Source organism: Camellia sinensis, chromosome 8 (genome assembly GCF_055761805.1).
Source record: "Camellia sinensis isolate YWXY chromosome 8, ASM5576180v1, whole genome shotgun sequence".
Classification (NCBI taxonomy): domain Eukaryota; kingdom Viridiplantae; phylum Streptophyta; class Magnoliopsida; order Ericales; family Theaceae; genus Camellia; species Camellia sinensis.
Genome location: NC_138968.1, coordinates 87,012,983 through 87,085,071, shown reverse-complemented (window position 1 = coordinate 87,085,071; position 72,089 = coordinate 87,012,983). Strand labels below are relative to the sequence as shown.

Genomic DNA, 72,089 nt, shown 5'->3' with positions numbered 1-72,089 from the left:
TGGCCGATAAGACAGCTTGTCGATGCACTCGCGATGCCATAAGCAGTCCCCAGATGGAGATGTCTGCTTGTATCTTCTTTAACTGCTTCAGTACAGCCTCTTCTTCGACTTGCTTCTCTTTCTGTCTCTCAACTTCCTTATCCTTCCCAGATGCCTCCGGTTGGTCTAGGTGCGGGGGCTTGAAATACCGTCCGCTTCTCGTCATATGATCGACCTCACCGATATACCAGGTATCATCTAGCTGATTACTCCACTAATCCTCATCCGTGTGGGCAAGACATAAATCATCGTGCTCCCACCACATTCCGTCGGCAGCCAACAAACACCTATCTGGCTTCGGTTCAATTGCACCTGCAGTACTCTCCGTCCACATGCTCACAGCATTCTCTATCTTCGTGCACACAGCACTCTCAGTCCCCTCAGGGCCCTTAGCTTTCCTAATTCTCTCGGCATCCTCCAACCTTTCTTGTTCCAGCTGCGTCAGTACAGCTGGCTGTTCAACAATTTCCGCATTCATAATGTCCAAGTCTCGAGCGGAATTCTTAGCACCGGCGCTCTCCGGCGATTCATTCTGATTTCCGGCCCTTCCGGCCATTACTGATATACTTGCCCCTGCCGGGCCCTGTTCTAACTGAGTTTCATCAATAATGTCTGGCAAGTCATCAAGCCACCCAGTAGCCTCTGCTGATTCCTCATAATCAAACCAGTTGACTGCCGCGTCTCCTGAATCTTGGTCGTTGAAAAACTGGAGGTGGGCAAAGTCCTCTTCCACAACCGTCAAACCATCTGTCCCCTGCTCAAATCCATCTCCTCGGATCACACATAGCTCTGCCCTCTCTGGCAATTCAATATTAGGCTTAAACTGGCCTGCTGGCAGAATGTAATCACTCGGATCGTAGGCTTCCCCAGCGACACTCCCAGACTGCTCAAACCCTGATCGAACAATTCCATCCTCCTCTGAAATCTCCTCTGTTTTATCTTTGCCAATCACCACCATTGGCTCGGGTTGGGTTCTGGAGATGTCCAACATGCACAAAGAGTCAGTGCAGTCAGGAAGGAGCACCTCCGGCTTAGGTAGGTGGGAAGGAGTGATATATATGCTGGGATCGTAAGACACAACCCCAGTCTGGATGAAGTTGATTCTTTTGGGAGGTGGAGCTTGGTTGTGCGGTAGAAGAGGGTTTGTTGTGACATTGGGTTTTTCTAGAGGTACAATCACCTGCTTGTCAATGAGGTCTTGAATCTCATGACGCAATCTGAAACATTGATCAGTGTCATGACCATGTTGTTGGTGATATGCACAGTATTTTGTTGGGTTATGAGAAGAAGGGAGTGGATTTGGCAATGGCCTCGGCTCCAGGGGCTTTAAGTGTCCTTTCTTGATTAATACCCCTAGAGCCTTGGACAGGGGCATATACAGTGGGGTGAAGGTTCTTTGGCCTTTGGGTTGGAATCAAGTGGTTTGTGTGTTGCTTTCGGACGCGCCGGAGAAAGGTGTAGCTGCCATGGGTCTTGGAAGGGGAGGGGGAATGGTGGTGACCATGCTCACCTCCGAAGCTCTTGCAGTTACAGCGCCACTTGGGCCTGTATTGTTGTTGCGGTTAAAGGTTCTTCTGGGTTGCTCTTTATCTTGGTCAATTAGACCTTGTTTCATTGCATCTTTGATTTGTACCCCCATTTCATGTAGATCTGAAAAAGTGGGAAAGGGGAGCATAATCATTTTTTGCATCAGTTTTGGCTAGAGATTGCGCACAATCATCCTGATTTGGTCTTTGTCAGTAGGCCTCAGGGTCATCATCGAAGCCTTCGCCCTCCACCGAGTTACGAAATCCGAGAAGCTCTCCTTAGGCTCCTGCCTTGTTGTTTCGAGATCTTGGGTCATAATCTCGATTTGGGTATTGTAAGAGTATTGCGCGACAAAGGCCTCGGCCATTTTATCCCAACTCCGCTTGACTTCATCCTCTAACTTCGCATACCAGATAGCGGCCACACCCGACAGGGTCCGGCCGAATAGTGAAAGCTTTTGTGGTCTGGTGAGGCCCATTGGTCGTAGTATATCTGAAAATAGCCAGAGATGTACCATGGGGTCCCCAGATCCGTCGAAGTGATCAATTTACGGCATTTTAAACCTATCCGGCAGCGTAACAGCCACGTCGGTATATCCGTCCTCGATATCCGGGATAGCCTTTACCCCTTGGGATTTCTTGAACAACTTCTCAAGCTTGCTTAATTTCAGTGCTGTATGGTCTACCTCGAACTCGAAGGGAGAGTCCGGTTGATTGACAGACGTAGGTGCCTTAGATAGCTGGGGCAGAATTGGGGGCGGAGCTAGCCCCGTTGGTATGTCCGTATCTGCTTGGACATTTGGTGCCTCCTTGGGTGCTGGGATTCCTGGTTAGGGAGGAACTGGGTGTGAAGTAGATGCTCCGGCTTGTTGTTGCAATCTGGCAATTAACTCTGCCTGCTGGGCCATGATCTTGGCCTGTTGTTTGGCAAATTCATCTCGGCGAACAGCATCCTACTGCATGGCTCTCATGGTGTCCTGCATCTGACGCATCATTTCCTCAACTCCTGTCGGTCCCGCCATACTGCCCTGATCTGTTTGAACTACTGGTAGGTCTATCTCTATAGCAACAATTGGGATCTCAATCCGACTGTCCACTGATGGGGTAATCCGCTGCTCTGGCAACCTCTGCTCAGATACACTGCGCCTTTTCGACCTTTGTCTGATAACCGGGGGTAGAGAGTGGAACACTGGTTGTCCGTCGACCAGATCCTCAGATCGATTGAGTCGGCGACCTCTTGTCCAGAGTGCTTAGGGAATATCTGCTTGGTCTGAAGCAATTGTGCTAAACTACCTAGCAAAAAGACAAATAAAGCAATAATAAGAAAATAAACGAGCAGATGAACAGACAGCATAACGGCGTAAATAAACACAACACACAGTCAGGTATAATTAAAACGCAATTGATACACTATTCTCAAAGACCGATCATTATTCCCAAATCACTATTCCCAAACCACTATCCCCGAAGCTGAATCTGATACCCGCAGATAACTGATTCCGAAAATACTGAACTGGTGCCCACGGGCCTGATACCCAAAAACACTGAACTAGTGCCCGCAGGCCTGATGCCCAAACTTGCAAACTGATACAGGCATTCGTATAGAGACGCACTCTAAAAGCACATAACAAACAAGTAAGAGCCAAAAACACCCCTATGTTGGGGTAAGGTTTCCCTGTCCTATTTTGTCAGGAACTAGGGTTTCACTACGCACGCAGCGGTTTCAAACAACCTATAAACGGGTAAGCAACCTGTCCTAGTTTGGAATGGTCACTATGGATTCCGAATATGCACTAGGTCGAATGGTAAAAAAGGGTGCCCCGGTAAAACCGGGGTTTGTGTTCCCGTCGTGGCAGAGCCCGCAACCGGTCAGCCTTACGGCACGCTTCTCGAAGCGAGCCTCCGGCAAACCATTCAAGAATAGCATACGGCAAACGCAGTGTCCTAGGCGCACCAATGCAAATGCAATGCAAAGAAATACATAAGTGTAATCAAAACCAGATATCATGAGTTCGAGTCAAGTTCTCTAATTCCCCAGCAGAGTCGCCAGAAACTGTAGACGTCCTCGAACGTCTCGGGAGGGAATCCCCCCCGTTTTGTTCATTGGGCTCACTACAGTTCAGGACTCAATGTCACGGTTCTGTATCTAATCTCGCAGAGTGCAATGCAAGACCGATGAAATCATCAAAGAGTCCAAATCCGACAAATCGTTTTTGAAAACAGATTTTTTTGAAAGAAGTGCCAAACATGGACTGTTTTGCCAGACACAGAGTCGCCACCTAAATATTTTATTTTGGAAAATTTAGGAAACCCTAACTCGTTGCCTAAGGCCATGTGTCCGTCATCACCAAAGTTGCCTCGGCTCGGGAACTTGGGTACGATTGGGGAAGGTCACTTCATGAGCACCCCCGCTCGCCCAATCAAAGATCGGCCTCTGCTAACCATGATATCTAGTTTTGAAAACATTATGCGTTCTTATTCCGGTTATTAGCCTAGATTTACTATGTAATGCGCACATAATACAAGTATAAACTGGATCGCTTGAATTGGAACAACACATCTCATGTTTGTTTATTTGAAAATGGTTTGCTACTCGCAACCAGGCTAAAATGTGGATTTGCCACCCTCAGGTGGGCTTAGAAAACATGATGATTTGCCACTCTCAAGTGGGCTTAAAACTCGCAATTAATGAATTGTTCCAATTCAAATAACCCAACCTTCACCTACAGGCATTCAGGCAGTTATATCACATAAGCAGTTAGCCTCATGGAAAACATGCTATCATGGCAACACTCACACTCATGCAAGGATGCTAAACATAAAAGCTTACCTAGTACTCCGAGCCAAAATAGAAGCTATTTTAGAAATCCATGCATGATCCTAACTATACAAAAATGCCTAATGCAACACATGCAAAATGCAACTAAGATAGGCTCGGCTATTCTAAAGATGGCATATGAAATACTATAACTAACAAGTATTCAACTTGGAATTGAAATACAAATGCAGTTAGTATGATGCACCAAGCCCGGTGCATGCAAGACAGATGAATGAATGCAAACATGCTATCATACTGTACGCTAATTGAAATATGCCCTAATCTAACCATCATAAGCAGGTAAATAAAAGGGAGAAATATGTGGGGTTGGAAGACATACATCACACTCACGTACACTTATTACAACATTGCCCTCGCTCTGAGGGTCCGAAAGAATAATACAGTCCAAATGAATAGTATAGTCCGAATAAACAGAAAATCCTAATTAATTAACAAATTAATCTAGGAAAGCAAGTAAATTAGCACGCAAATCCATGGACCGCCTCAGCTCTGTTCCAAATGATGAATGATGCATAATCGAGTTGCCTTGCGTAGAAATCCATTACGATGCCCCGGTTTGCCTCTGTTTGCAATTGTTTTCGGAATATTGCGCAACGCTCCAGAAGGCCGCTGATTTCTGATTTACTGCAACAGAGAGCAACAAAGGGGTATGGTAAAGTATTTCACATATGTATGCATGACTACTCTTCAGGGAGTGTAGTCCTCGATTCTCGTGCCACCAATCACGCATATCGATGCATGATGGCTGAGGAGTCAAATTGCACGACTTAATATGAAATGAATGCACATGAAAGCACAACAAAACCTAAACTCCATCATGGGTAATCCGGAGTGTCGACGACAGGGAATTGAGACACGTTCCGTCACTCAGAGTACGAAATGTCCCTCATTTCCCATGCTTGGGCTGACTCCTATCCCAAACACAATGCAAATGAGATGGCATACACAATGCACTAACACGCAACCTAGCATACGCAATGCTATGAATTGAAAAGGCATACACAATGCATAATGGACTTACACCAATCATGAGTGGACCTCAGCCACACTCACATCAGTAGCCATAAGATGAGAATGAGATGACCGAAATGCGTGCACACATGCACGCAAACCGAGGACCGAACCTAAGGCATTAAATGCCACTCTACCAAAACATGGCAAGGATGAAGCATGGTATTCAAACACGTAATTTTTAGCACTGAAACATGATGCTAAATGGTCCCGAAACATGGAAATATGGCACCCGATGCATGGAATAAGCCCCGAAACTCAAAACTAGGCACATGCATTGAACCACAAGCGCACAAAGCAAGCATTATTTGATCATGAAGCATAAAGACAGAGCCAAGGCAGTCCCAAAATATGCACATTTCTAGTTTAGAGCATGACCAAAAGATGCTAACATGATGGACTAACATAGCATGCAACATTGGCTAACAAGCATAGTTTACATGGCATGTATATGAAGAAAATGAGAACTCATCAAACCAGCCAAAAATAGTGAATAAAACATGCTAAAATATGTCCAAATAATCACTGAAATGCAGCCAATGCATGCAAAAATGAGGGGCTTCTTTGGAGGGCCTTGCAAGGGGTTGTTAAGCACATCCAAGATAGACAGTTAGCATGGAAAAACCAACTCTAGAAATGAGTTATGACAGCCCTAAAACTCACAAAATTGGCCCTGAAATCAGTCAAGGAAGCATATGATGAAAGGCCCCCTCAAAAGGCCTTGAATGGAATTGTTCTACACATGCACTATAGACATAAAATATGATCAAAAGGGCCCTGGACAGACCTAAGGCAGACCCTTAAACCCACAAAATTGGGCCCAAAAAGTGACTTCAATGCATGCAAAATAGAGCCCCTTTGGAAAGCCAATGATGCTAGTAAAGAAAATGAGGGGTGAGAGGGTCACCCCTCCATGATTTCAAAGCTAAAAACCTCATCAAAGCCACTAAAAATCCCCTGGATTTCAGTGGCTAAGAGGCCAAAACAAGTCCAATGCAAATGCTCTAATGCATAGCCCTAAATATGAAGGAATGAAGCATGCAAGGAAGGCGATGACTCCAAACAGAAAAGTGACCTCAAGAAAACTTAAAGAGGAGGTCAAAACAAGTCTTTTTCCAGTTTATAACAAATCTCAAAAATGTTCACAAGTAAGTCTAAAGTATGATGCAAAAAAAGCCCTAAAAGAGAGATAGAGGGAAAGGGGAAGTAGATGACCTTAAACAGCAAAGTTCCCTTAAACAAAGTTGAAGAGGAGCTCAAAATATGACACTTTCTAGTTTATGAGAAAGCCCAAAAATACTTGCAAGTGAAGCTAAGTAATGAAGCAAAAAAATGCAAGTTTAAGGGAAATAGACACTTACCCTTGAAGAGCCGACCTCCAGCTGCTTTTGGACCAAGTTGGTGAGCTTTCAACCTCTTCAAATGACTTCCAAGGTGCTGGAATGGATGATGGAGGTGTGGTGCTAAGGGTTGTAGTGCAAATGGACCAAGAAAATTAGGGTTTTGGAGCTTAGAATAGTGACAATGGAGGAGGGAGGTTATAAGCCTTAGTAAATTTTGTTCAACCCTTTGATATGAAGCCAAGCCTCTCCTTTATAGAGGAGAGGTTCCAAAATATCCAAAAAGGTCCCCAAGTATCCTCCATACACGTGTATGGAGGATACAGCAAATGGCCTCCAGCTGGCATAGCTGGACTACACTCAGAAAAATCAAAAAGCAAGAAGCAGGCCGGCTAGTTCAAGTGGCCGGCCGGCCACTCCCCCTGGTCGGCCGACCAGGGGTCAAAAGGGTCAACAAAATTTTCTGGCCGTCCACCCCAGAAAGGTGGCCTCCCAGATGAGTGCAACACAGCTATGTAGAGAAAAACTGGAAAATGCGACCCAAGAGAGAGAAAAGCTATCTTTTAAGCAAGGTTCAAAAGGGTCAAGAAGAGAAAACTAGTCGGCCTACCATATTGGTGGCCTCCCAGATGAGTAGATCACAATGGTGGTATGAAAAGCCAGAAAATGTGGCTCAAAAGTGAGAAAAACTTGCTTTCTGTCAGAAAAACCGACTTTTGGAGAGAGAAAATGAGAAAACTAGTTTTTCAGGGGAAAAGGTGGCCGGCCACCATCTTACCACCTTCCTAACAATGAAAATAGGATTTCTACCAAAAATGGACCAAAACGGATACAAAACGAAGGTTCGGGCGCCAAAACACGCGGTTCGGGGCCCCGACAACATGCTGTTAGGCACCGAGAGTGGCGTATGACCACGAAGGTGGTTTCCAGGGCCACAGTGTCCCTCTAAAGGGAGGAAATAAGGTGTGTGCCATAAACCGGAGCAAACGGAGGTAGTTAAGCGGTCCCGAACCGAGGCATACGGCCGACGACTTCGAAAATCGGAAACCGGGCTCCAAATGGAAAAAATGGCCTACGACCACGAAACGTAGCCTACGGCCACTGAGAGATGATCTACGAGACCTCTCCCTCCCTTCGGGAAGAGAAAACAGAGAAAATAGGACTCGGTTCGCAAACTGAGGCAAAGCACAAAAAGAGCCCCGAAGTCCGGAGGCAAGGCTCGCAGCCGAGACTCTGAAACCTCAGATCGAGCACAAAATGCAACATCATCGAGCACTCAACTGGTGACGTCTAAGTCTTAAGGTCGGTCAAAAATGGGGTGTTTACATATACGTGGTTTCTGATAAGAATTCCTTGAGAGTTGCGGGATGAGTAGTTATCTTTACGGACTTGATTCGATTATGTAATTAAGTGTTTAATTGTCTATATGTTTCGGGGTTAAGTGTGTCTCATAACTTAAGGGTAGTGAGTGTGTGCCTCGGGGAAGGCTGTTTTGTTGTTCACTAAGTTTGGTTTTGTTTTTGGGTTTTATAGGATGCTTACACGAGGTAATAGAAAACGAATTGGGAATAGGAGTGCCGGTGGGGGCACAACGGTTCATTTAGTAGCTGCTGTTGCAGCATCGGTTATTGGCAATGAAGTTGCACGCGAGATTATAAGAGTAGTGCAAGAGGTTCTAACTCACAATAAAGGAGGCAACGGGCATACCCTCAAACTCACCAAGGAGTTTCTTTACCCCAATCCACCAGAGTTTTGGTGGAGACGGATGATTGGGTTGGAATGGATTACCAAGACACTTGATATGCTCAGAGTCGAAGATGAGGGGTTGAGGATTTCTTTGGCGAGTTTCCAACTGAAGGGAGATACAAGTTATTGGTGGAAGTATACTAAGGGCACTGTAGGTAAGACGTTGGTTGCTTTTACCGAGGCCTTCTTAGCCAAGTACTTCCCTCCTTTCACTCAGGAAAGGTTGAGAGAATAGTTTGTTGAGTTACGCTAGGATGTTTCTCCTTTAGCACAGTTTGAGATGCGGTTTACTAGTTTGCTGAGATTTGCTCCAGAGTTGGTGACAACAGAAGAGCGTCGTTGTTATGAGTTTGAGAAGCGGTTATGTGATGATTTTTGGGAGAAGGTAATTGGATCTATGTGGAAGAATTACTATGCTCTAGTTGAGACCACGACCTATGTAGAGGCCATGATTGTGTGTGTTGGTCAGGTTAGGGAGAAGGCCACTTCAGCAACTCATACGGTTCATAAGCACTCTAGACTCAGTAAGAGGTGGAGGCGAGTGCATCCCAAGCTCAGTCCTTGTCTTTGTCGAGGGTTTCAGACTCATTCGTTGGGAGGTCCAGTGGGGCTTAGGCTTCAGGCCAATCTCAGAGTAAGGGGTCTACTATTTGTTTTGATTGTGGTTAGTTGGGCCATGTTAGGCGTTCATGTCCCTTGTGTGTGAATTCTTCGGGTGTTCCAGAACCTAGTTAGACTCAGTCTCATCTGTCTAGTCGGAGGCGGTATCAATACCAGACCTGAACAAGCTAGGCTTCGAGAGCTTCGCGAGGGTCCATCTTTCAGCCAACACAGTAGTATTACCCTTGAGTGGGGCTTTTTGTAATAGACACTGGTGAGATAATATTTGAAACTTTGTTGTTGACTAGTGTATTGTTGGATGCTGAGACATCATGATTATGTGTTTTATATATATATTGTTGTTTGTTTATCCTCATGTATTGGGGGCACACATCGAATCTCGAACTCTCTTTTATATACATATGTAATGAGAAATTGTTAATGGGATCGATGATCCTAGTGTTGTGGTATGTCTAATGTTAAATTATGAGATGGTTATGTGATGGTCTGTGAGCTTTGTTTTTTTTGGAAGTTGTTTGTTGAGAACAGGAAATTTGTGGGTTATTGTGATTGGTGTGCTAGTATTGTAAGGGCTGAGTTATAAGGCTTTGGATGTGTTGAGTCTAAGAAAATATGAGACTTTAGAGTTTTATGAAATTGGCGAAGTTATGTGAGAATGGCAGAGGGAGTGTGAGATTTGTATCTTGGGTTAGTGAGAATGGTACTTGTGTGTGTTGTTTAGTGTTTTGGGTTTTGTTGGTTAGTGAGTTCGTTGTGATTCTTTCAACCGTAAATAAGAGTAGTGTTCGTGTTGTGATTTGTTATGAGTTAGTAATTATGTGTGGATGAAATGGGTTTGTGGTGTTATTAGATATTGGGTGGAGTTTATGAGTGGGAGGATAATTTTGTGAGCAGATGCTAGAAATATTCCTTGGAAGGAAGAATGGTTTGTGTTCTCGAGTAATGAGGGTAGTGTTGGTGGAAATTGTTTTGTGTGTTAGGGATTGTGTGATTTCCATTGACCATGCCAGTCTTGTGTTTGAGATGTAAGGACATGCTTATTATATAGGCATAGGGGTGATGATTTTCTTGGGAACAATGGTGGTATGGTTTGATCTTGAGGAATCCGACGAGATTCAAAAATATGGGGGATTGTGTGTGGAACTCCATTTTTGGAGTAAATGGTGTTGAGTAACACATCAGTGTTTGGTGCCGAGTGTAGAGGTTTATCGAGTTGATTAGTCGGTTGGTTGATATTGGGGATTTGTTGACAAGTAGTCATCTTTGGAAAGAGCTTGGCCTTGTGTATAAGGGTTAAAAGGTTATGGGTGGCTTGGAATGATTTTGCGAGCGTTGAGTCTCATGTATGTGGTTTGGAAGCTTGTGGGGTTGTTTGGGAAGTGTGATTTTAGCCCAATTTAGGCTAAAATCCACAAAAAGACAAAATAGGTTAAAATAGCAAATAAGACAAAATTTTACATCAAACCCATAATCATTTCACTTTTTCTCTCACAAACATCACATCCAACTAAAAAAAGTCCAATAAATTTCCCAAATAAAAAAATTTTAGCCTACTAAAACAACAACTTCCTAAACACTCACTATTATGTGAGACATGTTTTGGATTAATAGAAAAACCTTGGGTTGGGGTAATATATTGTAGATTCTTCGTTTGCGTATGCATATGCCTCGTGTAGCTGATATTTTATGATAATGATTATGACAGAATGAAATTACAAGATTGTGGATTTTCTTGTGCCTTATTGTGTTGATTGCATAGTTGTTATTTCTATTAATTATTATTATAGAAATGTTATGGTTTTTGTTGGTCGTGGCATCTCCATATGAGGGATGGGTGTTGTTGGGTGACGGTAGAGGTTTATCAGTTGTTATATTGGAAATGAATTGGAAAGCGAAAATTTTTCCTTATGTTATGGCCTCGAAATGGCTTTGTTAAAACAGAAATGTTAAGGATTAAATTTAATTTAAATGGTATATGGAATTTCAATGAGTAGTTCTTTGCAATTAATTGTGGATGGTTATGTGTTATGGGTAACACCTCGTTTTCGAAAACAATATTTACAAAATGTTTGAGTTTTATATGAAAAATGCAAAAAATATATTTTGATTATGGACGGTGGAAATTTGAGCATCTTTTGAGAAATATTTTATATACAAGAGAATGATTTTCAAAGAGTTAAGAAACAGAGGAATTTTTTTTTTAAACAAAGTTTTATTATCGTTTGTTTTACTTGGAATGATGGATGTTGTGTAGTGACTTAGCTTGGATTGCTAGTTGTGTGTTTGGGTATTTTGTTTTGAGGAGGGTTTGGCGTTGTTAGGGCTTATTGTGCTATAGCGTTGTCTTTTGGGCCTTGTTTTCGTGGTAAGTCTTCTTCTTTTGTGAGAGTTAACTGAGGGTTTTGTTGTGAGGGTGGTTTTCTTTTGCTAAGTGCTCGAGTGTTGAGTGCTCAGTGGTGGTTGACGTCTTTGGGGTGCACGCAGAGTCCATTGTTTGTTTTCTTGTCTCATAGATCCCAACAAGTTGTGTGGGTGTCGAAGAATCATTCGTGACCTCTTTCTTGTATTCTTGTTGTTCGGGTATCTTTGGGGCCCCTAGGTGTTGGACCGTGATCAGGGAAATTATCCCAAGTATGAATCTAGGCTTGGATTGGTGGTTGTATTTCTTTTGTGATTGGTTTGCCTTGTGTTTTGGTGTATTCTTAATTTCGGGTACGAAATTTCCTAAAGTTAGGTGGTTATAGCACTCTGTACTTCCTGCTATAATGGAATTATGTTTGACTCTTTGATTATCCTGATTGAGAAGCTTCTTAGTCAATATTTGAGCCTTGGTTGAGGTGTTACCATAATGGTTAGGCAAGATTGGAACAAAAACTCCAAATTTGAATAGTTGTTTTTGAGTAGTCTTCACTCTTTTATTATTTTCTCTCTCCACACTTTGAATCTTGATGTGAGGCCAAAACCATTGGAAAGCTTACTTCTGGGGCTTCGATTTGGACACAGAACAACCCTAAATGAAGTCTTGACGAGAGAGCTGTGCCTATTTTAAATTTGTGAATCTGTGTTGTGTGTATAATTCGCTCGAGCCCAACTTTCACCGCTCGAGCGGTCCATAGACCCTTCCAGCTCTGGTTTTCAAAAATTGTTTGAGATACTAGAAGCCTCGGTTCATCGCTCGAGTGCACTTTTGACTGCTCGAGCGGTCCGTCCAGAATCATATCTTTAAAAGTCAATTTTTGGGTCAAATCTCTTCACTTTTTACTCTCTTCTCTCTCTTTCCGCCATTTTGAGTTTCCAAGCTTTTTAACCTTGATTTCATCTATTTCTAAACATATTTGACCCCGATTTCCATATACCAAAACTTAGAGCTCGACAAGGGTTCCATTTAATTTGAGCGGATCATGTTTTCGTCGTCATGGATTTTCGGCTTTCTCCTCATCACTTCAAGAGGTAGGGATTTCTTTGCCCATTTTCAATACCTCGTCTGTAGATAGACATGTGGTAGATTAGTATTGCATTAAATCATGTTTATTATGGATTTTTCAAAAATCATGAAAGAGAGATTTAGGGCTTGATAGTTAGGGATATTAATTGTTAAATTGGTAGTTGTTTTGTTGAATTGGAAAGTAGTTAAACATCTTCACGTTGAGGGAAAAAAAAAGCCTTAATGTTATATAATTGGTTCAATTAGATAAAGGGGTAATGTTGAATAATAGTTATATTTGTATTATGTGGATTGTATTAATGGGTTAATTGCTAAAAAGGGGGTTAACCAAGATGATGGGATTGTTTTGATTACACAATTGTTAAGTTGAGTTAAGTTGGGTTGTGACTTGATAACCATGGATTAGGTTTTTGATTAAATAAAGAAAAAGGGAATTTTTGGAAAATGATTGGAGTATTGGGAATAAAGGAATTGATTTTTGGAAAAAGAAAATGAAGTCATAACTCTTTTGTAAATTGAGAATGAACGGGGATTAAACTTTGAACACTTTACATGTTATAATTGTTGTTGGGCTTAATGTCCCATGAGTTTCGGATTATTGTATTACGTATATTAAATGTATATGCTTAGAGGTTTTGTCCTTGGTCATCAGTGGAGGATGACGATGATGTGTTGAATAGAGTATGTGAATGTATTAGACTTGCGTTATTTATGCTTTTAGCAATGTGTAATGATTGGTGACGTTATACGCTAAGAATAAGAGGTACCAGTACCTTCCAGTTAGTGCCTAGAGGACTTGGCAGTGCTTAGAATGAGAGGTATTAGTACCTTCCAACTAGTGACTAGAGAACTTGGTAGAGGTACCATTACTTTCCAGCTAGTGTCTAGTAAACTGGCATTTCCGTTATGAAAATGTGTATTTTTGGCTTACCATGCTTAAGGCAGGTAAAAAAGAGTTTTGTTTATCATTATTATCCCGGTGTATTTGTGTATATCAAGTGTGGCGATGGTTATGGTTAAATGAGTACGGATTGTCTTATATGACTGGGTAGAGGTTAAGCATGTGTTGTTTCCATTTTCGTGGAAGATGTGGATGTATTGGTGAGTTGTCGTAAGTGTTTCTTTATTTTTTTTACCATGAGTTTATGGCTAGGAAATGTGATGAATGTACTAAAAAGAATAAATTAGATGATTTTGGGAAAAGTACTTATGTAAGAATACTTTGGTTATAAATCGTCACATCATTTATATAATATAAGATGAAGCATTCATGATTATAGCTATCTATAAGTTGTTATTGTTAGGATCATGTTGGGATCCTTATTGGACATCATGTTCATTCCACATTGCTCATCTTTTTTTTTTTTTTTTTTTTCTCTCTTCAGGTGAATGTCGAGAAATGGTTCAAGATCGAGGATCTTCTTTATCTGTTGGCCATGAGGCCTTTTATTTGTTAGCGGAACACCGTTGTCGTAAATAAAAAAGGGTTGGACCCTCTTAGATGTAATGATGTAAGCCTACACAATTTATTTAATTATAACTCATGTTACATTCATCTTGCATTCGAATAAGAGAACCTTCATTTAATTGTTCTTATTAATGTTTTGAATTTCTGTACGTTATTTATGAAATTGTATTATAATAACGGATTTGGTAATAGTATCCATATATAATGTCAAAGAAATCAATAATATACATTCTATAGTAACCGTATATGTTCATTGCTTTGGACTCCAACCCAAAAGGTGCTTCTATTATGGAGGTATTCTCCAAGCTATATATATCTTGTAAATTCGTAGATCCATATCCATTCATCTTGGATGCATAGCCGAGCCCCCAAATAGAAGTATTGTCTGCTTTGGCCCAACTTTGTAGCTGGCAAGCCTCACAGCTTTATTCCTTGGTTTCCCAAAGATGCTGCCACAATATAAGGTCCAATGTTGTCTTATAAGTCTATTCTAACTATTGTCTGCAATCAATGTGGGAAGACAACTTGTATGCTTGATGCCGTTCACACATGCACCATTGGATTTTATCAAATCATAAATGTATCAAACGGTCAAAATGTTCCATTGTTACAATGATAAATGTGATAAATGGTTTAATCATGATTTAAACAGTTTAAAATTAATTCCTATAGATCTGTATGTTTTTTCTCCTTCTTCTATTTCAAACATTATCTGTAACGCCCCGAAAATATTTCAACATGAACTACCCACATTAATGAACATTCACTAGATAATAACAACAATCCTTCCATCTTTCCATATTTGATTAAAAGGGTTTAATACAAAGTCCCACATGCTGTATACATTCAACGAAATAAAAGAACACCTGAATCTATAGCATGTGAAACATCTAGTTTCACAACTAAATAAAATGCCCTTATGGGCTACAACTTCCGAGGCTTAAGCCTGGTTACACAAAAGTGGTCTCTCGGACCCATACCAAAAATAGCCCTTGGCTTTACAAATAATCACATCAAAATAAAGAGCACACTACTCTTCTCAAAACCTTTCCACGCCCTCAATTCGGCGGGAGCACCACATCTTTACGTGCACCAGAACCCATAGGAGTGAGTATAAAGCCCAGTAGAGAATCCTTAACAAAGTACATACGTTTATGTAAGATGCCCAACATTTAATGCAATGAGATGCCATGTCATGTTCTTTTAAAAAAAAAAATGTAATCGTATGCCATGCTTATTAGAAAAGTCATCATGTTTTCAACTACATTATTAATCACATTGATTCCAACATCCAATTTATTAAAGAGGGGCGGTAAATACGACTCTGGTAATCCCTAGGCTGGTGTCTGTAAGTAGACTATACAAGTACTACCAAACTGTCATTTTTACCGGTATTAACCGGAAGGCTCGACACCTATCCGCGCAGCTTTCTAGTCTTTCACCATGGACACTAAGGCCAACTTATCAAGTTCAACTACACCCCTCTATCCGGACTTACCAACGTATTTACCCCTTTAACATTTCCATTAGTTCTCATTTCACAAGACGTATGTATAACTTTTCACAAAGTGAATATTTCCAACTTCAATTCCAAGATGCAATTTACCAAATGAATGAAAATGCAATGCAATCATTTGTTCATGACCCATGGGTTTTCCTCAAATTTCAAGTTATTCCAACAACATTGTCCAGCCATTACATTTCTCATTCTCTCTATCGATGTCATTTCATGATATAGTCCAAGATTTGCTATCATGGATCTTTATACAATAACGAAATTATCATTCATATAATTTCACATTCTAAATATCCCAAAGTCATACCAATGCTTGAAAACTAATTTCCATATACTACAATACTCATACATCATGGAACCAACATTGTACAATTTGTAATCACACACATGTATATATATATCTTGCCAACAAATCAAATGAGGTTTCCAATTTATATGCAACTAGAGTCTTCATGATACAAGACAAATAAGAATTTTTCACTCACCCTTTCATTAGTCTCAAGAAAGTCCCTTGATTTACCCAACATTCCCAAAACCCCCAAATTTCTAGGTTTTGCCCAAAACCCTAAAAATGCCCATCCTTTTTATGAAATCTTTTCATCAACTTCAATCTCAACCCATTTTGTTCAAAGTTTCAAGAAAGTCCTTAAATGAACACAATATAGTGTTTGATCTACAAATCATTCAATTTCTTGAACCACCAAGAACATTTTCGAAATAGGAGGAGGAGCTCACCAAAATCAACAAATAAAACCCTACATAAACATATATATAACTCAAAGGAGAACCCTACCTCAAGCTCTTGATGGAGAGATGAAACCCTAGAGTTAGAAGATGAGAGAGAGCCTTGGATTTTCCTCCACCCAATGAAGCCCTAGCTTTGAATCTTCAAGATCTTGAGAGAGATGATGAAGATCTTGACCCAAGATTAGCAAAATCAAAGAGTTTTAGATGTTTGAGGTGTTTTCTAGAGAGAAGGGGGAGAAATATAGGGTTTAGAGCGAGAGGGAGATGAGTATAATGGGTGCTAAATTCGGACCAAAATGTTATAAGAAAACAGGGCACGGACTGCCCAGTTGGCCGCTCGTGCGACCTTCTCCACCGCTCGAGCGGTCCACCTTGACCGCTCGTGCAGCCCATTTTCTTCGCTCGTGCCCTCTTAGACATAATCAAATTTCTCGGTGTCAAGCTTGGCCGCTCATGCGGCTCCTCCTACCGCTCGAGTGACCCAATTCTGTACGTGCGGCCTAGGGCCTCATACATGCGGCCCTGGCCCAGCAGCTCACAATTTCCACTTCATCCTAGGGCACCCCGGACTCAACCGTGCACTCTCCGGAACAATGAAAATTCAACACCGAAAGAAATAAGAACTAGGAAACCACTTTCGGACATTTCAATCAAACGGAAATAAGAAGAGAACGAAGCGAAGGAAGAAAAAGGCAAGGGAAAAAGAAGTCCGGTCGTCACATCATCTCATACACTCAAAGGTGATAGATTTTGTTAAAATATTTTCATACATTCAAAGTTGTTTTGGGAGTTTTTGAAAGTATTCTTCATATTTTTTTACCTGTCTCTAAAAAATCTTATCCCACAAATAAGAATAGCAATGCATTAATAAATGAAGTCATGAGAATTTTTTTTCTAAAATTTAAAGAGAATGAAGAGGTTTATTTATTTTTTCTTTCTTTTTTCCTCTCCAAATCATCCAATCCAAACATGTTGAGGCAATAATAATAATAATAATAATAATAATAATAATAATAAATCATCCAATCCAAACATGTTGAGGCAATAATAATAATAATAATAATAATAATAATAATAATAAAGGCAATGCATAGGGTCATGTCTAAATTCAACCATAAAAACTTCAAGAATTCGAGGAAGAGAAAGAAGTATCATGTAAATCGGTAGATCCATACTATCCATCTTGGACACACAGCTCAGCTTCTACCTAAAGTGTTGTCTGCTTTGGCCCAACTTTGTGATTGGCAAGCCTCACAATTTTATTCCTTGGTTTCCCAAGGACGCCTCCACAAGGGAAGTGTCTAGTGCCGGCCGTCTTACAAGTCCATTCTAAATATTATTTGCAATTGATGTAGGAAGGCAACCCATATAATTGAAATAAGGAAGTTGGGATAACCTAAGGCAATCATTTCATTAAACATTGTTATGTTTGATGTGGGATACCAAATCTTTTATATGCCTTATTTCAAATCATCTATCTACGATGCCATTAAACACATAGATAAGTAGTTTGGAATGTGGAAGGAAAAAAAGAAAAAAAAAAAAGAAAAGAAAAAAGGAATTGTGTTGCGCAATAAGAAAATAAATTCAGATTTTTTTTGTTTCAAATTTAATTTAGAAATAATTTATGGTCTACATTATTCTCTATATATATCCACACAACACCAATTTAATTTACACCACAAAATCACATTATGAATAAATTATGCCCAACTTTTCTGGGCAAATAGATTTACTAGTCATGCTATCAACATATTCATTAATGAGAATCAACCATAACCACATAAGGATAGAAAAACGCAACCTCAACAAATTTGAGTAGCCAATGTGACACACTTCATGTATCTATATGCTATGCGGTAGATTTAAATTATATAAGATGAATATGAATTAAATTATAAATAAATTTGATTCATATATTAATATATTTAAATTCTCGATATTTTTTTTGACAAACTAGACTTTCCATTTAATAGAAAACTAAATTATAGAAGAACATAGCTTGGATTCTAACTTGAAATCACATCATATAAACATTTTCCTAAGTAATGCTATTCAATGATTGATTTTGATGGAATATTTTAAAATTATTTTTTGAGTTTTTAAAAATGTTCTTCATGCTTCTTTATTTGTCTTTATAAAGTATTGTCCCACATAAAAAATAGATAAGAAAAATAATGCACTAATAAATCAAGTTACAAAAAAAATTCTTAATTTTAAAAGAATTAAGCGTCAAGCTAATATGCACTAATGTGTTTCACAATATTCACACGTGCATGATGTGAGCAATTGGGCCCATTGCCCATTTAAGTTTTATCAATCATTAATGCATCAAATGGTTTAATTTGGGTGTCAAATTCCAAGTTTTCGTGTCAATTGGGGTGTCAATCATTAATGTATCAAATTGTTTAATTTCGGTGTCAATTAAAAAAAAATTTGAGACTCAGAAAAAATAATTACAATTGTATTTATAATAATATGGTATTATATGTGTCAACTTTTAATTTACTATACACTGAATGATATGAGATCAAACTCCACCCACTAACCATAGGGGTGATGTCCCCAACCCAACTCACATCCGAAATTATTATTTGCTATTGCCCATTAGCCCAATCTAACGGGTTTTGTTCTTTTAGATTCAAATCCAAAGACGCCTCCATAATGAAAGTGTCTAATATTATCTATAATCATAATGTTTACAATCGATGTGGAGCCTCTATGATGAAGATGTCTAATGTCATCTTATAAGTTCATCTTAAATATTATCTGTAATTGACTTGAAATGTCAATCTATATAATTGAAACAAGGTAGTCGACACAACATAAAACATTCATTTCTTTGAACATTGTTACGTTGAATATACAAACACCATATCATCTATATTTTTGTCTCAAATCATTTCTTATTGTACAGTCAAACTTATCGTATGACAAATAAATAATTTGAAACATGAGGGGAAAAAAATAGGGACATTAGATCTTGTGTGGATGGATGATTGACCTTACTAATGTCATGCAGGCAATTTATTACCCTCTGTAGTAAGGTAGTTGAGTAAAAGCCATGGATTATTTTCGAAAATTTAATAATACTATTGTATAGCATACTCCTTATAAATACGATGTTATCAATAAATTTGTAATGAGTTGAATTAAATTGAAATTATTTATTTATTTATTATTTTTTTTGGTATATGTTTAATAATATTCTTAATATGTTTGTGGGTTCTGGTATTGATTGGAGTTGGGTTGGTATGAATTTCCAAATCCTTCTATTGTGTAGTTTTGTTATAGTTGTGATGTTGTGAATAATTCTATTTAAATTGACAAAAACGAATTATATTACTTCTCGATTTCAAATTCGTAAGGCCCGTTTGGCATTTTTTTTTGTTTAATTATTCATAGGTCTTGAGTATTAAATGACATATAAATTTAATTTTTGAGACTTATTTGATTAGTGCATATTTAATCACTTTGGTTCACACGGCTATAATCATTTTGTGAGTTGTGCATATTTAATCATTTTGGTCCACACCGCTGTAATCATTTTGTGAGTTGAAATTATAATAATTTTTTTTTTTTTGACGAAATGAATATTAAGTTCATATGTAGCACTCACCAAACAAACATATGTGCCATATGTATTGTAAAATTTTAATCTATTAGTTACGATTAATATAAATAAATGGAGAGGTGAAAAAAAACATTAGGGGTTATTTGGGAATTGATTATTTTAATTGATTTTTTCTAATATTTTAAGAAAAAACGTGCAAAATGTAAAGAAAGTGATGTGATTGGATGTTTTGATTTTTTGACTATTTTAATCAACAAACCCTCACGCCAAACAAGCTCTAAATATTAGAATTTTGATCATTATGTCGAGATTTCTATTTGATTTCATAAGATTATATTATATGATTAAAATTTAAAAACTAACCGTCTATACCTATCAAATTATTTTAAGTTTATATATAAAAAAAAAAATCAACCATTTGTGAAGTTAAAATAAAAATTTATTGACATATATTTTTTAATAAAAAAAAATTTCGTTCTTGATTTGCAATACCTCCACCATTGAAATGCCTTTTTGGTTTAAATCTTGGTCATCAGACCAAGCCTCTTTGATTTAAAATTACTTTGAAAACTTCATTTATTAATACATTATTTGTATCCTTTCTTTTTTACGTGGGACAAAGTTTCATCAAGATAAATAAAGAAATATAAAGTAAAGTTTAGAAATTTTGAAAATAATTTCAAATTTTCTAAAATAATTTAATAAAATTGACCATTGAACGACACCAGTTTGAAAAAAATATTAATATGATGTATTTAAAGTTCATGTCCAAGCTATCTATTTGTTATTATATCATTTGTTTCCTATTATCTCAATCACTTTGTTTCAAATATATGGGTTGCCATCCCACATTGATTGTAGATAATATTCTCAATTATCTTGTTTCAAATATGTGTTGCCATCCCACAGCGATTGTAGATAATATTTAGAATAGACTTATAAGATAACATTGGACACTTCCATTGTGGAGGCGTCCTTGAAAAATCAAAGGAATAAATCCATGCGGCTTGCCAGCTATCATGCTTAGGCCAAAGCGAACAATACTTCTAGGTGTTGGTTGGGCTATGTGTCCATGACTCAAGGCGGTAGTTGGGCTATGTGTTCGACATGAACGGAAGGCTACAGATCTACAAGATAGTCCACAATACCTCCTTCATCATAGAAGCGCCTTTTTATTAAAAAAGATAGCCCACATAATCAAATTCTCAATAAATTTTTTGACCCATTTTTTTTGGACAAATAAATTTCTAGTCAGGTTATCAATAGATTTAATAATGAGAATCGACCATGATTAGATAGGGATAGAAAAACACAACCTTAGAGCTAGCAAATCTGAATGGTCAATAAGATTTCATGTACCTCAATGCATAGGGTCGTGTCTAAATGCAAGCATCATAATCAAACATTTAAGTTTTTCCATAAAATACTTTCACACCTAAAACTAATCCCTACTCTACAACAATTAACATTTGTAACATCAATACGAGTAGTGGGTGAGAAGAAGAAGAGAAGGTTGCAAGGAAAAAAAAAAAAAAAAACTAATTTAATTTATATATTTTATATTTTTTGAAAACTTTTCCAGAGATGTTGCCATTGTTGATAGGGCAAACTAAACTTACCGTTTAATGGGAAACAAAAGAATAGAATAACAACTGGATAGCTTGGATTTTAATGCCACGACTTGAAATCACTTCGTATCTAACATATTGTTGAATATTTTTTAGGTATTGCCATTCAATGGTTGATTTGCTTGAAATATTTTCAAACATTCAAAGTTATTTTAGGAATTTTAAAAGCTTTCTTCATGTTTTTTTACTTGTCTTTTTGAAATCTTGTCCCACATAAAAAAACGAAAAAGAAGAAATAATAATACACCAATAAATGAAGTCATGGGAGATTAAATTAATTTAAAGAAAATCCAGTGACAAGTTATACATTCATAGCTACGGCACTTGGGTCATTGGTTTTTGTCAACCAAGATTGTGAAAAAAATAAAAAAATCAGTATCGATTTATGAATCGCCAATGATTGTTATGTTGAATTTTGAGAGATCAAATCATTTATTGCTTTATGTGTCTATAAGCAATTGATTTAAATTTTATATAGTGCGAATATGATTCATTACTTAAAATTGAATGTATTAAGTGATCATTAATTAAATTCGTTTGATAATCATAATTGATATCACTTAAAAATTTACGTGCCTCTTAAAATGTAGGCTAAAATTTAAGTTATACAAAACTTACTTAATTTTGATTGAATTTATAAATATTAAACATAAGTATAAATATATACTATTATAAACTCACGACTACCGCCACTATTACTACTACCACCACCACCACCACCATCATCATGCCATCGCCACTACCAGCGCCATTACTACTACTACTACTATCATGCCACTACCACCACTACCACCATTACTATCACCACCGCCGCCGTTGCCGCTACCACCACTACTTCTACCACTATCATGGTTACTGCTACCGCTACTACCACCACCATACCTGTTGCCGCCACCATTGCCACCACCATTACCATCATCATCATACCACCACCATTACTACCATCATCACAATATGAAAATTAAAATATACAATTTTCAAATAATTTTCAAATTTAATTTTATACATATCAAACGATTTAATTTTAGTTAAGCATTTAAATTTTAATCAAATAACTTTTCAGCTTAAAAAATTCTACATTCAATTTTTAATACTTAATTTTTAGTTTTCAGTATTATCAAACAGTACCTTACATCATAAATAAATTTGATCAATATATTTTTAATTCTTAATTCTTGATACTTGTTGGTAAGGCAGATTAGACTTTCCATTGGATAGGAAACAAAGTAAAGAAAATAAACTAGATGCTTTGTTTATTTATAATGCCACCGTTTAGACCTCAACTTAGGATCACATCATATAATTATTTCTTTTGGATAATGACATTCAATCATGTATTATTTTGTTGAATTTTTCTTAGAATCACATCATATAATTATTTCTTTTGGATAACGTCATTCAATTGTGTATAAATCTAAATTGTAGAGAGTATAAGACATTACATTCAGTGAATATTTTTTATTAGTGAGAGATCCACATTTTGTGAAATAATTTGGTAAGAAATTCTAAAAGACATTTTGTTTCTACTTTTACCCCTTGACCTTTGTTTATCGGCTTGACTTTTCGTTGACTATCTGTTCAATTTTTTTGTCTATCTGTTCAATTTTTTTTTAACTATTTGTTCAATTCCCCCCCCCCCCCATCCAATCTGTTCAATATTTCCCTTAAATTCTATCTATTTATTCAATTTTTCTTATCTATTAAAATAACAATTTCTTATTTGTTGCTCAAATTTGCAAGCCCATTTTTCTTATCTGCTTGAAATTCATAAATTAATTTTTTCTATCTGTTGGAATTATCTACCAACACTCAAATATACAAAAATACACAAACTGTTATTATCTGTCGAATTTTCTATCTATTGAATAGTTTATCTGTTAAAATTCAACAAACATTTTTTCTATCTAATCTATTTTCCTTTTCCAAACACAGATCTGGAACCCTAGCTTAAATCCAATTTGTTCTAATGCCTTGTCTCAAATTCTCCAAATCCTTTAAACATTAGATGTCAAAAAAAAAAAAAAACTTGAGTCTAAAAATACTACGTTAGCAGCTTCCAACCAACAAAAACTAAATCAAATACAAAAGAATACCAACACAAAACCAAACAACGCGTACATCTTCGATCTACATCTGACCTGCATGTTAACCTCACCTCAAGCCACACAAAACATGCTTGCTTGTTTGTTCAATTGGAAAAATTTATCAAATATAAGACTTGAACAATTTCAAATTGCCTCAAAATCAACCAATCTGAGACATACAAAAAAAAAAAAAAAAATGTTTTAAAAGAAAAAAAAATGAAAACTCTATCAAATACTCAAAAGAGTTGACCAATTTCAAATATATATATATATATATATATAGTAATCTATAAAATAAACGATTTGAATCAAGTAAAGTAATCCATACAAATAGTGGCAGAGCCATAATTTTAGCTCAGAAGGGACATTATTAAGTTGAAATCTTAACAAAAATAAAATCAAACTTAACCTAATTTTTATTTAATAGTATGAATAAAAAGCACTGTAATACAAATGTTATATTTAAATATAAGTTCGAATTAACCAATCTTAATCATTTTTTGTTTTTAATTTGATTTTATGTGTGATGATCACATGGTTTAAAAAATAATCGCATGTTTTATAAAATATGAAAATGAAATTATATTAAGTTGCACACAAAACACACATGTAGATAAGAATATAAAATAAAAAATGAGAAAAAATGTGAATAAATAATACAAAGACACTACCACATCACCTTTGTTTTGTTTTTTTTGTTTTTGTTTTGTTGAAACATATATCATTAGTAGTTGGTAATTGTGTAATAAATATTTCTAAACAAAAGAACTATTTATGAGTATTCATATAATATGTGATATAACAAAAAATTCAATGACATAATATTTCTCTAATATAAAAAATTAGTGACACAATAATATATTAAACAAGATTTTTTTGAAGAGAGAACGTAAAGAAAATGGCGATTTAAAAATTTAATATCATATATGAATGGATTAAATTGAAACTTTTTTTCTTTTTTCAACTAAAGGCACGGTCCTTAATTCCCTCCACTCCTGCCTACAAACCTTTATATTGAAGTGTGAAAAGAAAACCCAAAATGAAATTATACTGTACAAATCCGTCAACGAACAACACTATTCGCAATCCAATGTTGTAACAACCTCGAAGCCCAACATTAGGGCTATATAAATAAGTGTATATATATATATATATCCATCTATATCGATAACTTTTGTAACGTAAACAGAGGCGGAGGCGATAGGGAGACGACGACAATGAAGGAGACGGCGACGGAGGACGGCCACAGATCTGGAGGAGAAGAGCGAGGATCTGATCGGGCCTTCGTGGGCTTCGCAGATCTGGTTTTGAAGATCGGGGACTAAAATCAATCATTGGTCCACAGATCCGTGAGAAAATGAAGAGAGAAGATGAACAGAGAAAGAGAGGAGCAGCCGAGGTGGCGGGGGTGGCCTCTCCGATCGGATGTGGAGAGGTCGACGATGAAGGAAGACAGGAAACTGGAGGGGTTTTTGAGGTAGTGATAGAAGAGAGAGAAGATGATGAGAGAGAGAGAGAGCTGAGGCGGCGGCGGCGGTGGCCGTAACAACCTTTCCGATCAGATCTACAGAGGTCGACGGCGGAGGAAGTCGGAAAGGTTTTGGCGGCGGAGAGAGGGAGAGAGAGAGAGTAATTGTTTAGTTAAGGAATGGGAATAATATGTACAACTCTGCTGGGACCAGTGCCACGTGTCGGCCTGGGCCGCTGAAAACCAAAAAATAAAAAAATTGATTTTTGAGCCAATCAAAGAAAACCTCTAGCACTCTCACCGGAGGTCTCAAGTTTTATTTTAATATGTATATATATATATAATGGGTAGTTTGGACATTTTGTAAAAATTTGTTCTTATGAACAAAGTATTTTAGCTATTGAATTTTTAGCAAACAAAATTTAAATTTGGATTTATGGACCAAGTATCTTTAATTAATTTTTTATACCTTTTAGATGCGTATAATCAACGATGCATAAAAATCAATAATTTCTATATTATTTCAATATCCAATCCAATCATTTATAAAAATATTTTTTGAATTACTTCTTAAATTTGTAGTATAGTAAATAATTTATATAAAAATATTGAATTAGTTATTTCTACATCATTTCAGTATCAAATCCAACCATTCACAAAATAACAATGATTCATCCCACTAAAAACATCACCACTAATAGCACTAATGCATTAAAAAAGTAAAAAAAATAAAAAAAAAATACAACTCCAAGACCAAAACATCACATCATTAATGGCGGGACCCACTGCCACCTAATTAGTGGGAGCACTAATTAGTGCTCCCAAGCATTTTTCTTCACAAAAATACAAGCAAAATAATTAATAATACTAAACGTAGTTTTTACTGAAGTTGAATTAGAACACTACAAGAAAAGTGGGTTTATGAGACGGAACTATTTGCGACGGCACACTTGCCGTCTCAAAAAGTAACTTTTTGCGACGGCAAAAAATGCCGTCTCAAAAAATGAGAGTATTTGTGACGGCAAAAAATACCGTCGCACATACTCTCATTTTTTGAGATGGCAAATTGTGCCGTCGCAAATGTTCTGCTTTTTTGAGACGGCATTTTCTGCCGTCGCAAAAAGTGACTTTTGGGTTTTTTTTGTTTTTAATGAATATTTTTAAATTTTTAAATATTTTTTTTAGATACACCTTACTTAGATGTATCTAAAAAAAAATTATGAAAAATATTTTTAAAAATTAACAAATATATAAAAATACAAAAAAAAATGTATTGAATTATTGTATTTTTGGTATTTAGTGAATTTTTAAAATTTTTTTTTACAATTTTTAAAATTTTTAGGTGTATTTATGTTAGGTGTGTCTAAAAATTAAAAAAAAAATATTTAAAATATTAAAAAAATTCAGTAAAAATAATATAACACGGAAAACAAGAAAGTATAATTTTCTCAAAAGAGTTTTTGGAAAACTCTAACCTAGCATAGTGATTGTGGTTTTGAGACAGCTTCATATATATACAGTCACAAAATGGTTTGAATAAATTCTAGTACTTTTTTCTATCGCAAAAAAAATTAAAAAAAAACCAATATCGTCTTACTCTTTTGATATAACATTTCTCTTTTCATCCATTTTTTCATCTTCTTGTCTCTCTGTCTCTATCTCTATCTCTATCTCTTATCTTTATCTTTTTCACTCATCATTCTTTTTTCTCTGTCTGTCTGTTTCTCTCTCTCATTTTCTCTCTGTGTCTCTCGTCTATCTCTCTTCTCTCTATCTCTCACATCTGTTTTCTCTCGCTCATCTTTATTCTCTCTATCTCTCTCATTTCTTTTCTCTCTCTCTATCTCTCTTGCTCATTTCTCCTCTCTCTCTGTCTCTCTCTTTTTCTGTGTCTCTCTCTCGCTCATCTCTTTTCATTCTATTTCTCTCTCTTTTTGTCTATCTCTCGCTCATCTCTTTTTCTATCTCTCTCTCTCTCTCTCTCACTCATCACTCTTCTCTCTCTCTCTGTCTACTTGTCTATTTGTCTATTTCTCCCTCATTATGTTCATCTTGCTCGTTCTCTTACTCTCATCTTCTCTATTTATCGAGCTCATTCTCGATTTATCGATCTACTATAAACGACGTCGCCTTACTCTTTTGAACATTTCTCTTTTCACCTATTTTTTCATCTTCCTATCTCTCTGTCTCTGTCTCTCTTCTCTTTCCCTCTCTTACTTATCACTCTTCTCTGTCTGTCTGTCTTTTCCTTTCTCTATGTGTCTCTGTCTCTCTTTTCTATCTCTCTCTGTCTCTCTGTCTCTCTCTCTCTTTCTCTCACTCATCACTCTTCTCTGTTTGTCCGTCTCTCTCTTTCTCTCTGTGTCTCTGTCACTCTTCTCTTTCTCTCTCTCACTCATCACTCTTCTCTGTCTGTTTGTCTCTCTCTTTTCTCTGTGTCTCTCATCAAGCTCTCTTCTCTCTATCTCTTTTATCTCTCTCTCTCTGTGTCTCTCACTCATCTTTTTCTCTTACCGCTCATCTCCTCTACCACCTTCACCATTACTACAAACGCCATTTCACTACCACCACTACTACCACGGTCGCCATTTCACCTTTACGACTACCATTATTACTACCATCGCCACCACTCCATTACTACCACTACCACTATTGCCACTACTACTACTACCATTACCTCTCTTTCACTACTGCCACTCCATCTATTCTACTACTACCACAACTTCACCACTAATCTCCTTTGCCATCACCACCACCACTATCGTCTCTTATCCACCACCTTCACCACTACTGCCGCTTCCTCTCCTCTATCACAAAATATTACCTCTCTTTTCTCTCTCACTTATCACTCTTCTCTATCTGTCAGTCTTTGTCTCTGTCTCTTTCTCTTTCTCTCTTTGTCTCTCGCTCATCTCTCTTCTCTCTATCCCTCTTATCTCTCTATCTCTCTTCTCTCTCGCTTATTTATCTTCTCTCTATTTCTCTCTCTGTCTCTCTCGCTCATCTTTCTTCTTGCTCCGTCTCTCTTTTTTTATGTCTTTTTCTCGATCATCTCTTTTCGCTCTATTTCTCTCTTTCTCTTTGTCTATCTCTCGCTCATATCTTGTTTCTCTCTATTTTTTTATGTCTCTCCCTCTATCTCTTTCTCTCTCTGTCTCCCTGTCTCTCTCTCTCTATATCTCTTTCTCTCATTGGCCACAAAAAATTAACTTTATTTTAATGGAAAATATTATCCATACTTCTACCAAATAAAAAAATAATAATAATTTTATATTCATTAAAATAAATATGAAACAAATAAATTTTTAACCTTACTAAATGAAAAAATAAAAATAAAAATAAAAATTCATTAACTATAAAAAAATTATTTTAATAAAAAATAATTTTTTTTAGCAATGACATCCTCCGTTGCGAAAAAAAAAATCCTTTTATTATTTAAATATTCATTTGTAATGAAAATTAGAAAAAAAAAATTCAAAAAAATAAAATTTCATAAAAAAATCAAAAAGAAAAAAATTCATTTTTTTTTTCCCTCTTTCAAATCTAACCATCCATCTCTCACTCACCATCTCACTCACCTATAACAAACAAAACAAAAGAAAAAAAAACCCTAATCTATAATCGGCTCCCTCACTCTCTCTCTCTCGCGCTCTCTCTCAGTCTCACCATCATTCACTCACCATCTCACAGTCTCTCTTTCTCACTCTCTCGTTTCTGGCAGCCGATCGTTCAACATGGAAACTTTCTGCACCGATCACTCTCTTTCTCATCTCATCGCTCCGATCATCATCGCACAGCTGATCAATCTACTTCACAGGTAAACTTTCTCAATCTCTGTCTCTCTCTCTCCCGATCGTTGATTTTTTTTGTTTTATATATATATATATCAGATATATATATATATATCTCTGATCTGATCTGATCTGTCTCCCTCACTCTCTCATCTCATCAGTCTCACACTCACTCTCTGGTTTTGCATCTCTGCACCGATCGACTCACACATAGGCAAGCGTCTCTCTCTCTCTCTCTCTCTCTCTCTCTCTCCCTGATCTCTCATCTCTGATTTTTTGTGGACCAACAGATCTGATTTTTGTTGTGGACCAACAGATCTGATTCGAAATATGATCTTAGTTGTGATCTGATTTTTATGACCTTAGTTCGAAATATTTATGATCTGATTTTTGTTGTGGACCAACAGATCTGATTCGAAATATGATCTTAGTTGTGATTTGATTTTTATGATCTTAGTTCGAAATATTTATGATTTGATTTTTGTTGTGGACCAACAGATCTCAGTCTCACCGATCACTCTCTGGTTTGATCTTAGTTCATTACTTCTTTGACTAGTAACTAGACAAGTGATATTGACTGAACTTTGGTTTTTGGTATCTGTATTCTTTAGCTATGCATCTTTCTTGCATCGAATTCATGTAAGAGTGTCTCCCTCGGATAAGTTTCAGGCCATGAGTTGCTTGCCTTCCCTTTTGGAGTTCATGAGTCATGAGAACTTAGGGGCTAATCAATTAAAAAAGGTCAAAGAAACCATAGACTTTGAAGTTTGTAAAAAGTTGATTTATAATATAATTCTAGTTTTCTTTCTTGGTTCTTTTCTTTTCTGATAAGTCAGTTGCCATGAGTTGCTTGCCTTCCCTTTTGGAGTTCATGAGTCTTTCTGTCTTTCTGATAAGAGTGTCTCCCTTGCCTTTTCACATAATTAATTGTTACATTTTAAAATTTTAAAGGCAAAATATAAACAATAATAATGTTAGAGACCCACATTTTACAGTTACAAATGTATCCACAATAATGTAGTATAGGCGTTGAGTCACATAATTGAGTATATAATCAATCAAAAAATTGACACTGGTTAGATTACATCATTGTGTTGAATTGTGGGAGATTTTTTAGGAATAAATGCCTCTCCATACCTCTCGAAGCCCTCTTGTAGGCCCTAATTTAGACTTGTCCCAAATGATCTAAGCCGTCCATCTCGTAAATTTTGTAATAAATGTTATTCATGCAAAAAATGAATTTCATCAAAAAATATTAAACACAAGAACAAAAAATATTTTATTTTATAAGATAAATGATTTAAGTTTATAATTACATTTGTCGTTCATTTTATAAAACAAAATAAATTTTTTTGATGAAACTTATTTTTTAAATAAATAATTTTTATGACAAAGACAAGATAGACGATTCGTATTATCATTATGGATCCAAATTAATATGAAGAGTTAAAGGTATATAAGGAACCTTATTTTTAAGATCTCAAATATTTCTTAAATATAAAAAAATCATAATTTAAGGATTTAAAGCAATTTTACCCAATTTAAAATTTCAATAAAGTTCTCCCTTTTTGCCGACTGGATTTTAGTAGGAAAAATATTTAAAAGCCACAAAATTAGTGGTTCAAATGATTTAAAATTGTCAAAACAATATTATTTTAACTTATTTTATGTTTAAAATGATGTGATTTTAACAATTTTAAACTATTCTAACCACTAAATTTCGGGCCATCAACCGTTGCAGGTTCTAGTAGTCAGGTTATTGCACGCCTCTCTCCATTCCTCTCTTTTCCTCTCCATCGTCTTCTTTGTGTAGGTAGATAGGCCCATGGAAGAGGAATACTCAGTTAGCGATCCTACTCTGCTACTCATCTCAGCATCCGATTTCGCATTTCATCCCGGTAATCCACTCTTCACACTCCTTGCACTTCACATTTCTTCTCTCTCTCTCTCTCTCTCTCTCTATATATATATATATATAACCTTTTCCCTTCTATCTTATCATCTATCAGGTTTTCAATCTGACTCTTCTACAAAGGAATTCCTTGATCGCTTCCCCCTTCCAGTCATCATCAAGTAACCCTCTTCATCTCTCTCTACCTAGACACACATACAGATACATATATTACTTTAATTCAATGATATCGACATGTTCTTGATTTCTTGCAGTTCAGTTACTTAGAATTTGTTTATGTATAACTCAAAATCATTATAAAATTTGATGTTAAAAGTTGTGTTAATAAATAATTGCACGGACAATCTCTCAATTAATCACTTTGGACGACCATAAAAAAATCATTTAGCCCCATTGACTCTAAAATCCTACCCTACTTTGGTCCCTCAATTTCCAAACCCTACCTTTAGCCCCGTCAATTATATAAAATTGTACAAATGCCCCATGGAGCGGTGAGAGTGATATAATTTTATAGGTGGGTGGTCCAATGTACGGTTTTAAAGTTGAGAAGGGTAGGAGTATGATATTCAGTGATAGTTGACGTGTTGTCCGTGCAATTAACCCTTAAAATTTTGAGTTTGTTTCATGATAGTATGATCATGCTTGCAGTGCTTTACAAACGAAAGGGGATGTGCCTGGTCTTGAGAATGCTTTGGTTGCTTGTCTGGAGAGGATATTTAAGACAAAATATGGGGCCTCCCTCATTCCACAGTACATGGTATGTGTAGTTTCTTTGACAAATTGTTGTTCTTTCATGCCACTTGTAATGTATATTGCTCTTTCAGGTGGGCTTCCGATACTGAAATACAATATTAAGTGAGAGACTATTTGCAATGATCAACCGGTGCTTCTATTTTCTAGTTGAACATTGGGAATATGACTGCATTTTTTTTACTGAACAAGACAAGTGGTAAAAAATCTCAAATTCAATACAATTAGATTTTCTCAAATTGAGAATAAGAAACCCCGGTTAATGACAAAGGACGGAGTGTGGACTGCAAAGACCCAACATCTTCTTTCACAATTACACATGAAATGATTAATTTCTGTTACGAAACAGGCAGGCATGCATTCTGAAAACTTAAGAGATCTACTTAAACTTCATGGTTTTTTGCCAATACATAGTAATATGATTTTCTATTTGGTGCTTTGTGGCTGTCAATTGGTTTTTCAACCAAACTAATTGCTAGAGGTAAAATGAGATTGCCCCTGATATTACAGGGGGATGCTTTTTGTCTAGATTTTATATTTCTTACACGATCAATATGCAAAGTTCATGGTTTGCAATTCTGTAGTACATAATTTAGTTAGCATGATAATGATTGTAAGCACGTAATTATATTTCACTTCGTAATTTTATGCTAATAAGAACTGACATGTCTTTAACATATGATCATGTAGATGGTACTGTGTAAATGTCATCACTATTTATGGATCTCATTACTAATTCCCTGTATGTAAATCTTGTTGAGTCTCACTTGAGTTTTCTCATGTTCGAGTGCAAAGTCTTTGATGACATGAAATTAGTACTAGGGCAAGCAGTGGCCTTCTGTTTGCAAAATTCTTAGGGAAAGGTTGGGTGCTAACTTGCAAATTTAAGCTGCTATTGTAGAATCACTGATCTTTGGGATGCTGTCTGGAATACTTATTACTCACTTATTGGTGGTTTTAGGCTAAAGCAAACCAAACCAAATCAAGCCTTAAGTCCTATCAAACGAGGTTGGCTACATGCAGTGGCGGAGCTACATGGAGGCCAGGGGGGTCACATGCCCCTCCCCCTGGTTTTGGATTTACAATTTTTTTTAGTTTTTTTCTTAGTAGTAGGAATCGTCTCAGATGGCGACGACTCCGAGGAAAAAGCGCGATTTTGCGCTTCTGAGGAAGGATCGCATCAGAATCGCGAATCTGAGGAAAGGGAAACGCGAATCTGATGCGGGAAGGAAGCATATCTCAGTTGGAGCTAAGATATTGTGTTTGGTTAAACATATAGTTTTGGTTTGTCTGTATATTATATTTTTCTTTAATTATTATTTCAAATTATGACTATTAAGTTCAGTTTCACCTATACATATTTACTCAGCTTGGAGATTTTGTTTTGGTGCAGCAAAGAAAGGGATAATGGTTTTTACTCTGCATGAGGAGCCTGATCTCACAGAGCTAGTTGGGGATTTCAAAGTTCATATTCAGATCACCAAGGAGACTTTCAATGGTATACCAGCTAGACTCTTTCCAATCCATAACCGACAACACCACCACCAAAATTAGCTCCACCTTCAGTTTGTTCTTCATTTTCTTAAACCAATAAGCTTTCCACTTCGCTCATGATGGGACCTGAGCTTTGTTCCTAATTTACAAGCATTGGAGAGCTTTGTTCCTAAATATCCAATGTGTTGATTGGTGAATTTTAGATTTTATTTTATTATTATTTTTTTTTTAGGATTTGGGTGAATTTTATAATTTAAATATGCTTTTATGAACATGTACAGTTTAATTGTTCTTTGTAAAATATTGAATTTGACGGTTTGATCAATTTTTATTTTTGTTTTCTGTTATGATGTTTTTGTGAATGGAATGTAAATAATCAACTCTTAGAGAGAGAGACGGCACCACCGTCGGAAAAAATAGAAAATTTTAATATTTTTATTAATTTTGTTACAGGTTTTACTTTTTGCGACGACATTATACTGTCGCAAAAAGTAGAAATTTTATTATTTAAAATAGAAATTTTATTTTTTTTTAATATTTTTTGCGACGGCATTACACTGTCGCAAAAAATAGAAAATTTCATATTTTTTATACTTTCTGCGACGGCACCACACCGTCGCAAAAAAGTGTTTTTTTTGTAAAAAAAAGATTATTGGCGACGGTAATTTTTTGCCGTCTCAAATAACATTTTTAGCGACGGTGAAATAGGGCCGTCGCAAAAAAGTCAAGAAATTTCAAACGTTATTAGAGATTGCACGGTGCCGTCGCAAAAAGGCAAAAAATGCCGTCGCAAAACATTAGCGACGGCACTTACCGTCGCAAAAACTCTTTTGCAACCCCTGCAGTTGCGACCCCCCTTTTGCCGTCGCAAAAAGTATTAGCGACGGCATTAGGAGTATTAGCGACGGTATTTTACCGTCGCAAAAAGTCAATTTTTTTGTAGTGGAAACAAAATATAATTTGAAAATCAAAGTTTTGACACCAAAATAAAACCTAAGTTTAAATCCTTCATCCCATAAAACTAAATCACAAATCTATTAAGTAGAGTTAAAACAAAAAATTTAAAAACAACATAAACATATGATATAACTATATAGGTATAGTAGTATCAAAACTAGACTCAAGCTATTGCCAATATCTATTGTCAAATTTGGAAAATTTAAGAAAAAAATAAATTAAGTGAATCAACTAAACTTTTTACTCAACCAACTTCATTATATATTTAATATATATTATGGCTTTGTTTGACATGTGCTATTTTTAGCACACGCTATTTTAGTACATTTTCTTATTTGGATCACAATCATTTTATTTGGGTTACATCATCTTTCTACCAAATCACTTTAAACCCAACTCATATTTTACGTTTTTTCGTAAAAAGTCAAAAAACATACTAATTTAGTACTTTCCAAACAACCCCTATGTTTAATAAGTGAAACTTTCGGTCGGTTTCGGTTTAATTCGGTTTACAAGGTGCTTAAATCGGCACCGAAACAAAAATCGAAAAAAATTAATTTTAAAAACTGCACAAACCAATTCATATTAAAAAACTATCAAATATAGTCTGTTTGGTTCAGTTCAACCGATTTGGTCCATTTTTTCGATTTTTTTTATATCTCTAATCAACATGCATCTAAAAGTTAATATAAATGACTAAAAATATTTTTAAAAAATTACTAAAAATAAATGACAATTCAAACAAAATCTGTATGTATTTTTGTTCAGATTTTCGTTTGTTTCTAGTAAATTTTTTTTTTTTTAAATGCATCTAATCTTGATGTATTTAAAAAGTTTTAAAAAATATGAAAAAATTCAATAAAAATAAGGGTAAACTACCAATAGCTCATAATAGTTTGACTTAATTCTCATCAAGTCCTATTGTAAATAAGTATTGGTAAAATTGCCGCTAAAATAATTATTTATGACAATTTTTTATGTGTCGCTAAAAATTGACAATTACTGAGTTTTTTTTGTCCTAATTTTTATATATTGTCGCTAAAACTAACAATTAGTGATGTATTTTAATGACAATTTTTTTTTATAGGACCTATTAGACAATAAGTCCACTTATTAGGACCTACACATAAGTACCCCATAAAAACTCATCTAAAAATAATTTTTAAAAACTGTAACTAGAAAACCATAAACATCTTTGGAAAATGTGTTAAATGGGGAAAGACTCATTAAAGAAATTCTCTCCACCAGTCCAGTCCCCCTACTGTCTACTAGGGGTGAGCAGCGGATATACCGATCCGCCAAAACCGATCAAATCGAATCGATCCGCCGCAGTTTGGACGGATGCGTGATGACGAGCGAACGGTTGCGAATTGATTTTCTCCAATCCGCCAATTTGGCGGACGGATGGCGGATTTAAGATTCCTTTGGCCGCAACCGAACCGCCAAACCGCGAATACCCCTAGTAATTTATAAGACTTTGTGTTTTCAATTTGTTTAAATATTTTGTTTGTGTTTTCAATTGAAAAAGAGTTTAATTATTCCATTGAAAAAAAAAAAATTCAACTTGAATATATTTTTTGAATTAAAAAAAAAGTAAACGTATTATGTATCTATATTTTTTTATTTTTAAATCTAACTCTAAAAATAATAAATAGAAAATATGATATATGCTGGTTGGTTTTTGTTCTAAAAAACATATATAGATGTAACAATACAGAAACATACAATTTTTACTACTGCTCTGTTCATGATTTTGGTAGTTTGAATCGTTTTTATATTTTAAGAATCACAAATTGTAATACTTTATGTGGATGAATCATGCTGTGATTGTATTATGTGGATGAGGCATGTAGTGATTGTGATATTTTAAAATTTCAAACTTTCTTTCTTTGGATGAGGCATACAGTGATTGTAATACTTTTTTAAGTCATTGATTGTAATACTTTCTTTCTTTTTTTTTCTTTTTTTTTGAGGAAGTGCACAAGTTGAATTATGTTAAAAATTTATAAAATTTTAAACCGCCAAACCGATTCACATCCATTTGCTAAACTGCCAATCCGCTCAATCCACATCCGCCGGATTAGGAGACGGATGCAGATTGATTTTTTCTAATTCGCTAATCTGGCGGATGAATAGCGGATTGGAGGTTCCGTGGCCGCAACCAACCCGCGCCCACCCCTACTATCTACAACCCAGTTAAGGTGAATTCAATCCTTACTAAAGGAGACTGGGATGTCCATATTATTAACCAAGCTATTTCCCCTTGTGTGGCTGAATCAATTTTTAGGGAGAAATCTCCTTTATACAACTCAAACGCTGATATATCCATCTAGAAAGCAATCCCTCTACATAGCTCGAAATCAACGTGGTTCGACTAGTCCGAAAATCAAAACGATGTCATTTTGATTTTTTTTGTTTTTGTTTTTTCCATTCTCTGTTCTGATCTGTGTCTTCTCTTTTTCAACAAAGAAGAAAGAAAAGAAAAGAGAGAATCAAAACTAAATCATCATCATTATCAACACTAGATCTCTATATATATATATATATATATGAGAGAGAGATCTATACAACCAAATCATCATGATCATCAACACCAGATCTATATATATATATATATATGAGAGAGATCTATATATCATTATCATCATCAACACTACACACATACACACACATATATATATATATATGAGAGACATCTATACATCAGCATCATCATCGTCATCAACATCAACACCAAATCATCATCATCATCAACATAAAAAATGAGAGAAGAACAGAGGAAGTTGCTCACCGTCGCAAGGTCACCGTCACCGTCGCAAAACTCTCGCCATCACCGGTGATAGTGCCGGTGGGTGGAGCTCTTTATTTCTCTGTTTTCCTCTCTCTTCTCTCTCTCTCTCTCTCTCTCTCTCTCTCTTGCCCTCCCTCTTTTTCAGATATAAACGAGGAAAAAAAAAAAAACTGCTCAAAACGACGTCGTTTTGAGCAGTCAGGCCATTCGAGCCCAGAGATTTTCGAGCTACGAATAATTTTTCTCTGGAAAGGGTTTCCTGATGAAATTTTTCTACTTTGAGTAATTATGATGTGGCTATGGATAATATCAATAGGGCTGTTGATTGACAGTGGCTACGGAAAATCAAAATTCCTCACAAGCTTAAAGGCATCGTAATATACTCATTACAAAAAAATATCACAATCTTATAGTCAACTATGTTAAAAAGAGTAAATTACAAATAAACCCCTTAAAATTTGATTAAAATATAAATCGCCCTTTGTAATTTTAAAAATTATATTTCACTCCCTGAAATTTTTAATTTCATAACAAATCGCCTATTTTATTAATAAATTATCTAGTCAATTAATAATTTTTAATGATGCTAGAAATATATTTCAATTAATAACTTAAGTAATTTTATTATCATATAAAAGTGCAATTATGAATTTTATTTTTCAGTTAATTTTGTCAAATAAAAAATGAAGTATTCATAATTTTTCAAATCACAGAGGACAATCTATACTTTAAGCAAATCTCATAGAGTGTATTTGTAACTTACCATGTTAAAAAAAAATAACGTTATAATAATATGTTATTTTTACTATTTTATCTTACCATTAAATATATCAATTTAATCATCAACATTGCATTAAAAATATACATTTTAGTGTCAAAATCCATTACACCAACATGGTGTTCACTAGTAACATGATCAACGGCCAGCACTTCCTTCAGCCTCTTGGTTCAGGAGAGTATCATACAACAAACAAACAAAAGTATGATCAAGATTATTGCATCATGGATGCAATTTGATATCCGCCGATCTTATTTCATCTTCTTTGTTTAATACACAATTGAATTCTTGACCTAATAGTCCCCATTGTATACTAATACTAGCATAAATAAATGGGTCATTCTAGAATTCCCGTCCTCAAAAAAGTATATCATATACAAGTTATCATAACTAAAAACCACATGAAATATAACTAACTTTTTAAATCATAACCAAAATAATAATCATAATAAATCATTACTAACATCACAATTAGTCACACTCAAAGACCACAAATATCATAACTGGACATAATATATCAAGCCTCAGAGATCAAAGGTGCATGCCTTACAACAGCCAAGATTCCCTCTCCCTAGGCCACAGCTCCCTCAATGTATCCAAACTAAAAATAAATAAAATAAAAAATTCAAGATTCAAGATTTAAAAGCAGTCTTACAAACGCAGCCAGTGAACCTTTCCTACTCATCTGCCGGAATGACCAGAGCTATTGTTCACCTAAACACAACCTAAGCCCCAGTTCAGTTGAGGGATTGTTATGTAAGACCCAAAGTTTGGAGAAGAAAAATGAATATAATCCTGCATTAACATTTGTGGAGTCATGAAGTCCACACATCAACACACCTAATTCCATTGGACATAGAAAGGAAACCTCAATGTTCTAAGCTGATCAGTTCTACAATCCAGAGTCTTTCATAAAATAAATAAATAAATAAAATTTCACCAACCGTTCATGCAGTGCTTTTAACTCATGACAACACAAAACATAAAACTCAGATTCAGTCGATTGACAAACTTCATGATAAAGAAATTTTTTTTAGACCTAGTCCTAGAATTGGTTTATAAATGACATTTTCAAGTCTGCTCTGATGCCAAAAAAAAAAAAAAAAAAAAAAAAAAAAAAAAAAAAAAAAAAAAAACCTGTCCCATCCAAGCAGGCTACAAAAAGTCCCACTCCAATTGAGATGTATCTATCATTTTTTTAAAATTTTAATTTCTGCAATAATTAGCTTATACATGTCAATGGTGATGTCTGATTTAGGACACTTTCAATAAACGTATTTGATGAGTCTCTAAATACCTACCAGTAATTTTTTATTTAATTTTTGTGAAGAGAGACTCAATGGTGGGGTTGTGTTGTAGGGGAAAAGAGTTCCGGAGTTTGAGGTTGCCAGGGAAAGAGAGCAACGGAGAGGGCTGCACAGCTCATGAGGTCGAGAGGAGCAACAATCGCTGCTCTGAGTTTGCGGAAGAGAGGTTGTGATCATCACATGGTGCAGCAGCAGGTGGCGTTGAGCTTGAGGTCAGTAGAACAGCTGTGGGTTTGGGTGTAGAAAGAGAGATAGAGGATGAAAAGGGCTAAAAAAACGAGGTTTACTACTGTGGCATAGTCATTGGTTGTCTGTTAAAACATAAGGTTCACAGGACAGCCGCGAGAAAGCTTCTCTCAAAAAAAAACTAGTATCCAAAGTAGCTTTGGAATTGGCCTACAAGCTGAAATTTGGGTCAGGATTCACAAAGCCCACAAAATTAAGCTGATAGGCCGACACATAAGCACACCCATCGGCCCAAGACCATTTCATATATTTTAGGGTCGGGCTGGAATGGCCCATCCTCAAGCTTGAGCCTAGCCAGAACAAAGCTAGTCCATGAACACTAGGCTTTTTGACAACGCAAGAAGATCAGTCACCTTTGGTCAAAATTGCTCCATCTCATTGACATACTTGCTCAAGGGTTGAATAGGCTTGGCCGAACCATGCCACCCAGCACGCAAAAATGGTGCACAAACCCATTTGCACACTAACCCTAGCAGGTTCTTATAATGGTGCCAACCAAGCTGATCCAGGACCCCAACTTTAGGCCCAAACACTAACTGTTCGGCTAAGATTCAGTTGAAGAGGCATCCAGATTTCTTTTTGCATTCACAACATTGCCTACCAAGGCAGGTTTGCCTTTACCAGATTTTCACTTGAGGATCAATTGAAGGGATCTTTTGATTTCATACCCAACTCAAACATTTCATGTTTCAAACAATGGGAATTGTTGAATCCATTATATGAAATCAACTTGGTAGCCTCCAAAAGGAATCATTCGAACACAAGCACCATGCAATCTCAGAATGTTTGTCTCCACTTGGGGATGACATTAATAGAATAAAGGCATAGCAACTCTCCAAAAATCAAATTTAAGACAGTAATAAATCTACCACAAATATACATGACACACAGTAGTATGCAATAAAGCAACCAATCCACAAAGTCATGCAATATGGCAATATGAAACAAGCTGATGACACACCAATCTCCATCAGTCTCCCAATTCACATTCAATTAGCTCTATATGATAAAGTCAAAAAGAAAATCAAACACCAAAAATAGCACCTAGGCAATATTTCACTCATTAATAACTTGAGAATTTTACAAGAAACTGCATTTTTATGAAACAAGAACATAGTTCTTCAACAAGCAAAAATGCTTGAGCAAATTAATTATTTCACACCATTGGCCAATAGAAGAGATCAATTAATTGATCTTTAAATATATCCAGCTAGACTGAAAGACGCAGGGGTTCATGGCATTTTGAGGATAACATGCAATTAGGAATTTCAAATTCCATTCAAGGGCTTTTCTTGACAAACTTCCTAAAATTTGGAAAATGATTCTTCTTTAACTTTCTTTATGATAGAGAACTTTCTCCGGTAAACCTAGCTTTTATAAGGTCCTTCAATGAATCTAATTCTCTAGGCAAACCTATACGTAATACAACAATTCCTTTCAAGTCTACGCATTAAAAGGGTTTCAACAAACTTGTGCCAACCATTCAAGACCATTACGTTTAGTCATTTGTACCTATATCTGTAAAATAGATTCATGATTCTACTATTCAAAATTTTGCTTATTTATTCATATTGGTGTTGTTTCATCTAACTACAAAATCTAGTCTACCTTAGAAGTGCTAAAAGACTTGACAAGAAAAAAGAGGAAGAGAAACATAAGAATAAACATTATGCTAAGCTACAACCAGGGATATAAGAATAAGCGTTTTAATTTGCTAATACCAAAATGGATACTACTCCTATGCAACCATCATGTATGGTTGTAACTATTGAGGGCCAAATATGACAGGCACTAGCAAGCTAGAAAAACCAGTTTCACAAAATGCTAGTAACACTAAAGAAAAACAATGCCCTTCCAAAAAGCATAAAAGACTAAAACTATATGCAAAACATGAGCAAAGAATGTAAAGGCATCACCAACCCTCCGACTTGAACATATATGTTACATTTAAAGTAATATAAAAACCACTCAAAAATCTCTCACATTGAGTTTTACCAATTTTTGGGTGTTTGATTGGGGGGGATTAGGGGAGGACTATTCACTATTCGGATTGCTTATCCGAAGAAGTGAGTAGTCCATCGTTTGTTTTTTTTTTAGTCCGCCGAACATGGAGTCTGGCTAGATTCCTTATCCCCGATATGGGGGATTATACTATCCCGGAGGGGTGTGGGACAGTTTTGGGGGATTATTTACTGTTGGGATTAGGTGGTAAAATGGCCATTTCGACCCTCTACTATTTAATTATGTATTATATTTAGTAAAATTTAATAAAATTTAAATGTCTCAATTTAAAAATAAAATAATTTTATTTAACTTTTTATTGATGTTTTATTTATTTAATTTTTTAAATAATTTTTTATAGATATTTTATTGATGTTTTATTTTAAAATTTTGTTTATATTTTATTTAATTTCATTATTTAAATGTTAATAGATGTTTTATTTAATTTCATTGTTTAATTATTATTATTTTTAAAAACAAATTTATTTAAAATCTTAATTAAAAAAATAACATATATTTTTATTGATGTTTTATTTATTTAATTTAAAAACTTAAATTTATTTAGTTGTGTAAAAAATAAAATAAAATAAAATTTTATTTAATCTATCTAAAAATAATTAAAATGTTAAGATATGTTTAATATTGCTATTACTTAATAAATAATTAAAAAAGAGTAAAATAGTCTTATAGTCATTTATCCTATCCAGTCCGTCCAATCAAATATTAGATTCACTAAAAATAATCATTTCCATAGGATACATATCCAATCCAACCAAATAGTCCGAAAAATTCACAGTCTCAGGATTCAAGTCTGATGGATTCTAATCTCCCTATTCAGTCCGTCCAATCAAAGAGTCTCCCAAATGCCTACACGAACTTTTTAAGAGCAATTTGTAGCTTTCAAATTTACACTCTGCCATTATTGAAGTATAATTCAAATTTATGTTTAAATATCAGTCCTTACCCTAAATTTTACTCAAATTTGAGTAAAAATATGTATTAAGGCTTTATTTGATATGAACCACACCAAAACTATATTTAAGCATGAATTTGAGTAAAAGTTTCACCCAGGTATTAAATTTGAGAACCAAGAATTCAAACTCGGTTGATTTGTGTAACTTTTGACTAACATGCAATTTGATACAAGTTAGGGTCAATGAGTAGAGAGTGTATCGTTGAGTAATTTTTAGTCAAATTTAAAATTGATAGAGGCTTATGTAACATTTGTTGATGCCCTAAGTGCTTCATATCAAATAAAGCTTTTACTCTAAAAATTTAAGTAAGGGCTTGAGAAGACTAACAAAAATTAAAAATTATCACCCGATAGAATGTTTTGTAAAGAATTCTAATAAGAACACAAACCCCACATAACAAGAATCAGATGTTTCGAAATAAAAATTCTTCAAACAACTATCATAATTGCGGAAAAGAAAAACCAAAATTTCAACTGTAACCACTCACATAGTTCTTAATTATCTAGAGGAATACCAAAACACACTGAACCTAGCTCCTAATCAAACAAAGAGAATCCCATATCCTCATCACTCTCTTCCTTTGGTTCTTCCTGCAAAAAAAAAAAAAAAATCAAAATCCTCCATCAAATCACTCATCAATAACAATTTATACAACTTTTCAAACAATAATAACAAATCTATATACCTTCTTCTCCTCAACAGCAGCTGCGGCGGCGGGGGCGGCAGCGGAACCACCGCCAGCAGCGGGGGCGGAAAAGGCGACGGCGGCACCACCTCCACCAGATCCAACGTTCATGATGAGGTCATCGATGTTCCTCTTCTCAAAAAGCTTGGCAAAGAGGCCTGGCCAGTACGATTCTATAGGCACGTTGGCAGCCTTAACCAGTGTCGCAATCTTCTCTGACTGAAACGTAATCGGAAACATACAATAAACAACACATCTATAATAAGATGATACAGATCTCAAAAACAACAAAAACAGAATAGGAAACAAGATGATTACGGTGACGGGGATGCCATCGTCGTGGAGGATGAGAGCAGCGTAGCTGCAAGCGAGTTCGCTCAGAGACATCTTTCGCGGAGGAGATAATTCAAAACTAGTTTGCAAATCTACAGAAAATCGATATTGATCAATTCCAAATCAATGAATAGATAAATACATAAATTCGATATTGAAGAGAGGATCGAGAACCTGATAGTATAGAGAGGCGTCGCCTTTGTGTGAATTAACGGGCAAAGGAGAACTAGGGAATCAATGAGCTAGGGCACCATGTATATAATCGGCTCCGTTCAGGGTTTGTTGCCAATTGGGATGATAATAAGCCCAATATTTGCTTGGGCCGGTCTTACAATTACAAAGCCCAAGACAATATTAAGGTCAGGCCTATCAAACCAACTTAGGGTTGTAGCTATTCGAATTGGTTAAAATTTTATTAAAAAAATATCACACATTTTAGAATATTATGCGTTATTGTTAACATAAATAAAAAATTGCGATTAAATGAGTCATAATTTAGGGATTGTTTGGGGTGTCTTAAATAAGTACATTTTTTTTTTGGACTAAAAAATTGAGAAAAAAATATGGATGTTTGGATTAACTTTTTGACTTTTTATGGAAAAATGTGTATTAAAAAATTGTATAAATTAATATGTAGGGAAAAATTAAAATTGAGAATTGTGCAGCCGTAATTTTTGACTTTTGGTGAATAGTGATAACTTTTTAACTTTTTAAGTAACTTTTTAATTTTTTAACTTTTTTTCAACTTGTCAAACTTGACCTTATTTCTCCACTACTCAATAAAGGTGTAATAACCCTCATCACTGCTTATCGATAAACATTGATTACCGTCAAACTGAACTGATTATGACTGATAATTGAACTGATTAAAGTACTGAACTGACTGACTGAAAACTGGAATTGAATTGACTGCGTATGTGCGTTAATCTGTATTCTATCTGTTTGATTGTTTCCTTGATCTGTTCACGTTTTATGTTTAAACTGCTAATTGAAGGCCTTATCGACGGCCGAATCCGGAATTGATTGATGTTTTATGATCCTCATAATTAATGTGATCTTATGGTGTATTTATCTGAAAACTGATTAGGTATGATTAAATTAGATTAAATATTGATCAATTGCTTAAGTTTGACTTAATTACCATTAGACCACTTAGTGGCCACTACCTCACACATGTTGAGCCTTGTACACACTTAAATCAAAACATTTGCTCAGCCTTCCTCCTTGCCATAACCAACCAAGAGAGAAGAGAGGGAGAGAGTGAGAGAAATTGGATTCATCTTGAAGAATTGCTTGGTAATTGAAGTATAGATTACCATTTGAGCTCCTAAATCTTGAATACAAGACCTAAGGTAGAGTAATTGCCCTCTTGTTTATGAATTGAGCTAGTTCTTGCATAATTCATGCTTCATTGTAGAACTAAGTCATGTTTTGGTTCATTGTTGTTGAATTGAAGCTCAATCCTTGCATGCATGGTTGTATTGTAGATGTTGAGTTGCTTTCATGGCAAAATGTTACTTGCATGTTCACAATTATGTTTAAGTCCATGATTTCATCATGGTTTGGAAACAATTGGCTCCTTAGAGCATCAAATTGAAGCTTCAAAATGATTTGAATGCATGCATGTTTGCATGTTCATCTTGTTCTTGAAAATGGTTTGAAATTGGGTTTGAATTAAACACCCTTGGGCTTTGATTTCTCAAAGTTGAGTTTTGAATCATGTTTAACTATGTGTTTACAAATGTTTTCTGGAAATTCAGCCCAAGAGGTCGAGTTTTGAGTTGTTAAAACTTGGTTTTTGGCTTGGAGGTGCAATCTGGGTTTTCCAGATTTTGCACTTCCGCTCGAGCGGGGACTAGTGACGCTCGAGCGTGGAATCCGAGGATCCAGTATTTTCTCTGCACTGTTTTGCAGTCCGCTCGAGCGGAGGATTGGGAGCTCGAGCGGAGGCATGTGTCTCACAATCGAGCATCCGTCGAGCGGAGATTTCACCCATCCAGTACTTTTACAGTACGCTCGAGCGGGAAAGTTGACGCTCGAGCGTGTACCTTGTTGCATGTCCGCTCGAGCGGGTAAAACCGCGCTCGAGCGGGACTCTGTTTTTCTAAAACTTCTGAAACTACTTTTTGAGTACATCTTTGCATCCTCATCCCATTCTAGGCATTCTTAGGCCTAGTTTAAGGCGTCTGGTTGAGGACATAGGTGTAGAACACACCGAGGCATTTAGGGATTAAGTTATTATCTTTCCCAGCTGTGTAGTTTAGTGTGTTCAATCTGTTAACTGTGTAGGGTTGGCGACTGGGGAGACACGCTCTAGCATACTGTAGCCCAGAACTCTGTGAGTAACGTTTGTGTAAAGATATGTTCGCAAATGATTATCTTCTGAACAACTGAACTGTACTGTTTTCTGAACTGATTACTGTTAACTGAATGAATGTATGTCCTATATTCTGAACTGTATTGTGGCATCCTTAGCACCTACTGTTTACTGTTACTGTTACAGAGATCTCTGTCGGTTCCCTTGTTGGAACCACTACTGTTTACTGACTGATGGCCATCATTACTGTTCGGTCTTTTAAGACCTACTGTTATGCTAATGGGTGTACCACATATGACTGTACTGATTGAACGACTGAAATGCTGTTTAAATGGACTGTTTTCATTACTGTAAGGATATTCATTCTTAACCTCTTTACGCATTATGTTATTCACTGGGCTTTAACTCACTGCTCATATATATATGTAGGTGTTCAGGCACCAGACCGCGGCTAGGAGCGTCCGGGTTACTCCAGTTTTGTCAAGCCAGCCTATGTGCCTCACTGCGAGGTTCCGAGCCTATCATGTTAAAGCTTAGGGGTGTTTTACAATTCCCCCTTCTGTACTGTCTTACTGTTTTGTATAGACCGAATGTTACTGTACTGTCTTATAAGGAGTAAGTCCCTATTCTGAATGATTGTATATATGTTGTGTATACCTTTCCACTGAATGTATATATGTTTGGAAAGTCTTTTTGCATGCAGACTGTCACAGCTCATTGGGCATTGTTTCTTTACTGTTTTGGCTTCCGCCTGGCCCTGTACTCTATTTTACTGTTCTACTGTTCTGCAGACCTTCGGTAATCTCGGATTACTGGCCGGTTACGGTGCTAAACCCATAGGGCCGGGTTTAGGTAGTGACAGAGTGGTATCAGAGCGATACTTACCACGAGTTATACCGCACACACGTGTCCAAATGAGCTATAGGGTCTCCTAGAAAAGTAATTAGGGCATCTCATGAGCATGATAAGTGTGTGATATGACTGACTGAATATATGCTAATGTGTTAAACTGTTAAACAAATGACTGCTTATGTTTAAAACTGTTATAACTGCTTATAGTGAAATGGATAACGCAAACACTGCAAACGAAACTGAAACCTCATCCTCTGAGGCCAGAATGGCCAGACTGGAACAAATGATGGAACTGATAACTGCAAGACTGGACCAACAACTGAACTAACAGCCCCTACCTCCTCCTCCTCCGGTCGTGCCGGAACAGAATGTGAATGTAAATGATGGGGACATAATTGCTCTCACCTAGAAGTTCAGCAAAATGAAACCGCCATCCTTTCAGGGAAGCCTTGAACCGTTAAAAGCTGAAGCTTGGGTTCTGGAGACTGAAAAATTGTTTGAAGTTTTCCCGTGCTCTGAAGCACACAAAGTACTGTTAGCCACCTTTACATTGCAAGAAGAAGCTAGAAGGTGGTGGATGCTCATCCGTGATGAAAATACCGTTCTGACTTGGGCTCAATTCAAGGGAGCCTTCTTTGAAAAGTACTTCCCTCAGTGTGTTAGGAACAGAAAAGTAACTGAGTTTGAACAGCTGAGACAAGGGGCAATGTCTGTGGCTGAATATGAGACGAAATTCACCGAGCTTGCTAGATATGCACCGCATATGGTGGATACTGAGTATAAGAAGGCCAGAAAATTTGAAGACGGCCTTAATGTTGCAATTCTTGACCGAATAAATGTTCTGAAACTACCGAATTATGTAAATGTCCTTGACAAAGCCTTGATGGCTGAATCAAATATTGAAGCACTGAAAACTGAAACGCCAGCGTCTGAATGGTGGGGTAAAAGGCAGGGTTTCAAGTTCAAGAAAGGCAAGCATAGTCCATTGAACAAGAAACAGAATACGAGGTCAACGACTACGTCTAGTCAAGGAAACCGTACAATGCCGCCCTATTCTAAATGTGGTAAAAATCACAAGGGAGTTTGTTACAAGATATCAGGAGCCTGTTATAGGTGTGGCAAAGTGGGCCATATGGTTAAAGACTGTCCCTCTGCTCCACAAACTAGTAGTAAAGCTACACCAAGCGTAGCGGCATCAATTGTTACACCGAAACCGAACCCCAAAGCTACCGGGAAAGAGCCTATGAGGCAGGGCCGAGTGTTCGCCCTAGTACCGGGAAACGTCCAGAATACCGAGACCGTTGTGTCAGGTATTCTCTCTATTTGTACTCAGAATGCTTATGTATTGATTGATTCGGGGTCTACGCATTCTTATGTGTCGCATGCTTTTTTGCGTAAATTGAATAGACCCTTAGAACCTATGAATTATCTGTTAGCTGTATCATCACCCGTTGGGGGATCTATGACCTGTGCATACATGTACCCTGCTTGTGAAATCATTGTTGGAGATGCACATCTGTTTATTGATTTACTGCCATTGAACATTGATCATTTTGATGTGATATTGGGGATGGACTGGTTAACGAAATATCATGCCACCATAGACTGTGTAACGAAACAAGTAGTTTTCCATCCACCTGGTCTTCCTGAATTTGTGTTTAATGGGGTTGGAGTAGTACCTCCCCTGTATCTGATTTCATCTGTGAAAGCTGTAAAATTGATTAGAAAAGGCTGTAAGGGATATCTGTGTTCTGTACTGACTGTATCTACTGATGATAATGCTAATGTGAACTGTATTTCTATAGTCAGAGAATTCCCAGATGTTTTTCCAGACAATTTACCAGGGGATTTGATTGACAAGGAGATTGAGTTTACTGTTGATGTGGTTCCCGGAACACAGCCAGTTTCTAAAGCTCCTTACCAAATGGCTCCAACTGAACTGAAAGAACTGAAAGTGCAACTGCAAGAACTGTTAGACAAAAAGTTCATCAGACCCAGTACCTCACCATGGGGTGCACCTGTTTTGTTTGTAAAGAAGAAAGACGGCTCACTGAGACTATGCATTGACTATCGTGAACTGAATAAGGTAACTGTAAAGAATAAATACCCATTACCACGTATTGATGACCTGTTTGATCAGTTACAGGGTGCTAAAGTATTTTCGAAGATCGATCTCAGATCTGGATACCATCAGCTGAAAGTTAAATCAGATGACATTGATAAAACTGCTTTTAGAACGAGGTATGGACATTATGAATTTTTAGTTATGCCTTTCGGAGTCACGAACGCACCAGCTGCATTTATGGACCTCATGAACAGAATCTTTAAACCGTACCTTGACAATTTTATTGTCGTATTTATTGATGACATATTGATTTACTCCAAGAGTATAGAAGAACATGAACATCATCTGAGACTTGCCCTACAAACCCTAAGAGAACAGAAACTGTATGCTAAACTGTCTAAATGTGAATTTTGGCTTGACCATGTTATGTTTTTGGGGCATGTTGTTAGCAAAGATGGAATTTCCGTTGATCCACAGAAAATCGAAGCTGTAGTGAACTGGCCTAGACCAACCAACGTGACTGAAGTCCGAAACTTTTTGGGTTTGGCTGGATATTACAGAAGATTTGTCAGAGATTTCTCCAAAATTGCTTTACTATTGACTCAACTGACTCAGAAGGGGATATCATTTGACTGGACTAACCAAAGAGAATCTGCTTTCTAGGAGTTGAAAATCGATTAGTAACTCTACCTGTTCTGACCTTACCTTCAGGTACGGATGGTTATACTGTGTTTAGTGATACTTCTCATAAGGGTTTGGGATGTGTTTTAATGCAGAATGGGAGAGTAATTGCCTATGCTTCCCGACAACTGAGACTGCATGAAAAGAACTACCCGACCCATGATCTGGAACTTGCTGCAGTGGTATTTGCCTTGAAAATTTGGCGTCACTATCTGTACGGGGTAACATGTGAAGTATATACTGACCACAAGAGTTTGAAATATTTCTTCACACAGAAAGAACTGAACATGAGACAGCGGAGATGGCTAGAATTGATAAAGGACTATGACCTACAGATCTTGTACCACCCAGGAAAAGCCAACACCGTTGCCGATGCATTGAGCCGGAAATCGATTGGAAACTTGGCATGTTTGCTTACCGGGCAGAAAGAGCTGCTTCGTGACCTTGAAAAATCTGAAATTGAAATTGTTTTGCGAGAACAAGGTGGAACCTTAGCTGCTATTTCTGCTTAACCGGCACTGATTGAAGAGATTAAAGAGAAACAGCAACTGGATGACTTCTTGAAAAAGATCATCGAGGAAAGAGAATCTAAACCAAGACCGGGATTCAAATTTGAGCATAATGTACTGAAATTTCAAGAAAGACTGTGTGTACCAAATGATACTGAACTGAAAAGAAGAGTTCCGCAAGAGGGCCACAATTCAAAACTGTCTATCCATCCAGGGAACACGAAGATGTACCAAGACCTGAAATTGAATTTCTGGTGGCTGGGAATGAAGAAAGAAATCGCAGAATTTGAATCGAAATGTCTTCATTGCCAACAAGTTAAAGCCAAACATCAACGACCCGCAGGCTTATTGCAGCCCTTACCGATACCAGAGTGGAAATGGGAACATATCACTATGGATTTTATTGTGGGATTGCCTCGCTCCAGTAAAGGTATGGACTCGATTTGGGTTATTGTTGATAGACTGACTAAATCTGCTCACTTTTTACCTGTTAAGACAATTTATAATGCGGACAAATTGGCTATACTCTATATTGATGAAATTGTTAGACTGCATGGAATGCCTGTGTCCATTGTTTCTGACAGGGATTCGAAATTTACATCGAGGTTTTGGCAAAGCCTACAGACTGCACTGGGTACTAAATTGAGACTGAGTAGTGCCTATCATCCTCAAACAGATGGCCAGTCAGAAAGGACCATCCAGACTCTAGAGGATTTACTGAGAATGTGTGTCCTTGATTTTCAGGGAAACTGAGAAAGCCATTTGCCATTGGCTGAATTCGCCTACAACAACAGCTATCATTCGAGTATTGGTATGGCGCCTTTCGAGGCATTGTACGGCAGAAAATGTAGATCTCCGATTTGTTGGGCAGAAGTTGGAGATGGGCCTTTGCTTGGGCCCGAGATTGTTTATGAAACGACTGAGAAAGTGAAACTGATACAACAGAGATTGAAAACTGCACAGAGTAGACAGAAGAGTTATGCTGATGTCAGAAGACGAGACAGAGAGTATGAAGTGGGTGATCACGTATTTGTGAAAGTGACACCGATGAAAGGCCAGACTCGTTTTGGAGTCAAAGGCAAATTAGCACCGAGATACATCGGACCATATGAGATTATTGAAAAAATCAATCCGGTGGCGTATCAAGTTGCGCTTCCTCTTGAAATGGAGCATATGCATAACGTCTTCCACATTTCTATGTTGAGAGACTACCTCCGGGATCCTTTCCATGTAATAGAGCCTACCCGTGTAGTGCTGAGTGACGACTACACTTATGAGGAACGGCCTATATAGATTGTAAACAGACGGATCAAGAAACTGAGCAACAAAGAAATCCCGCTGGTAAAAGTTGACTGGCAGAACCATGGTGGTGTGTATGCCACTTGGGAAAGGGAAGAGGACATGGCTAAAAGATATCCTGAACTGTTTCCACTGAATCCTGTTTTCTTCCAGAATGAAGGTAACCCGAGTTTAGAGGACTAAACTCTTTATAAGGAGGGGAGATTGTAATAACCCTCATCACTGCTTACCGATAAACATTGATTACCGTCAAACTGAACTGATTATGACTGATAATTGAACTGATTAAAGTACTGAACTGACTGACTGAAAACTGGAATTGAATTGACTGCGTATGTGTGTTAATCTGTATTCTATCTGTTTGATTGTTTCCTTGATCTGTTCACGTTTTATGTTTAAACTGCTAATTGAAGGCCTTATCGGCGGCCGAATCCGGAATTGATTGATGTTTTATGATCCTCATAATTAATGTGATCTTATGGTGTATTTATCTGAAAACTGATTAGGTATGATTAAATTAGATTAAATATTGATCAATTGCTTAAGTTTGACTTAATTACCATTAGACCACTTAGTGGCCACTACCTCACACATGTTGAGCCTTGTACACACTTAAATCAAAACATTTGCTCAGCCTTCCTCCTTGCCATAGCCAACCAAGAGAGAAGAGAGGGAGAGAGTGAGAGAAATTGGATTCATCTTGAAGAATTGCTTGGTAATTGAAGTGTAGATTGCCATTTGAGCTCCTAAATCTTGAATACAAGACCTAAGGTAGAGTAATTGCCCTCTTGTTTATGAATTGAGCTAGTTCTTGCATGGTTCATGCTTCATTGTAGAACTAAGTCATGTTTTGGTTCATTGTTGTTGAATTGAAGCTCAATCCTTGCATGCATGGTTGTATTGTAGATGTTGAGTTGCTTTCATGGCAAAATGTTACTTGCATGTTCACAATTATGTTTAAGTCCATGATTTCATCATGGTTTGGAAACAATTGGCTCCGTAGAGCATCAAATTGAAGCTTCAAAATGATTTGAATGCATGCATGTTTGCATGTTCATCTTGTTCTTGAAAATGGTTTGAAATTGGGTTTGAATTAAACACCCTTGGGCTTTGATTTCTCAAAGTTGAGTTTTGAATCATGTTTAACTATGTGTTTACAAATGTTTTCTGGAAATTCAGCCCAAGAGGTCGAGTTTTGAGTTGTTAAAACTTGGTTTTTGGCTTGGAGGTGCAATCTGGGTTTTCCAGATTTTGCACTTCCGCTCGAGCGGGGACTAGTGACGCTCGAGCGTGGAATCCGAGGATCCAGTATTTTCTCTGCACTGTTTTACAGTCCGCTCGAGCGGAGGATTGGGAGCTTGAGCGGAGGCATGTGTCTCACAATCAAGCGGCCGTCGAGCGTCCGTCGAGCGGAGATTTCACCCATCCAGTACTTTTACAGTACGCTCGAGCGAGAAAGTTGACGCTCGAGCGTGTACCTTGTTACATGTCCGCTCGAGCGGGTAAAACCGCGCTCGAGCGAGACTCTGTTTTTCTAAAACTTCTGAAACTACTTTTTGAGTACATCTTTGCATCCTCATCCCATTCTAGGCATTCTTAGGCCTAGTTTAAGGCGTCTGGTTGAGGACATAGGTGTAGAACACAGCGAGACATTTAGGGATTAAGTTATTATCTTTCCCAGCTGTGTAGCTTAGTGTGTTCAATCTGTTAACTGTGTAGGGTTGGCGACTGGGGAGACACGCTCTAGCATACTGTAGCCCAGAACTCTGTGAGTAACGTTTGTGTAAAGATATGTTCGCAAATGATTATCTTCTGAACAACTGAACTATACTGTTTTCTGAACTGATTACTGTTAACTGAATGAATGTATGTCCTATATTCTGAACTGTATTGTGGCATCCTTAGCACCTACTGTTTACTGTTACTGTTACAGAGATCTCTGTCGGTTCCCTTGTTGGAACCACTAGTGTTTACTGACTGATGGCCATCATTACTGTTCGGTCTTTTAAGACCTACTGTTATGCTAATGGGTGTACCACATATGACTGTACTGATTGAACGACAGAAATGTTGTTTAAATGGACTGTTTTCATTACTGTAAGGACATTCATTCTTAACCTCTTTACGCATTATGTTATTCACTGAGCTTTAGCTCACTGCTCATATATATATGTAGGTGTTTAGGCACCAGACCGCAGCTAGGAGCGTCCAGGTTACTCTAGTTTTGTCAAGCCAGCCTATGTGCCTCACTGCGAGGTTCCGAGCCTATCATGTTAAGGCTTAGGGGTGTTTTACAATTCCCTCTTCTGTACTGTCTTACTGTTTTGTATAGACCGAATGTTACTGTACTGTCTTATAGGGAGTAAGTCCCTATTCTGAATGATTGTATATATGTAGTGTATACCTTTCCACTGAATGTATATATGTTTGGAAAGTCTTTTTGCATGCAGACTGTCACAGCTCATTGGGCATTGTTTCTTTACTGTTTTGGCTTCCGGCAGGCCCTGCACTCTGTTTTACTGTTCTACTGTTCTGCAGGCCTTCGGTAATCTCGGATTACTGGCCGGTTACGGTGCCAAACCCATAGGGCCGGGTTTGGGTCGTGACAAAAGGTGACTCAATATGTCTCACTAATAAATTTTTTAACTACATAATTAGGTCTCGTTTGACAAGTATCTGTTTTAACCTAAAAGTCAAAAAGTTATTAAAAAAAATAAAAAAGCTTATAACATATACTAACAAGTCAAAGATTCTCTTTTCTCTTTATTTTTTGCACATCTTTTCGTAAAAAACTAAAAAATCACCCCAAATATATTAATTTTTTTAACCTCATATTTTAACTAAAAAATTAAAAAGTTACTAAATTTACCTGTTCCCAAACGAGACCTTAGTTTCAACACTGCGTAAGTAATGTTGTTGATGCTATGGCAAACTAGAATCAAAGAGGCGAAGGGACCATATATATAGGCCTCGTTTGGGAAGTGGCTATTTTAGTAGGCTTTTTAGTTTTTTGACTATTTTAGTAAGGTATTTTAGTTTGTGTGTTTGGAAAGTTGGGTTAAATTTTTGGGCTGATTATTGTATTGAAAAATGTGTTTGAAATGATGTTTAAATTGAAATGACAAATTTACTGCTGACTTTATTTTTTCCAAAATTGATATATAGGGGTAATATTGTAATTTAACAAACCTGCAGCCTACACTGTTGGTGGCAGTGTAGGCTGTGCTGCTGCAGCAGCCGGTCAAAAGTCAACTTTTTTTTTTAAAAAAAAAAAAATTAATGGTAGGTGTGGCTTTTTGGCTATTTTTCAATTTGAGGCTAAAATAGCCTTTGTCAAGGCTTCCCAAACACCCCCTATATATAGGATTGTTTTGGGAAGTTGGTAAAAAGCTGACTTTTAGCTTTTTACCAAGCTTTTTGGCTTTTTTGGAAGTGATTTGAAAAGTTGGTAAAAAGTTGGCTTTTTTCTTTTTAGTTTAATATTTATTTATGGTGTCAAATCAAATTAAAATGACCAAAATACCCTTACCCAACATAAGAGATTTACTTTTTTATTTTTTTTTCATAGGCCCTAATTTGTAATTTTACGGCTGCGTTTTTGGCACTTGCCAAATGGCTTTTCTGGCGTTTTTGGCAACCACGGTTTTGGATATTTTGTCAAAAAACGTGGCTTTTTACCATGTTCCCAAAATGGATGATACTGTCCCCTAACTTAAAAACTATAGCCTCCGTTTGGGAAGTGGGTTGGTTTTTTGACTTTTTGGCTTTTTTGACTATATGAGCCTGGGCTCAAAAGCTTAGTTTGGGAAGGGCTTTTGGCTTTTTGGCTTTTTGGCTTTTTTGATTTTTTGTGAGAGAAGAGTGTAATGATTATGGGGTTGGATGTGATGTTTTGTCTGTTGTGGCTCATGAGCCTATTCTGTCTTTTGTGGCTCATTGAGCCAAAAAAGCCCAATGAACCCTTGCCAAACCAACCTATAATGGGCTGCGTTAAGGGGTTGGCACGTGAGATTGGTGGTGAGATTACTCTTTTAAGCCCAATATTGGCGTGGGCTATGTGAGCTAGCCCTGCATTTACAAAGCCCAAGCGATATTTTCGCCTACATGTTCCGATGGCCTGCCCATCCATTGAACTGAACTACACGAATTCCATTTTAATTTTTGAATTGAGGTTGGAATAAAAATATTTAGTCATACCCAATCCACCCAATCGTGCCTTGCATATTTATGATATTATTTTTAATTTTATATTATTTAGTTACAAAATAAACTAGGAAAATAATAAAAGAGAAGAAAACTATATATATGTATATACTTTTTTTATGGGTTAAAATAAATTTTGTTAAAAGACTATATTTATTTTACAATTGAATTTAGTTAATGTTTCAAATTCAAATAAAATAATTATTTAAAGGGTCCAAATAATTTAATAGTCATTAAAGACAAAATAATAATAATAATAGTTTACATATAGGAAGTTAAATTGGTAGGTTTGAAATTTATTTCTTTTAAAGTTGGACTTGGGATGACTAAATTAGGCCTGATATTGGGTCAGATCGGGCTATTCTTACCATATAGTACAAACTTGATTTGAACCAGGCCAAGTTGTTTGTCCACCCTTAAATTAAAGCCAAACCAATCAAATAATCTGAAACTAGGCTAGAATCCTACATCTCATTAAGTGGCCAATGATTCGAGTCCCTTCACTTTAAATTACTGTCTTAGATTTACAACCAAAAAAAAAATAAAAAAATGAAAAAAATATGAAACATTCCTCAAAAATAAAAAATAAAAAATAAGACCGAAAAGATAAATCTCAAAATAAAAAAAAAGTCCACTGTCAAAACAGACAAGACAGACAAATTATTAGGTCAGAGTAATTCTAATAGAGTTGCTGTTATGCTTGCTTGTGCAAAATTATAGCAATTTTATCCCCCAAAAAAATAAAAAAAAATGTTGCAAATGACATGTTAAATGAGTAGTTAAAATAAAACATGACATTACAAAGCCTTGTGCCAATTTAGCATAAAATTTGTCAAAATGTCCAATTTTTGTTAGAGCTCCACGTTCTCTTTCATAAGAAAAATTATGTGGTGGACTTGGGACAAATTCACATGTTTTAATTTGATAAATCACTTGTATAAGTTAGTTAAAATTTATGTAATTTTAAAATAGAATTGCATACTGAGAGGGTAATTTGTGTAGGCAAATTGGGCCGAGCTAGGGTCTTTGGAGTTTGGGCCATGCATGGGGTCGAGATAAGAGCGTGGGTAGCTCGGTTCTGGGCCGAATGGTGGTACTGGATATGGTTATTCATGAGCAGGCTAGGGGTAGGCTGAGATGATTGTGGAAGAGAGGGCCGAGCTAGAGTTAGCTCGGTAGACCATCACTTGACCGTTTTCACGGTTCGGCTTGAGGAGTAGTGGAGCGCGGTAGCTTGGTTGGGTGTCAACAACCGAACAAGGAGTCGCCATTCCACTGGGTTTACAGTGAGTAGGGTGTTCCAAGGATAAGCATTATCTTTCGAGAATGTGACTCCTATGAGGACTTTTCTAAATGAGAGTTAGGGTCCTATTAGGATTGTGCCAAGTGAAATCTATTAAGGCTCATGACAGAACCTATAGAGAAGTAGTCCAATTCTTACTAAAAAATACATAGAGCTTATTGTCTATTGTCTACTTGTTGACTTAGGCATCAGAAGAGCTTTTGGCACACACCCGCCGGCTAGCTTACGTGTGTTTTCAGGTAGCAAAGTGACGACGTTTGGAGGAGCATAAACTTGGTTGAGAGGATTATACAAGAAGATTATTTCATGCTCATCCAATTGGTGCCGTCTGTGGGAAGTATCACAGAGAACAAACCTTTTGATTAAGTTTTCTTCCAACTGATTTCAATGGCGCACGACGAAGACTTGCCTTAATCTGCTATTGATAGACAAACTCCAAGGGGGACATGAGGTGCAAGGATTTTCCTTTTGTCCCACCCATGGCAGAATTGGATCCCTAGCGATGGAACCCACGGAGGGACACGTGAGAAAAATCAGGGCTCAAGTCCTTGTCGCTCTCAAAGCCCAGATGGATAGAGACGGATGATGGATTCCCAAATTCTAGAGGATCGCGTGAAGGAGTAAGACAAGTTCATAAAAAGAATAGCGGCTGACATGGAGACCATGAAGCGCCAAATGAAGGGCAAAGACGTGGTAGGATGGGAAATACGCGAAGGAAGAACGCGTTCTTGCCACTCAATAGATCGTGACATGCAAGTCACGCCTTTGCAATCTAAAAGCAAAAGCCTCAGAACAGGCGGCTCACGATTAAGAACTTTCAGGACTTGTAGCTCCAAGTCTGAGAGAATGAGGATTGAAAGGTCTTACACTGAGGGGAGCAGTTATCATCCCTCACATACACATAAAACCATTTCTCAACACACCGAGTTGCCTAGGTCGGCGAACCAGCGAACTTTGTTAGAAGAAAGGGCTCGAAAAAGAGAAATTGCCTAGGCTCGAAAAAGGATCTTTGCTTTGTAGCGGTTGGCTTCTAGGACACATGGAAGTCTCGAAGTTGGAATGCCAATGTTGCGCCTTGCTTATGAACCAGCAAACAAAGTGTTAGCAAGGTTGCAAAATTCATTGTTCGTTCCGGTGATAGAGAACGCACCATTGCCCTTGGGTTTCAACCAGCCAAAGTTCACAACCTATAAGGGGAAGTCAGACCCCTACATGTACTTTCGCCAAGTTATGGCCACACATCAACAAAACAAGGCTCTAATGTGTATTTTGTTTCCATCAAGCTTAGGCGACCTGGGCTTGACTTGGTTTGAGAGGCTGCTAGAGGGTAGCATCGCTTCATGGGCATAACTGGCAGAGGTGTTTGTCACCAGGGTCAAGACAAACACTAAAACTCCGGTCAAGATAGACCAGCTGCTCGTCATTGACATGGGCAAGAAAGAAACGTTAAAGGCTTACAACAACAGGTGTTGAGAGACTTTCGACCAGATAGGCGATTGCCCTACTAACCTAGCTATCGTACAGTAGAAGCGGGGTTTATTGGTGGGCCCTAAGTTGAGGGATTCAATGACAACGACGCCACCCCTCACGATGGAAGCCCTGATGGAAATAGTGCACCAATACATTAGGGTAGACAAAGATGCGCCAAGGCAAAGTCCGGCACAATAGCGAGGATAAAAAACTTGTGGCAAAAGTTAACACGGTCGGCTGGGAGGGCTGATCAAACAGAAATGATCGAGGTGGACAACCAAACAATGAGGACTCCAAGACAAGGAGGTTGAGAGTTCGCATCGCTATCACCATGGTATTCAAGAAGTCTATCTACCAGATTCTTAGAGAGATACGCGACGAACCTTTCATTCGGCTGCCAGCCAAGTTGGGTGAAGTGCAAAGGGGCTATGATGATAGGTAGAGGTGCACCTTCCATGATGAATTGGGGCACTGGACTGAAAATTGCATACCATTGAGGCAACATTTGGAAGAGTTAGTGGCTGCGGGCCACCTGGACTAATACATTGAAGGGGGAGCTCTACCAACCCTCCAGAACAACAATAGGCCAAATGGGATGCTAGTCAAAGGTTCGCCTCAAGGCATAATCAATGTGATATATGGGATCATCGAGCCTGAACGAGTTTGCGAGCTTAGAGAGATGATCAAGAAGGCGAAGCACATGAGGGAAGTACGAAGTGTACAACCTATTGTGAAAAAAGGAAAGACGAAAGCGAAAAACGTCATCACCTTCTCAGACAAGGACTTAGCAAGGTTACAAAGCCCTCACAACGACGCACTAGTGGTTACTCTGTGCATAAAGAATTTTGACATCAAGTGGATCTTGACAGACCAAGGGAGCTCGTGCGTGATAATGCACTATGAGACTTTCAAACAACTCAAATTGGAGGACAAAGATCAGGCACTTGCGACATCTCTCTTAGTCGGTTTCAACTCCATGCCTGAATAGCCGGTTGGCAAGATAATTTTGCCTGTTAAAGCAGGGACAATGACAAAGCAAGTGGAATTCTGGGTGCTGAAACTCCCTTTTACTTACAATATTATTTTGGGGAGAGCATGGTTGCACGCCATGTGAGCGGTAGCATCAATCTACCATCAGGTGATGTGATTCCTTAACGAAGCTGGGGTGATTGAAAAAACCTTGGGAGACCAAATCATGTCCAAGAAATGCTTCATAACGGTGAACGGTAGCTGAGCTGCCAAAGGTTTCATACAGTTGGTAGAGAAGCCAGAAGCTAACGAGTTGTTCACAGATGTTGGTAAGGCAACCGAGCAGAAAATAGTAAAAGATTTGGTAGAGTTAAGGATAGAAGAGAAGGTCCTAGAGAAGTTTTTTTTGCTTGGCTCATTTTTATCTAGCACCGAGAGAATAGAGATCATGGAATTCTTTATCTCTAACATCGAAGTGTTTACCTGGACACCGTATGACATGCCCGGCATTGATCCAACGTTCATTTGCCATCAACTTAATGTCAACCCAACCACCATACCAATTATACAGCGAATTCCCCAATCGACACTTCACCACGCCGCAATAGTGGCTGAGGAGGTGGAAAACCTGTTGGAAGTAGGGGTAATTAAAGAGGTTCACTATTCCAAGTGGATCTCCAACACTATGGTGGTGCCAAAGAAGAACGAGAAGTGGCGTGTTTGTGTGGACTACAAAACAGTCAATAAAACATGCCCAAAAGACAGTTTTCCTCTACCGTGGATAGACCAACTGGTGGACCTAACTACAAGTCACAACTGACTTAGCTTTCTTGATGTGTATCGTGGATACCATTAGATTGCTATGTATGAACTAGACTAAGAAGTTATATCATTTACAACGCCGAAGAGGTTACATTGTTACAAGGTCATGCCTTTTGGCCTAAAGAATGTAAGGGCAACATTTCAACGAATGGTCACCAAGATGTTCAAGCCATTGTTAGGCAGAATAATGGAAGCCTACATAAATGACATGGTGGTCAAGAGCAAGAACAAAAGAGACCATCTCAAAGACCTAGCTGAGATGATTCAAATTTTGAAGGCCCATAAGCTACGAGTGAATGCATCCAAATGCACGTTTGGTATGAGGTCAGGTAAATTTCTAGGCTTTCTAGAAACCAACCAAGGTATAGAAGCTGATCCCTCTCAAATTAAAGTCATACAAGATCTAGAGAGGCCTAACACAGTCAAGGAATTGCAGCATTTCATAGGCCTTGCTGCCGCACTAAACCTATTCATAAGTCTATCGTCAAATATGTGTCGACCGTTCTTTCTGGCACTTAAGGCCAAGTTTGAGTGGCATGATGAATGCGATCAAGCTCTAGAAGAGCTTAAAACACTATATGACCTCTCCCCCATTGTTGCAACCCTAGTGGCAGGAGAGGCACTTTTCATTTACTTAGCAGTTTCCCAGCATGCGATTAATACAGGATTGGTGCTCGCCGAGGGAATGCAGCACTTACCTATCTTTTATGTGAGCAAGACATTACTAGGTGCCGAAACGAGGTACTTGCTATTAGAAAAGCTAGCCTTTGCTTTAATGATGGCTTCAAGAAAATTAGCATACTACTTCCATCCCCACACTGCGGTCGTCTTAACAGCATTCCCCTTAAAGGCCTTATTTGAAAGGGTGACTTTTTTGGGCGGATATTGAAATAGGCCATGGAGTTAGAACAGTTTGACATTAGGTTCCAACCAAGAACCGTGATAGAGGCCCAAGCTTTGGCAGACTTCGTGGCCGAGTTTGCTCTAGGAAGTCATTATGTTTGCTGGGTCGACTTAACCGAGGAAACTGAGTAAAGAGGGGGAAAGTGCCACAGGAATAATGCAGCCCCCACAACAAGTGGCTCAATTGCACATCGAACCATTTAGCCTTACAGTGGCTGCATCATCCACCAGTGCTAACAACCCATTAACGGGGGGTGGGGGGAGGGAAGGAGCAAGTTGCACAACTACAAGCAAGGATGCGCCTGAAAGTGAAATGCCAAGGTAGTCAGGCAGTGAGGATCAAATCCCAATGACGGAAAAAACCTTAAAAGAAGGCGTCCTTGATCCTAAAGCGTCCTTAGATCCCTTCACTTGCTAGAAGTTGTTCGTAGGAGAAATGTGGAAGCTCTTTGTGGATAGAGCGTCCAAAAAGCATAGGGCTGGACTTGGAATAGTCCTCATCTCGCTGGATGGCTTGACCATTGAACAAGCTATCAACCTTGGATTTCCAGCATCTAACACTGAGGCAAAGTACGAAGCATTGTTAGCCAGTTTGAAGTCAACCTACTGGATAAAGGCCACTGAGCTAATGATGTACAGCGACTCTCAACTAGTAGTCAACCAGATATCCAATGAGTATGAAGCGAAGGATGACAGAATGACCAAGTATCAAGAGCTAGTTAGGAACGAAATCATGAAATTCGACATGGTGAGGATAGAGCAAATCGGTCGAGAAGAAAATAGCAAGGCGGATGAATTGGCTGGTTTGGCATCGGTGGTTGGTAGGTTTGACCAACAAAATTTTTGCACTCGTTGCCTAACTGGGCACAAGGAAGTTTGGTAGGTTTGACCAATACATTTTTTGCACTCCTTAGCGGAGATACGTATTTAGGCTAAAGAAGGTTGGTAGGTTTGACCAACAAATTTTTTTGCACTTTTTGCCTAACTGGGGGCAAGAAAGGTTGACAAGTTTGATCAACACATTTATATCTAGGCTAAAGAAGGTTAACAAGTTTGACTAACACATTTTTGCACTCATCAACACACTTTTTTGCACTCTTCAGCCGAGATGAGTATCTCGGCTAAAGAAGGTTGGTAGGCTTGACCAACACACCTTTTTGCACTCTTTAGCTAAGATGAGTACCTAGGCTAAAGAAGGTTGGTATGTTTGACCACCACAACTTTTTGCACTCTTTACCCGAGATTAGTATCTAGGCTAAAGAAGGTTGGTAGGTTTGACCGATGCAACTTTTGGCACTCTTTGACCGAGATGTTTTATCTCGGCCAAAGAAGGTTGGCAGCTTTGACCAACACAACTTTTGGCACTCTTTGAATGAGATGGTTTATCTTGGTCGAAGGAGGTTGTTAGGTTTGCACAACACAACTTCTTGGCCGAGTTGGTAAGCCCGACAGAAAGTTGTTACATTATGAATCGTAAACGTTTGAAGAAAAACACAATGAACATGTAAAAAGTTAAAAAATTTTCATTGCTGAACGGAATGATTATAAGAGGAGGGGCATATAGCCCGGTTACATTGCGAAAGAAAGAAATAAATCAACAAAATCCATAAAGAGAAAATTTAGAGCTTATCAGGGTTAAGCAAAGAGGTCATCAAGCTCAGCATCCAAGTCACCTTGGACTTTGCCATTTGGCAATTCGACCTCGGCATCACCTTCTTGCGTTAGATTGGTGATTCCATTTATAATCCTATAGATGTTGGTGGAAAGTTGGGTGGGGCATAGCCTAGTCTATCTAAGGAACTCGCAGATGAGGGGTTGGACTGGGAACCGAAATCCACCCTCTACAATGGACAACATAGAGAAGGGAACGAATCTTGGCCTGCCCCAGGGGGTGGAGTCTAGCTCGGCTAGGGAGAGGTGGACGTCATTTGGAATGTTGTAGTCTCTGCGGAATTCGGCCATGGCACCTAGCGAGTTTACCATAAATTGGTACTTGCCCATGGTCTTAAATTAAGAGTTACTAAGTTTTTGCTCGGCTGTCTAGATCGGCTTTGTTCTTGTTGCTTTGTTGAGCAGCACCGCCAAGGGGCTGTGTGAAAGGGTGTGCCGGCTAACCTTGTCCAATTTGCAAAGTGGAAACAAAAATGTGTCATGCCCAAGTGTTAATCGAGTTAAGGAAAACATGAAAATTAATCAAGCGTAGCTCTATAGGGAGTTGTGTGCATGCTTTGATGACTTGGGCCTAGGTTTTAGCCTGGTTTGGGCTTTTGGGCAGGGTTTTAGCCTGGTTTGGGCCTTTGGGCAAGGTTTTAGCCCGGTCCTAGCCAGGGGCAAGGTGTTAGCCCAGTTAACAATAGCAGTGATATTTGTGGCTTGGTTGTGATTGCTAAAAACCGTACAAACCAATTTTATTACAGTTCCAACGTAATTTTGGATCAAAATGGCTGTGGGTGACTGGTTCTGGTTCCAATCAGTGGGAGTTCATCCTAGGGTGTGAAATCTCTGACATTTTGTGTGAATGTTACTTCCAAACTCATGTTATGCATAATTTGGTGAGTTTTTCATGCTAAGGTTGTGGTTTTAAGCATTTTTTAGGGGTATTAACATTATTATCGGTGCGAAGAACACGGAGAACAATACAAATAATCATGAGGGGTTTGGAAAGGATGAGGACACTTATGGATTCAAGGCAGGAGACCCAATTCCAATCGATAGGAATGATCCAGCGATTGCTACAAATGCTTCGTGGATTAAAGCTTGAGCATAGGGAACTGGGAGTGTGGGGTTTAGTCTCAAAGAGGCTTGAAGAAGATGAACAGTATCTATGACAGCTCAAGTGTATGGGTATTATATATGCAAAGGGTGGGATGTTTCAAATTTTTGGTATCCGTGCTTGGCGGCTAAGACAGAGATAAGGAGCCAATGGGGGTGTACCACGCGTCTTAAGCATGGGGACGTGTCAGACATGTTTGGTATGGTTGGCAATGACTTCTTCGAACTAAATAATGAAACCAAGTGAATTTTCTAGCTCGGCGAAAAGGAAAGTAATCCGAAACATGCTTCACAGATGGAATTATGGGGCAATTGAGATGGTAATTTGTGTAGGCAAATTGGGCCGAGCTAGGAAGAGTGTCTTTGGAGTTTAGGTCGCGCATGGGGCCGAGATAAGAGCATGGGTAGCTCAGTTCTGAGCCGAATGGCAGTATTGGATATGGTTATTCATGAGCAGGCTAAGGGTAGACCGAGATGACTATGGAAGAGAGGGTCGGGCTAGAGTTAGCTCGGTAGACCGTCACTTGGCTGTTTTCACAGTTCGACTTGAGAAGTAGTGGAGCGTGGTGTAGACACCCCATTTTTGACCGACTTCAAGACTCAGATGTCATCGATTGAGCGCTCGGTGATTGCGCATGTTGTGCTCGTTCTGAGGTTACGGAGTCTCGGTTGAGAGCCTTGCCTTCGGACTTCGGGACTTTTTTATGCTTTGCCTTGGTTTGCGAACCAGGTTCTGTTTTCTCTTCCCGAAGGGAGGGAGAGGTCTCATAGACCATCTCTTAGTGGCCGTAGGCTACTTTTCATGGTCGTAGACCACTGTTCCCGTTTGGAGATCAGTTTCTGATTTTCGTAGCCATCGGCCGTGCGCCTCGGTTCGGGACTGCTTAACTTTCTCCGTTTGCTCCGGTTTTTGGCACACACCTTGTTTCCTCTCTCTAGAGGGACACTGTGGCCTGGGAGACCACCTTCGTGGTCGTACGCCACTTTCAATGCTTAACAGTCAGTTTTCGGGGCACCCGGTTGCGCGTTTTGGCCCTCGAACCCTTATTTTGCATCCGTCTTGGTTCATTTTTGGTATGGACCCTATCTTCATTGTTTGGAAGGTGGTACAAGGGTGGGAGACCACCTTTTCTTCTTGGAGACCACTTTTCCCAACCGGTCAATTTTTCTTGTCAGGTAGCTGGTCTCTCTAACGTTTGAGCCACAATTGCTGGTCTCCCGCCACACCACTAGCTTGCATTGAGTGAGGAGACCACCCTAGGAGATGACTGACCACAATTCACTCACTTGAACCTTTTGAACTGGTCGGTCGACCAGGGGAAGTGGTCGGCCGACGCCCTGAACTGGTCGGCCTGCCTCCTCTTGTCTTGTCCCTGTGAGTTGTTGCCAGCTGTGCCAGCTGGAAGGCACAGAATTGATCCTCCATACACGTATATGGAGGATCTTCAAACTTGGTTTTTAGCTTCTTGAAGAATCTTTGGACCTCTTTGGCTTTAAGAGAGACCCTCTCCCTCATTAGCAAAGGTTCAGAATTTTGGTCTAAGGCATATACACCTCTCTCTCTATATCTCTACATTCAAGATCAAAAAGGGCCTTGTTCTTACACCATTGCATATCAACCCTTAGCCTAACACCTCCAACACCAACCTAAGCTTCTTGGAGGTCATTTGCAGAGGTTAAAGGATGAGTTTTTGGTCCAGAGGTTGCTGGCCTTGCTGAGCTACAAGGATAACACCCTATTCCCTCTTTTGGTCTTTATTTTGCTTCATCTTTTAGCTATACTTGCAAGCATATTTGGGCTTTGTCATAAACTGAAAAAAGTCTTATTTTGAGGTCCTTAACATGTTTGTTTGAGACCATTTTTCTGTTAGGGGTCGTCTACCTCCTTTGCATGCTTCATTTCATCTTATTTTGAGCCATGCCTTAGGGCCTTTGCATTGACCTTTGTTTGGTCTCTTAGCCACTGAAATCTAGTGGATTTTTAGTTGCTAGCATGCTATTTTGAGCACCAAAATCAGAGAGGGGTGACCCTCTCACCCCTCGTCTTGTTTACTAGCATATTTGGCCTAACAAAGGAGCCCTTATTTTCATGCTTCCAAGCCATGTTTCAGGCCATTTTTTGTGGGTTTTAGGACCTGCATAGGCTCTTTCCAGAGCTCATTTTGCCATTTTTGGTGTCCATCTTGCATGTGTAGAACAACCCTCTTTATAGCCTATCATAGGAGCCTATCATTCTTGCATGCATAGGCCATGTTTCAGTGGTTTTTTTGGGCTTTATTTGGCATGTCATACCTCTAGCTTTTTCTGGTTTGGTGACCTCTTGAATGCTTTATATACTTGTAGTGTAAACCCTCTTCACTAACTTGTATTGCATGCTATTTTGGTCTTTGATTCTAGCACTTTTTGGCCATGCTTTAAACTGATTTTGTGCATGTTTTGGACTGCCTTAGCTCTATTTTTACGCCTCATGGTCGAATGATGCTTGCTATGCATGGTTGTAGTTCAATACCCTTGCCTAGCTTTGAGTTTTGGAGCCTATTGCATGCTTATGTTGAGGTGTTTCCATGTTTTGGGACCATTGTGCATTATATTTCAGAGCTTACATGTATGCCATATTCCCATGTTTTCCACTCTTTAAATGCGTTTGAGAGTCGTGCTTGTATGCCTCGTTTTTGGACCATTGCATGAGCTTCATTTCCATGCCTTTCGCGCCACCATTTTAGTCCATTTTCCCATTGTCTTGGACCTGCCTAGGGTCTATTTGGGGCTGGTTTGGCCATTTGTGCATTGCTTTGTGTACCTCTAGTGTAATGCGCTTCACTAGTTTCGGTACTCGGGCCATCTAGCATGCGTTGTGTGAGGTGTTTGCATGATTCGGGACCATCTTGCATGTCATTTCAGAGCTGGAAAATGTATGATTGTATGCCATATTTCATCCCTTGCCATGCTTTGGTAGAGTGGCATTTGATACCTTAAGTTCGGTCCCTTGCATTGGGCATGTTTGCATGAGTGTTCCTGCCTTTAATTTCATCATGTTTGGCCACTGATTTGAGTATGGCTGAGGCCCATTCATTTTAGTTTAAGTCCATCTTGCATTATATATGCCATTTAGTCCATGTTGTTGCACGTTTGACCATTGCATTGTGTATGCCTTGATCATTTCATAATTAGTCTCTGCATGTGCATTGCGTGTGCCATATAGTTTTCATATGCATTGAGTATGCCATTGATTATTTCATAGCATTGTGTATGCTAGTAGCATGTGTGCATATCATCATTTGCATGTTTGCATTATTTAGTGGCATTATGTTTAGGTTGCATGTTAGAGTTGCACTCATGCATGCCATGTATATTGCATTGTGTTTGGAATAGGGTTTAGTCCAAACACGGGAAATGAGGGACATTTTCGTACTCCAAGTGACGAAATGTGCCTCGATTCTCGGTCGCCGACACTTCGGATTACCCATGATGGAGTTTAGGCCTTGTTGTGTTTGTATGTGCATTCATTTTACATTGAGTCGTGCAATCCGACTCCTCGGCCATCATGCATCGAGATGCGTGATTGGTGGCACGAGGATCGAGGACTACACTCCCTAGAGCTTATGCAATAACGGGGAGAGTGGTCATGCATACATATGTTAAAAATACTTTGCCATGCCCCTTTCTTGCTCTCTGTTGCAGCAAATCGGAAACCAGCAGCAAAAACTGGTCGGTAGTATCCCTACAGCATGGTGGAGTTTCAGCCTTCTGGAGTTTTGTACAGTGTTCTGGGGCCAGTTGCAAACAGAGGCAAAATTGGGGCATTGCGATGGATTTTCCGGCAAGACGACTCGAGTATGCATGCATCCCTATCATTCAAGACCGAGCCGAGGCAGTCCATTTCATATGTTTTGCATGCTAGCTTGTTTATTTTAGTTAATTTGTTAATTAATTAGGGTTGTGTAATAATTAGCTGTAATTCATTATTCATTCGGTTGTGTATTATTTATTCGGACCCTCTGAGGAGGGCAATGTTGTAATAAGTGTGCTTGCGTGTGATGTATGTCTTCCAACCCCACGTCTTTCTCCTTTTTATTTACCAGCTTATGATGGTTAGTTTAGGGCACGTTTCAATTAGCATACTTATGCTCGCATGTTTGCATCCATTTATCTATCTCGCATGCACCGGGCTGGGCGCATCATACTAACTGTATTGTATTTCAATTCCGAGTTGAATACGTGTATCAGTTGTTGCATTTCATATGCCATTTTAGAATAGCCGAGCCTATCTTAGTTGCATTTTTGCATGTGTTGCATTAGCCATTTCAGCATAGTTAGGATTCATGCATGATTTCTAATTAGCTTCTTTCTTTGGCTTGGAGTACTCGGTAAGTATTTATGCTTTAGCATCCTTGCATGCGTGTGAGTGAGTGCCATGATAGCATGCTTACCATGAGGCTATGTGCTTATGTGATATACCTGCCTGAATGCCTGTGGGTGAAGGTTGGATTATTTAACTTGGAACAATTCATTGATTGCGAGTTTTAAGCCCACTTAAGAGTGGCAAATCACCATATTTCTAAACCCACTTGAGGGTGGCAAAATTCGCATTTTAGCCAACTTACGAGTAGCAAACCGCTTTAAAAAACAAACATGAGATGTTTTGTTCTAACTTAGACGATCCAGTCTATACTTGTATGCTGTGTGCATCACATAGTAATTCTAAGCTAATAACCGGAATAAGAGCACATAATGTTTTCAAAACTCAATATCATGGTTAGTAGAGGCCGATCTTTGATCTGGCGAGCGGGGGTGCTCACGAAGTGACCTTCCCCAATCGTACCCAAGTTCCCGAGCTGAGGCAACTTTGGTGATGATGGACACGTGGCCTTAGGCACGAGTCAAGATTTCCTAAATTCCCCCAAAATAAAATATTTAGGTGGCAACTCTATATCCGGCAAAGCAGTCCATGTTTGGCACCTCTTTCTAAAAATCAGTTTTTCAAAACGATTTGCTGGATTTGGACTCTTTGATGATTCATCGGTCTTGCATTGCACTCTGCAAGATTAGATACAGGACCGTGACATTGAGTCTAAACTGTAATAAGCCCAATGAACAAAACGGGATTTTCCCGGGACGTTCGGGGATGTCTACAAGCGGTAGCTCGGTTGGGTGTGAACAACCGAATAGAGAGTCGCCATTCCACTGGGCTTGCAGTGAGTAGGGTGTTCCTAGGATAAGCATTATCCTTTGAGAATGTGACTCCTAGGAGGGCTCTTCTAAAGGAGAGTTAGACTCCTATTAGGATTGTGCTAGGTGGAATCTATAAAGGCTCATGACAGAACCTATGGAGAGGTATTGCAATTCTTGCTTAAAAGGACAGAGATTTATTGGTCCAAGATTTGATCCTATTAGCGATCCTAGTGACAAGGCTATTACAATCAGTAGCTTTGAGTTTGGTGGTAATAAGAGGAACACCCAAGTATCTGACAGGAGTTGACCCTCTTGAAATTGAGTGATCCCCAAAATATCATTCCTAAGAGAGTGATCACAACTAGGGAAGAATATGTGACTATTATGAGGGTTAAGAGCTAACCCATATAAGGTCTGAAACTTCACAAGGACATCCTTAATGAGTTTCATAGATGGAACATGCCCCTTACAAAACACCATAAGGTCATAAGCAAAATAGAGAAATCAATCTTGTTACGCCCACATCTCCAATGGAATTTAAATTGAGGATCATGGGATTGCTCATTAAGGATCCTAGCAAGCACTTCCATAACAATAATAAAAAGATAGGGAGACATAGGATCACCTTGCCTTAGCCCCCTAGCCCCTTGGAAATGCCCATGAAGACTACCATTAATGCAAATAGAGAAAGTGGCAGAAGAGACACCAACTTTGATCCAATTGATCATTCTAGTGGGAAAGGACATAGCCCTAAGCACATCAAAAGTGAACTCCCACCTAACATTATCATAAGCTTTCATGGCACACTCTCAAAAGTTCTTGAGAAAGGAAAATATTATCAGTAGTTCTTCTCCCTTGGACAAAGGCCGATTGAATAGGATCAATGACACTAGGAAGCACACACTTGATTCTATTGGCAATAATTTTAGCAATGCACTTGTAGATGGTATTATAACAAGATATGGGCCTATAATCCCCCACTTTGGTAGGATTGGGGACTTTAAGAACCAAAGCAATGGCGGTACTATTGATCTCCTTAAGAAGCTCACTAGAATCAAAGAAAGGTTTAATAGCAAGGGTAACTTTAGAACCAACAACATCCCACGCACTCTGGAAGAAGCTAGTAGAGTACCCATCAAGGCTAGTGGCTTTGTTGGGGCTAAGGGATTTGAAAACATCCTTTATCTCCTCCATAGTCACATCCTTGGCCATAGAACACATATGAACACTATTCAATCTCTTATTGATCAAGGAATTAACTCTCTTAAACCCATCATAGTTGTCATCATGAGGAGACCCAAAAATATTAGAGAAATTAGTGATAAAAGCATTGTGAATGTCTAGAGGGTTAGTAAGCCTAACCTTATTATCAAGAGTAACCCCACTAATTATACCTATATTCTGGTTATTCCTAATAGACCTAAAGAAGAAACTGTTGTTCCTATCCCCCAAGCTGAGCCATTGGATTCTAGACTTTTGGTGAGCTAAACTCTCTTTAGCTTGACACAAATCGATGTACTTTTTACACAAAGTTCTTTTAGTAACTTGAAATTCAATATTCATGGGGTCTTTGTCAAGCTTAATCTGGGCATTCTCTAACTCAGATCTAGCACACGTGACTCTAGAACACAAGTCACTGAAATCTCTTTTATTCAAACCTTTCAACAGAGGTTTGAAGGATCTTAGCTCCAACAAGTTCTAAACATAGGGGACCCTTTCACATATTTGCACCAAACACTTCTAACAGTAGGAATGAATTCCTTATGGTCAGCCCAAAAATTAAAATATTTGAAAGGCTTCCTGTAACTAGTCCCCTTAGTAACAAATAGAATAGCAGGGGAATGATCAAAGATCGCAGTAAGATAAAAATTGACACGGGGATAGAGGAAACGATTTAAACCAGATATCATTCTCTAAAACTCTATCAATTTTAGAAGCTATGTAGTTACCATTAGATTGTTTATTGGCCCAAGTAAACTGACAACCACTGTAAGAGATGTCATCTAAAGAAGAGTTATTAATGGAATGATTACGCAACTCTTTAGCACTGGACCAAGTATTAGCACCCCCAATCTTTTCAGACGGGAACCTAACAACATTGAAGTCACCAAGCCAAATAGGGGGTAAATTGGACACTTGGGAAGCAAGTTCAAAGATATTAGCAAACATAGGGATTCTCAAAACATGCTAATTTTTAGCATATACAAAGCCAGCAACAAAAGATATATCAGTTTGTAACAGGTCAATTTTGCAAAAATGATTGGATTAGATTGATATATAGGGTTAATAGCACAAAAGTTGGGATCCCAACAGGCCTAGATATGACTAGTAGAACTAGGGTTGGAATTAGATACAAAAGCCCATTTATTCTTAAAGACCCTCCCAAAAATACTTTGCTCATTAGCATGTTTTACTTTAGTTTCCAAAATACTAAGGATTTTTAATTCCTCATTCATGACAAAATTCCTTATTTATTTTTGTTTTAGAGAGTCATTTAACCCTCTAATATTCCATGATGAAATTTTAAAATCCATAGCTGATAGTATGAAGGTCACTATTAACCCAATATATTAATCTTTACCTGTTTTTCTTCCTCTGGCTGCCAGAGCCCTTCCCTACTACATTTTTCTTTTTACCCCCTGATGTTGTTAGTGTGATGTTTAGTACTTCCTCTACTTTCTCTGGTTCCACACTTTCAATAGGAGCTTTTGCAGCCAAGGTTTCTTTTTTCACTTTTTCGATGATCTGACTAGTTTTAGGACTAAGAACATGGGCTAATCCCAATAATTCATCATGTAGCTCCTTCAGAGGTGCTTCTTTGTTTACACCTGGGATGAGACTCTTCCTCTGAGGTGGAACTGCTTCTTAAATTGGGGCCCTTTCTTAGCTGACACCTGGGATATGACACTCCCTTAGAGGTGGTATTGCTAGTTGGTTAGGGTCCACAGTAGGACCACTATCATCAGGTTTCCAATCTTTTTTTTATCCTTAGCCTTGACACTTTACCAGTCATCTTCCTTAACATTCTCTGTCTCTTTTTTGCTTTTGAACCAGTTGTGCCACTTGGTTGGCTACCCACTTTTTTGTTTCATGCCCAAATACCTTACAATGCTCACACTTAGCAAGTATGCCTTGGTATTCTACTCTTATCTCCATTGTTTCATTATCTCAACTTACAAAGAAATTCTGAGGAAGGGCAAATTCAACATTCACCTCCACACAAACTCTAGCAAATGATGCCCTTGTGCCAGTCTAAGTAAGGTGATCAATAAAAAGAGGGATCCCTATCTTACTTGCTATCATACTAAGCCCTTCAAAGTCCCAATATTCCATAAGAACATTGAATAGTTTTACCCACATAAGGATCTGGGACACATACTCCTTTGTAAGCCTCATGATTCTCTTTCACCTCTTCAACAATAGCAATTGGTTTCCCGTATACCAGGGTCCCCTTCTAATACACTTCCACATGAATTAACATTATCAAGCAAGAAGAACATAAACCCATCCCATTTGCCAAAACCTCCTTCAAACCCATGTTCTTCCACTAGTTGAAGGCACTGTTTCTGACATAATTGAATGGCTATTTTTTATCCATAAAATATCCCACTAAACTTGATTCCCATTTCTCTAAGCCCACACTTCATGAAGGTAACTTTACAACATCAGAATTCTCAGAAG

General features: G+C 37.9%; 2 protein-coding genes across 5 annotated transcripts; one reads left to right on the top strand and one right to left on the bottom strand.

The window, feature by feature from the left end:
- The first annotated feature begins 29,601 nt into the window (after positions 1-29,601).
- LOC114276603 (uncharacterized) lies at positions 29,602-33,341 on the top strand. Of its 4 annotated transcripts, none has more exons than XM_082882986.1 (4): positions 29,602-30,741; positions 30,853-30,916; positions 31,404-31,512; positions 32,899-33,341. In XM_082882986.1, the coding sequence occupies exons 1-4, from the start codon at positions 30,669-30,671 to the stop codon at positions 32,911-32,913; spliced, it is 261 nt and encodes an 86-aa protein (XP_082739112.1). In that variant the 5' UTR covers positions 29,602-30,668; the 3' UTR covers positions 32,914-33,341. The 4 variants fall into 4 exon arrangements, with proteins under 4 accessions (XP_082739112.1, XP_082739110.1, XP_082739109.1 ...); XM_082882984.1 differs by having other exon boundaries at positions 32,875-33,341; XM_082882983.1 differs by lacking the exon at positions 32,899-33,341 and adding an exon at positions 32,467-32,865.
- Positions 33,342-42,408: 9,067 nt separating this feature from the next.
- Positions 42,409-43,395, bottom strand: LOC114289772 (large ribosomal subunit protein P1y). Its single transcript, XM_082882982.1, has 4 exons — positions 43,246-43,395; positions 43,057-43,163; positions 42,739-42,957; positions 42,409-42,643 (listed from the first exon to the last, which is right to left on the bottom strand). The coding sequence occupies exons 2-4, from the start codon at positions 43,123-43,125 to the stop codon at positions 42,590-42,592; spliced, it is 342 nt and encodes a 113-aa protein (XP_082739108.1). The 5' UTR covers positions 43,126-43,163; positions 43,246-43,395; the 3' UTR covers positions 42,409-42,589.
- Between the last annotated feature and the right edge of the window lie 28,694 nt (positions 43,396-72,089).

Coding starts and splice junctions, on each gene's coding strand:
- LOC114289772 (XM_082882982.1), bottom strand. CDS start 43,125: ATGTCTCTGAGCGAACTCGCTTGCAGCTACGCTGCTCTCATCCTCCAC. Junction 42,958..43,056: donor ACGATGGCATCCCCGTCACC/GTAATCATCTTG, acceptor ATTACGTTTCAG/TCAGAGAAGATTGCGACACT. Junction 42,644..42,738: donor CTGCTGTTGAGGAGAAGAAG/GTATATAGATTT, acceptor TTTTTTTTGCAG/GAAGAACCAAAGGAAGAGAG.
- LOC114276603 (XM_082882983.1), top strand. CDS start 30,669: ATGGAAGAGGAATACTCAGTTAGCGATCCTACTCTGCTACTCATCTCA. Junction 30,742..30,852: donor CGATTTCGCATTTCATCCCG/GTAATCCACTCT, acceptor ATCATCTATCAG/GTTTTCAATCTGACTCTTCT. Junction 31,513..32,466: donor CCCTCATTCCACAGTACATG/GTATGTGTAGTT, acceptor TGGTGGTTTTAG/GCTAAAGCAAACCAAACCAA.